Source organism: Etheostoma cragini, chromosome 16 (genome assembly GCF_013103735.1).
Source record: "Etheostoma cragini isolate CJK2018 chromosome 16, CSU_Ecrag_1.0, whole genome shotgun sequence".
Taxonomy (NCBI): Eukaryota; Metazoa; Chordata; class Actinopteri; order Perciformes; family Percidae; genus Etheostoma; species Etheostoma cragini.
Window position 1 is genome coordinate 11,636,481 of NC_048422.1, and position 71,499 is coordinate 11,707,979.

The 71,499-nt window shown below is 39.1% G+C and overlaps 4 protein-coding genes and 1 long non-coding RNA gene across 11 annotated transcripts in view; 4 read left to right on the forward strand and 1 right to left on the reverse strand.

The window, feature by feature from the left end:
- Positions 1–2,637: 2,637 nt before the first annotated feature.
- adora2ab (adenosine A2a receptor b) lies at positions 2,638–7,226 on the forward strand. The gene is made up of 4 exons (XM_034896012.1): positions 2,638–3,173; positions 3,366–3,497; positions 5,328–5,431; positions 5,768–7,226. The coding sequence occupies exons 1-4, from the start codon at positions 2,974–2,976 to the stop codon at positions 6,730–6,732; spliced, it is 1,401 nt and encodes a 466-aa protein (XP_034751903.1). The 5' UTR covers positions 2,638–2,973; the 3' UTR covers positions 6,733–7,226.
- A 1,902-nt stretch (positions 7,227–9,128) lies between these two features.
- Positions 9,129–11,702, forward strand: snrpd3l (small nuclear ribonucleoprotein D3 polypeptide, like). Its single transcript, XM_034896014.1, has 4 exons — positions 9,129–9,288; positions 9,954–10,094; positions 10,987–11,179; positions 11,483–11,702. The coding sequence occupies exons 2-4, from the start codon at positions 9,969–9,971 to the stop codon at positions 11,545–11,547; spliced, it is 384 nt and encodes a 127-aa protein (XP_034751905.1). The 5' UTR covers positions 9,129–9,288; positions 9,954–9,968; the 3' UTR covers positions 11,548–11,702.
- Positions 11,703–12,237: 535 nt separating this feature from the next.
- LOC117959099 (calcium/calmodulin-dependent protein kinase kinase 2) lies at positions 12,238–30,371 on the forward strand. 3 transcript variants are annotated; one of them, XM_034896008.1, is made up of 18 exons: positions 12,238–12,523; positions 16,940–17,237; positions 17,746–18,087; positions 19,418–19,465; positions 20,404–20,457; positions 22,054–22,105; positions 22,282–22,415; positions 23,822–23,858; positions 24,027–24,048; positions 24,158–24,246; positions 25,214–25,413; positions 25,634–25,687; positions 25,817–25,890; positions 26,384–26,471; positions 27,383–27,514; positions 27,946–28,049; positions 28,188–28,241; positions 30,153–30,367. In XM_034896008.1, the coding sequence occupies exons 2-18, from the start codon at positions 17,007–17,009 to the stop codon at positions 30,223–30,225; spliced, it is 1,788 nt and encodes a 595-aa protein (XP_034751899.1). In that variant the 5' UTR covers positions 12,238–12,523; positions 16,940–17,006; the 3' UTR covers positions 30,226–30,367. The 3 variants fall into 3 exon arrangements, with proteins under 3 accessions (XP_034751899.1, XP_034751901.1, XP_034751900.1); XM_034896009.1 differs by lacking the exon at positions 12,238–12,523 and adding an exon at positions 12,559–12,811; XM_034896010.1 differs by lacking the exon at positions 28,188–28,241 and having other exon boundaries at positions 12,239–12,523; positions 30,153–30,371.
- Positions 30,372–30,999: 628 nt separating this feature from the next.
- Positions 31,000–33,341, forward strand: LOC117959104. Its single transcript, XR_004659880.1, has 2 exons — positions 31,000–31,378; positions 31,844–33,341. It is a non-coding gene; the product is annotated as an uncharacterized LOC117959104 (long non-coding RNA).
- Positions 33,342–43,682: 10,341 nt separating this feature from the next.
- The window catches only part of LOC117959098 (NMDA receptor synaptonuclear signaling and neuronal migration factor), a 39,690-nt gene continuing 11,873 nt past the window's right edge, over positions 43,683–71,499 (reverse strand). For 2 of the 5 annotated variants that reach the window (XM_034896002.1, XM_034896005.1), the window contains 13 exons: positions 71,121–71,499; positions 70,327–70,393; positions 69,183–69,188; positions 61,228–61,280; positions 59,371–59,460; positions 55,470–55,600; positions 53,795–53,878; positions 53,190–53,223; positions 52,317–52,387; positions 52,047–52,126; positions 51,174–51,276; positions 45,789–45,864; positions 43,683–44,678 (listed from right to left, as the gene is read on the reverse strand). The exon at positions 71,121–71,499 is cut by the window's right edge and continues 530 nt beyond it. In XM_034896002.1, the coding sequence (XP_034751893.1) occupies positions 44,581–44,678; positions 45,789–45,864; positions 51,174–51,276; positions 52,047–52,126; positions 52,317–52,387; positions 53,190–53,223; positions 53,795–53,878; positions 55,470–55,600; positions 59,371–59,460; positions 61,228–61,280; positions 69,183–69,188; positions 70,327–70,393; positions 71,121–71,499 (1,272 nt within the window). In that variant the 3' untranslated portion in view covers positions 43,683–44,580. The remainder of the gene's footprint in view (positions 44,679–45,788; positions 45,865–51,173; positions 51,277–52,046; positions 52,127–52,316; positions 52,388–53,189; positions 53,224–53,794; positions 53,879–55,469; positions 55,601–59,370; positions 59,461–61,227; positions 61,281–69,182; positions 69,189–70,326; positions 70,394–71,120) is intronic. The other 3 variants (XM_034896003.1, XM_034896004.1, XM_034896006.1) reach the window with 3 other exon arrangements.

Below are 71,499 nucleotides of genomic sequence, written 5' to 3' on the forward strand. Positions count from 1 at the left end.
ACTGTGTATAGGCCTACAGTACAGTACACCCACTACAATACATTAGAATTCACCACTGCTCTTGAGGTCTTAAAAAAACTAAATGACCGGATGCCACATAAACACAGTGGATAAAGCCTGGTTTTTAAATTCCTTTGGTCTGTAAGAAGATTTCAGCAGTGAAACAATAGTGGAAAAGTAGAACATTGGTCCAATGTGGCCTACATGCCAATCAGGATCACTGCTGGTGGAGCTAAAAGGTCAAATGTGGCCAACAGAGGAAGATCAATTAAAGAACAACGTGTGGAATTGAAGAAAATGGTTGTTTTTCTATTCTTTTCTTCTGATTTTCAACACAGGCACTGGAAGTTTCCATTTCCATGTAAAGAATCTAGGCAGTTAGGGAATTTTAACGAGCTTTGTTCCCATACAGTACAAGTGAGGCCAGTTGGATTGAGACCAGCCTAAACCATCACAGACAATTGCGGTCAATTTAATCTTAACAGTTATTTCAATATTAATAATTTGCACCAAAGTTTCCCTTCTACAAAGCTACATCCACTTCAAAGCTGTTTAGAGGTTGAGAATCTGACAGGTTTTAAGATTTGAAAAAAAATTATAATATGACATCCCCCACATAGTTGTTGGGAGAAAGTGAGTGAGCATTGTCATGGGCTCCACGGATAACTCATAGAGTATATGGACACATAAAGACAGAAACTGGCCAATTTACATAATTGGTAAGTGTTTGTTAAGATCACACTCATTAGTGTCACATGAATCTATGGATACACAGTGGGAGAAAACTGGGATGGGAAACTGAATGAATGACTGGATTGGAAATTCCTGTAATCTGAGATATGCTGTCATGGTCCAGGCATCTGAATGTTAATTTTCCCTTTGTTAACACAGAATCATTTTTGTTTGTTACACATTCAATCTTGTTGACTCTTATCTTGTCATATGTTACCCTCTGTATGGACCTAGGCAGCTCATATTTACAAATTGCTCTTTGCACTGTCGTCAATAACTTTCACCTTCAACAAATATCTTCTTTGTGCTCGTCTTTCAAATCAGGGGCGGTAGAAGCAGGAGTTATATGTATGTTTTTGTGTTTCATCCAATCAGATAAACTTGTTTGGCAAAGCCAAGGCAAGAGGCAAATTAATGTCTTTCAAATTCATAGCAGGCTTCCACACAAACTTTCCATAAAACACTACTTCCTTGCTGTAGTTCAAAAATAATGCCATTGATTTCTAACCGAGAAACAAATAGTAATGCATCAATGCAGCCTTGTTATTATTATCTGACATGATCTGCAAACCTGTTTGTCTTCATACTCTCTATCCAAGAAACCTGAATTATTTGCCCTACATTTCATCCACACTTCTTCAGGAGGTTATCTTTAATATCCCCCCTGCTTATAATATAGAGCAGAGATCTTCAACAGGGGGTCCAGGACCCTTAGGGGGTCTTCAGAGTTGCTGCAGGGGGCCCGCCAAATTATTGGTAGATGGTTTAAAATAATAATACAAAAGACTGAAAATATACATTAACATGAATCCAAAATATTATTAGTACTGTAAAGAATCTTTTTTAATGTACACAACACTGATGATAGGCTTACTGTCAGTCATTTTAAGTTAAGTCAGCCATCCACAGTTTAGCTTAAAGCTTTAGTGTGTAACTTTTTGATATTCATAAACGTAGAATGTGAATTGCTGCAAAGCTAACCAAGACTATCAACTCCACACAACTCTCTTTCTCAGTATGGCTAAGTTCAGAAAAGTGTGTCCTCTGGTGATTTTTCCGCCCGGAAACTTGAGTGAAGATAATTACCTTTTCTGAAGAGTCCATAATGTTTTTTAATCTTCCGTGTCCTCCATGGTTACAAGCAACGGTGTGAGCGGGGACGTGGGGGTGGTGCGCAGTCACATAAGACTTGTATCACGTGGACGCGCCAACAGTTTTGTCGTCATTACTTAGAATTCCTCATTGGGCGGCAGAAACTACAAGCTATAGCTTTAAGGATTTACGTAACGTGGCACATTTGAACAAACTTGATGAATAAAGGTATGAATATGGCAGCAAATTTTATTTTAAAAGCTTGGTATTGGATGCACCATAATGAGCTATGTGTAAAGAATTTAGCCCGTCCTACACATTATTGGAGGCCCAGTTTAACATTCAACTCAATTGTATAAAATATGTATGGTAAGGGGTTCCTGCTAAATCTCATTTTATGTTAAAAATCCCTGATATAGAGGAATTTTGCTAAATACCCTGAAAAAACACAGCACAGATAGCTTAACAAAATGTTGGTACAATAGCTTTCAAATTTATGGGTGGTTTAATTTGTAGTTGTCAGTGAATTTGGAGGAAAGCATGTCAGTGACGGGAATGATTAGTGTGTGGAAGGTTTCGGGAAACTTTTCCTGAATTAAAAGGTACATTGTTGGACTGTCTGCTTTGGCCTTGCATGGAAAACAAACTGTACCCCTGTCTTTCAAAGATAGATGACTTTTCTAACGTGTGTGTGTGTGTGTGTGTGTGCGTGCGTGTGTGTGTGTGTGTGTGTGTGTGTGTGCGTTTGTGTGTGTGCGTGTGTGTGTGTGTGGTTATCTGTTTGTGCAGGCTAGACTTAGATTGTGTTCTCTCTTTCTATTCAGACCACCAGGCACATCTCTCAGACCCTCCCTCCTCAAAAATTTTCTGCGGTCTGTGGCAAAGTTTCCTGAGCTGAGCACGAATGTGGCAGAGACGGTTGCAGAGACAAGGAGGAAGACTGACTGGTATATTGTGAGTTACAGTATAAAGTTAAGTCAGTCTTCAGAAGCATTCTGTGGTGGGAACTTCCTGCCTCGGCCGTCCTCCGGTGACACAATCCTTTCTCCCTTAAGTTGTGCCAAGCAGGTATTTTGTTTAAAAACAATTCAAGAAGCTGATTCCGTGGGATGAAAACGCAAAGAAAGCTAAAAAGAGGAAAAAATAACCATGCTGAAGTATGACCAGCTGATCTATATTGGCCTGGAGGTGGTGATCGCTTGCCTGTCTGTGGCTGGGAACGTCCTGGTCTGCTGGGCCGTCCGCCTCAACTCCAACCTGCAGAGCATCACCAACTACTTTGTGGTGTCACTGGCAGTGGCGGATATTGCTGTTGGGCTTTTGGCCATTCCCTTCGCTATCACTATTAGGTATCATTACGCTTTTTAATTTCGTTTAAATATTTGTTAATCATCTTTTTTTATAGGACTTCAATTCAGTATAATCTTTGGACTGGGTCTGATTTTGGATAATAACCTAAGGAACGTGGCTTTATTACATTTGCAAGAATGTAATATTGAGGTTTGTTAAACCTGGGATGTTTTCTCTCAATCCACCATCAGTACCGGCTTCTGTGCCAACTTCCACGGCTGCCTTTTCATCGCTTGCTTCGTCCTCATACTCACTCAGAGCTCCATCTTCAGCCTGCTGGCCATCGCTGTAGACCGCTACATTGCTATCAAGAACCCACTCAGGTGAGAGGAAACAAAAAGGTCACAATGACTCTACTGAAAACTGAAACCTAGAGACAGCTTTCCCATGCTGTCACTTTCACCGAATTCACTTTTCAGACTGTCCAAATCTCTCTGGGACTTGACGATAAAACTGCAATTTGTCTTGTAAATAAGATTTTAGCAAAATTAGTTTTTATTGGATGGTGGTTGTTGACAGTTGCAAAGTTCCCTTTTTACATTACATTTTTCGGAAATAAATGTAATGTAAAATGTAAGGGAACTGTTAGGGTTTGGGGGAATAAACATTTCACAAACAAGTCAAAGTGTGGGTAAACCATTAAACGTGAGAGGCATCCAAAGCAGATGTCGCATAGCAAAACACATTGAATTATAGAGAGATCTCATTCAATTAACTCTAATCTGGCCGGTTGTGAGTAGACACAGCAATATGTCTCCACATGCTTTATCAGTTTACTGTTTGTGTGCAGTTGGAGAGATTAAGGGCTTTGATCATTTCTATCCATGTGAATCAACACCATTCATATGATACTTCTTTTAAATGTCTTGCAGTTTACAGCAAAGGGCGTATTTTGACACACCATTGACTCATATTGTTCATCGGTGTGTAACCAAACCCACAGCTGCATTCTCTACTCCTGCCATGAGAGGATATTTTATTGAGTAAGCCACAGCAGGTGACGCATTTGCATAAGAGGTTGCATAACGGCTTCTTCGCGTGTCTGTGTGTGCTCACGCTGGCGCCACACCCCCTGGCACCAAATACCAGAGAGCTAATAATTCATCGGAGTTATAGGAGGCTTAATATAGCCTACTGACCATCACCCTGGTCATGAAAGATCTTAGCCACATAATGGGACAATGTTACCAAGAATACTGTGGTTATTCATGCCGATTTTCTTTTTTTATTTCTTTTGTGCATTCCTGCATGCATGCCGTCTGCATGAAGCAATCTGCATAATAATGCTGCCAACAACAACAACAAAAATAATAACTCGAGGAGAAAAATTATGAAAAGACTTAATTGACATGTTGAAAGCAGGATTTCTTTTTAAATCAGGTCCAGTAGTATGTATATTAATAGCTCAGATGGCCTGCCACATGTGACTGTGTGCAAGTGGTCATGAATCTGAATTATATATAAAATACTGATGATTTTTGTGTCCTTGTGTCAGTGAAATAGACCAAAGAAAAATTTTTCAACAATATAACCGTATGTGGCTGTGTATTTAAGTTAAAATGATCTTATCAGTGATTTCCTTGTAAAATAAACATCCTCATCATTTTACTCATGTTTGTAAAATGAATCATGTGCTATTAACATTTGTTGTATTGGTATTACACTGCATTATTCAAAAAAAATCTCCATAGCTTTGGGCTAACGTCCCAGCTAAGAAAAGAAAGAAGTGTGCCGGTAAATGACAGCATAGGAAGAAGTTGTCCTTTATTGCAGATGTGTTCACACCCACTAAGCTGTTGGCAGAGTCATGCAACGACACACATCTCACACTGTGTTTACTCCATCTTTTAGCATGGGAGGGGGAAGAACATACAAAAATACTGGCATCTAGGCCTTTGTGCTGCTAACAGACCTTTGCAGAATGAATTCAGATATTTCAAACATTTGATGTGTGGTTTGTCTTTTACTAGCAGGCATAGATACTGGAGTGGTTGTGATGATTTTAAATAATTAACGCATTAAGGTTTAAATGCACAACCATTTTCTCATTAAAATAACCAAATATTGACTTTTCCTCACAGGGAAACTATCACACTGAGATTAGATAAATCAACTAGCTCTAAAGTAGAATTGTGCTTTGTTTAACCTTTCAGGTACCACAGCCTGGTGACAGGGCAGAGGGCTAAGGCCATCATTACATTGTGCTGGATTCTCTCAGTAGGCATCGGCCTGACACCGATGCTCGGCTGGAACAGAGGTGGGAGATTCATTGTGGCAAAAGTAAACCTGATTTACCCAAGCCTGTAGAAAAACATAAAGGTGCCATCTGTAACATTGCCCACAGTTTTTTGAGGAGATTGTTGGGTTTATATTTTTTTTCATTGTCAGTTGTTTAAAGCCAACAAATCTGAATCACAGTAAACCTGATTTAAGCCATCATATGAGTGGGAAAAAAATAAATGAAAAAGATAACTAAGAAAAATGGGGGAATGCATTTTGGACAATATACAATTCTTTCTTCTATGGAAAGAAAAAATATTTGCTTGACATTATTATTAACTGGCAATAAATCATCCTTGACTCTGTTACGCAGGTTGGAATAGCACCGCCGCAATCAACAGCAAAATCTGCCCTGACGGAATGACGGAGTGCCTGTTTGAAGGAGTGGTTACGCTGGACTACATGGTGTATTTCAATTTTTTCGGTTGTGTGCTGGTGCCCCTGCTGATCATGCTGATCATCTATGCCCGCATCTTTATGGCTGCTCGGCGTCAGCTCCGGCTGATGGCGCTCAAAGTTGCGCACACGCCCGCTCCTGGAGAAATAACCTCTTTGCCGATCTCATCTCGTTCAACCCTGCAGAAGGAAGTTCACGCTGCCAAATCGCTGGCTATCATTGTAGGATTATTTGCTCTGTGTTGGCTTCCGCTGCACATCATCAACTGTTTTAACCACCTGTGTCAGGACTGTGGGCGCGCACATATATGGGGGATGAACATTTCCATCATCCTCTCCCATGCTAACTCTGTTGTGAATCCCTTCATCTATGCTTTTCGCATTCGGGAGTTCAGACAGACCTTTTGGAGGATCCTGCATCAGCACATCCTCAGGCAGAGGGATGCCTTTGGGGTCGGGAGTGGTGATGGAAGAAGTGTTGGCCACAGTAGTATCATACAGACTTCCTCCCCTACCAGTAGGGAGGGTTCATCCTGTGGCACAGTGGTGAATAGCTACATCTTAGACCCCAGTGCTGACCGAACTCCACCAAAAGATGCTCATGAAGCCTCTTGTTATTGGACATCTACGTTCGAAGCTGCACCAAGCAGCTGCATACCCAACGGAGACACAATAAAGGGTAGCACCTTTCCAGCAATGCAGCAGCAGCCATGCATCATGGAGGATAGAGTTGAGTCAGTCACACATCTGAGGGGAACAGATGTTTTGGAAGTGAAAGAAAGTAAAAGATGCGTTATTTTTGAGAATGTCCAGGCTCTCTCCCTAAAACCGACTCAGTCTGACCAACAGAGCTTACAGAAGTCTCATAACAAAGATCTTTAAGATATGTTTATACTGCCATAAAACAAAAGAGAACAAACGCGACAATATGTAGAAAAATTAATATGGTCTCAACAAATCAACAGCAACAGCAAATCTGTTTCTGCCAGGGAATGTTTTGGCCTGCTTTGTTACTTTTTCTCATCAACCATCTCTGAGTTTGGTCACATCTCCAAGCAAACAACAGAATTTGTCAAAAGTACGTGGATGTTTATAACGGGCTGATAATAACATTTTCTTGACATGCAGTCCAGTTACAACTATGAGTTCATTTTCGAAGATAAGTCTCTCTGTTTTTAGGTTGTGTGCCTTTTAAACAATGTACACACAAAGACAAAGCAATACAGATAACGTTGCTTTGTCAACTGTACTGTATCTTGCAATGCGTTTTTAACATGATTTAAACTACTTTTTCATAAGGCTGCACCAGGTCACCTTTTGTTATGAACATATGTATTGTTTTTACTCAACAGTGAATTAAAAGTCTTATAAACTTATTAGTTCACTGTTTTTTCATCAGCTGAGTTCACTTTCTGCTACAGAACTACAATGAATCAGCTTTACATACCAAAGACTCCATACTTTCATATATCAAGCACACACAGACTGAAGTGTGTAATTGTGAAGCTGTAATTGATGGTCTGAATGAACCACACAACACAGTTCTAACAGACAGAATAAAAAATGAGGTTGTTTAAACACAGGCATAGGGTGAGCACCATCTCTTACATAAAGATATGTTAAAATGTATTTTCTCTGGATAGCTACAGCCACAGAACATTTGATGATGCTAGTTTCATCAGTGATTTGATTGCTGCCAGGCAACATGTGTCTGCTGCCAGTTCAACAACTACGTGACATGTGTGTCAAAGGCACCCAACGTGCAAGAGTCAGTTACCAAACATCCGAAACAAAGAGCTTGTTTGATCTATTCAAATATCACTCCATATGCCTGTAGTGTGGCTACTTTCAGAATCAGGCTTGCAAAAATAAACAACATTAAAAACACACATGCACATGGACGCACGCATGCGCGCACGCACACACACACTAACGCACACACACACACATGTAAAGTACAAACAGATGACCACAGACTATTCAGCAAGAGGTGTTTACAGACTGGCTGCTGACGCCAGTTAATGAGCCTAATGCGATGGAAATGAAATGCAGATTCATTTGATGATGTCTTTTATTATGCCATTATGGTTTCTCTTTCCTCATTAAAAAGCCCTCACATTGTGGGAAAGGCCTGCATTAAGATACAATTACATGTCTTAAAGCAATCCCAGAGACATGTCTCCAGGAAAAAACACATGCACACGTACCTAGCTTGTGTACTGTGTGCCTATTCAAAAACTTTGCAAATGAGATATACTTTATGGTGATGCCCAGGGTTAATAAAATGAAGAAAGCAATTTCACTTTAATGCTTTGTTTCTTTTGTGCTTTTTTGAAGAGGTTATGAATAATTCAAGTCTGAGTTATTTTAGCACAATAAAAAACATCAACAAATTAGCAAGGGACTGCTAAGGGTACAATCCCTAGCAACCGCCGAATCTGCCTCATGGAGGCCATCATATGTTATATCATATCATATGTCTATACACATACAAGGCAGGGTAGGATGGTGTGACGTCCCAGCATACAATCCAGTGAGCGACTTTATTGAATGCCATAGGCCTGTAGTAATAAATTAATGTTTGGGAAGCATGACATTGGCATGCAAAGTTTTTGCGGACAGGCAAATTACTAGAAAAACTCAGTTGCTTAAAGGCGACAACATTGTTTGTTTAACGATTCTCTTTGTGATCTCTCCTAGGCTAATATGCAGTGGACACATGGACCAACAACATACAGGAAACATCTGGTGTCTCATGTCTAGTGGATTGACCTTGCTATACTGAGAGACCTCGCTGGAGGAAAATAAAAAAGTGAATGCCTATGTAGTTATTTTAAAAAAAATGTTTTAATAAAAGTCTATATGTAGGCTATAGCATCTGTGATGTTAGAGTATTTAGGAGGTTGGTTTGCATGGACATGTATGCATAGACTGCCTAAACTCTTTTAACTATATGGGTAAATCTGTTAAAAATCTTTTTTATAGGAAGATTATAGAAATGACCAAGGGTCAGACAAACAGAGCTTCAGTCCTCCAAAACACCAGGCAGACTTCCAATAAGCACCTAACAAACGTATAATAATCAGAATTAGAATGAAGTTCAATGGCCAAGTCCACACACAGATTAGGAATTTGAATCCTGTTTGTTGTTGCTCTCAATGTACACACACAGACTGTTCCAGCTAAAACAAAGACTGCAAACTGAACAAAGATACACATGTTTCTGTTATTTACGTATAGAATTATAATTGTAAAAATGTATGAATATATATATCCCACAATGCACCGCGGGATGCCACAGGAAGCACTTCATTGACCCACTGTGGCATTGTGGGTAGGCGGAAAAGGCTCCAAAAGATACGTGAAAAGCGACAAACGCACGTTGCGCTCTTGAAGAAGAAACAACAAAGTAATATCAGTTTTCAAGACAAAATCAAGGTAACCGTATTAACAGATTGTGCAAAATAGCATTATCGCTTAGTTTACCCAGCCGGGTTTTTTGTACGTGTTGTATTTAAGAGCTCATTCATTCAGTCGCCTAATATGGTTCCGCCTGTTTGACAAACTCAAAGTGTCTTGGTTAAAAATCAAACGTTAATGTTAGATTAAGTATTTAAATCGCAGAAGGCTTTGGTTTGTAGTAATAACTTCAAAAATAAAGTATACATGGCTTAACTCTTGAAAGGTAGCTAACGTTGGCGTTGAATTCTCGTAATTCATGGAGGACTAACGTTAGCTTAAATAGCTAATTTTGCTAATGGCTAACGTTAAGTGTCTGCTTTTATAAACACATTTGTCATATTTATGAATCACTGCATCTTGCACTAACCCGTGATTAGTACGTAGTTGTTAACTGTAATGTTGTAAGCACTAGCTAAATGTTTCTACGTTGTAGACTGATAAGATATACAGTAACTTTCCAGGGCTAAAGCAGGGTTAAAGATGGCTAATGCAAACAACGGTGACGTATTCGCAAAACAATAATGAAACTAAAGTCATTTTTAAATATCTTGAAGTAGATTGTAGGAAACATGTTGGTATCTGACTTTTTTTTTAACTGCACATGTGTAACAATTCCTACTGTAACGTTGTATGTTTTCCAGGAAGCCAATTGAAAAATGTCCATCGGCGTACCAATCAAAGTTCTGCATGAGGCGGAGGGACACATTGTGACCTGTGAGACCAACACTGGAGAGGTGTACAGGGGCAAGCTGATTGAGGCTGAGGACAACATGAACTGCCAGGTTGGTCCAATAAATGCTGAATAATAATCATAAATGAAGCTCCTCTTTACAGCCTGATTTGCGCATGATGTTATGACCCTTTTCTTTTTACTTGCGTTTTGGGAGCTTAATTGTTCAGTCTTAAAGTGTGTGTGTCTGTGTGTGTGCTCAACAACTTGTACACACATAACTCACTTTTTGTTGGGAGCCCTTGGGTTTTGAATAAAATGAGTACCTAGCTATAGAGAAGGGAAACACTTAATGAGAGTATGATTTAAGGAGATGTCTGATGCGTTAGGGTTTCCTACAAATTCACATTTAATTTTTGGGGTTTATCCTGATATGAACACCTAATGGAGATCCAAATAAACCCTCCCAATATATTGGGTTTAGGTGCATGTATGCTTTTTATACTGACATGATTTAAGGGTTTTTTTATGCCTTAAGTGTTACTTCTTTGTGTTCCTCATCTGCTCATTTCCAACATAACTCACTTTGAAGCTACGAGCTAAATATATAAAGATTTGGGACCATGAATGAATACAGTTTGACTTCTAGTTAATCCAAGGTTGGTATGCTCCCCTATCTGATGACACGTCTCATTTAACACAGTAGTTTTCAAACATCTTCCACAAGTATTAGAGCCATGGCTCTCAATCCTGCTAACTAGTTACTTATATGCTAAGAAATGAGCTGTAGTGTTGAAAGACCAGGATTGGGAACCACTGCTTTTAAAGACCTATAGTAAGTGTAAATATGTATGCTTGCACTACCATATTTAGCCAAGCTATAATATAGAATAAGTTTAGTTTTAATAAATGTTCTAGCCTAGTCCTTTTCCCTTAAAATGATTGTCGTTCATCAGCGTGATTAACTGTTTTCTAGCTAAAACTGCATTTTTCTGTTTCCGCAGATGTCTAATATAACAGTAACTTATCGTGACGGCCGGGTGGCACAGCTGGAGCAAGTCTACATCCGTGGCAGCAAGATCCGCTTCCTGATCTTGCCTGACATGTTAAAGAATGCTCCTATGTTAAAGAGTATGAAAAACAAGAACCAGGGATCCGGCGCAGGAAGGGGCAAGGCAGCTATTCTCAAAGCACAAGGTGAGTGGAAGGTTTTTGGACCAGTATCTCCCGGTTATCTTTGGCTGTTTACAAATCTGTTCCGAGTCAGTGCACTTTAATTGTAGATAGATTTTTTTATATATATAGATGTGCCCAATATTTTGTCCCATGGGTAATACAAGTACAAAATAAGACTTAGCTCAACAAATGATAAACATTCATTTCACAGAGGTAGCTTTTTAACCGGGATATTTTTTGTGCATTGTCAAAATTGGTGAACCAATAGGGATTTCTATATGCTGTAATTTTGGTATAATTTTCCCCCCTCATTTTTGTCTGCAGTGGCTGCAAGGGGTCGAGGCCGTGGTGGAATGGGACGGGGCAACATCTTCCAGAAGAGGCGATAACTGCTCCATCTTTAAGATTGTTGCATTGTATAGTCTTTTGTTTTTTCAGTTTGTCTTCTTTGGATTGGATATTGTTGGTAATTTTTTGCAATCCTGTGCTTTGCAGTTTATTGCTTTTACTTTCATTTTTTATGAAAATAAACCATTCAATTTGATGTGTCCTGTCCCCTGGTTAACTCAACTTATGTATTATTGGTGACCACTTGTTTTTTCTCACTGCATGCCGGATTTTATTGTTTTTTAAATGGCTACTCTTAATTTGATCACCTTTAGTTTTTGGCATTCTACCTGCCACATTTTTTTGTGCATGCATAAACGAATCAAAGTTAAGAAATGAAAATGACTTAACTAGGTTGGTAAAATTCACCAGTTACACCTTGCATGTTGTGAATGCGTTTGAGCAATGTCTGAAAATTACTCTATTGTAATCAGTGCAGGTTGCTAGTGAAAATGTAAACATGCACATTTTTCAGCCGATGTAACACCAAACGTACACTTTTCACCACATGTGAGCCAATGTGCTTCAGTGCAACAAAAATGTCCCATTTTTTGGGATCAATAAATATCTAACTCTCCAATACACCACAGGAGGGAGCCATTTGGCCACAAACTGATAGCAGAAATCCCCAAGAACACAAGTGTTTTGGAAGACGGTCGTGAGTGAACCAAAAAGGAGAACAAAAGGTTGCCCAACCAACTCCGCGGATGAATGCTTTAATGGAATCGTATTGCTGAAACTATTACCACTGAGTTAACCCAGTTGCCAGTTTTGCTCAACACTTCCGCCATGTGAAGCACGGGACTCGTGTAGTCATCTGGATTGGTCCATCGGTCAGTCTGCTACATTCTCTGTTTCTCAAACAGCTAGCTAGCTGTCGTAGTCCAGAGGCTACTTAGCGTTACTGTAACGTTACACCGCGTCTGAAGAAGAAGAAACCTCACCATTCTGACTTGTAGGCCTAAATTACAAGCTAAGGTAATGTTTTAGTTTTTTTTTGCAGATATAATTTGGCTTTTGTTGTCATGTGCAGCGTTGACATCGGGCGTAATGTGGACGTTACTCAGTCGCACTAGCATCCTTGACTCATGCCCAGCAACATCTGTATCTTGACAGTTGAGACAGCTGCTAACGTTAGCTGAGCTGTTTGGCTTTGAAGCTCAGCGCTAAGTTAGCTTGATGGCACCTCAAACGACGGTGACACTCGTTTCTTCTGTGGTTTTGTGACAGCGTCGATGAAAAAGACTGTACAGTCAATTCTCAGTTGTGAGTATAAGATTATCAAGACCATAATTGCACTAGGGAAGCTAACCATTGTTTATATTTGAGTTAACGTAAGAGAACGAGTCTTGGTCTATGGTTTGATTGCGTAAACGTTTAACGCAAGTTAATATAGTCTGTATATGTGGATTGTAATGTAAAAGGTTGCTGTTGTCTTTTTTTAAGAATCCGAAGTTGCATGTCCTTAATGAAAGATAGCATCCTAAATTAATTTAGGACCCTAAATGTTTTTTAGTTTTTTTAATTGTCTCTTTCAGTATTTTAATTAGTATTTTTGAATGTGACCAAATCCGTAAATTCTTTTTGTTTGTTCTTTTAGTTAGAGCTCTAATTAAAAACAAAAAAATCCGTAAATTTAAAACAGGAGTTGCAGAATTGCTGATCAAGATGAATGCCCCATTGTGATATAACGCTAGCTAGAAAATTTACAACACTAGTGGTGTGGTTAAGATGCCAATTTTCAACATTTTCGGACAATTAATAAACAAAAATAATCCTAGCAGCCCTATGTAGGCCAAATCTGTGAGGGATTTAGAGTTGATAATGAGTAAACAATTCTAAAGACTATTTTACAACATTGACTTAATGTGGTGCATACTCAACTTGGAGTTGACTATGTTGACTTTTGGTTGATACATTGATTAGAAATGTCAGTTTCTAAGTACCATTCAGCTGTGATAACACAGCAGTTAAGTTGGTCGAGGACACTCATCCCTCCATTTACAGGAGCTTATCTCTTACAGAGCTCCGCAGATCACTGACAGGGTTGCCCTTGTTGATCTTTTAATGAAGCTGGGGAGCCTCCTCTGCTCCAGAAGGGACTGTGGTGTACTTGTATGTCTATGGGACTGTGTCTGTGTTGTTATTAATGCTGTATGTGGCTTGGACCTCCCGCAAGCTCTGATAATTCCTCTCTTCCCCAGATAGAGAAGGTCACGTCAGTCATGCAACTTTTGTCATGATAAGAGTTGCAGTGCGTCATCTGGAGCAAGGCATCTGTTGGTGTTTGATGAGGCTCAAATCTATCTACTTGTTCTTCGTCTAGCTGGTGTGATCACCAGGGATCAGGGAAGTTTAAGGCTGTAGCTAACAGTTTACTAATCCATTAAAAAGCATCTATGTCTAGGAACTAGACTTTGGGGCTACCCACCAAGGTTCAGCTTTTGTCCAGCCCCCCCCTTCCTCCCTAATTTGTGGGTTAGTTGTGTCAACGTTCTGTCAAAGTAGTTTTCTCAGGTCTAAGGTAAGGGATTCTGATGCTATTAGTGCTTACACTCATAGTAGTTCACAGTTTCAAAAACTCACTTCCAATATAGTGGCTAACTCAGACTGACTCTAAACTCAGCTAGCATTCAGCTGCCTTTTGTTGAATTCTCATTCTACTGCTAATCCTGCCGGTCAGATAATGAATGCAGACATTAAACCACCAAAGACAAAGTGAACTAATGTCTAACTGATATTCAGGGCTAATTTCCAGACCCTGCTGGGCGGAGAATGAGATTTGCAGTGATGTTTTGTGTCATGCTATAAGTGACAGTTTTCCATCACCAATGTAGACACTGCACAGAAACATCTAATTGGAAATGGGCCTAGATGTGAGCCTTACAATTTAACGGATTTTGAAGTAGGTTAAGTTTGGTAAATTGGCTCTCTTTTCAGGATATTAAAAGCCTACTGTAGCTGGTGCATTGCAAGTTTCATCCAGGGTCATGTCTCTATATGTTGTACTCCATTGAGGCCCATTCTACTTATCAGGGCACATTGTGTTGCTTTGGTGGCAGTGATAGTGTGCGTAAACGTACAACTGGATTTTTAAGAGCTTCCTTTTTTTCAGATAAATGAAGGATCATTTCAACTGAACAAAGTGTCTGCTTTTAAGAATAGTCATGAAAATGGCACTACATACTGGGAAAAATATATCATAGACAGACTGAGGAAAATAATATTATTAGGTCTCTCTTCCAAAGATAAGCAACATTCCTAACCCAAAGCCTTTGCATTTGATACTGGGAATTGTAGGAAATTTGGCTGGAAGAAACAAGAAATTGTCAAGTCTTATTTTAGTTGCTTTTTGTTAGTTAACATAAATGTCACTGGTTGTGTTAAACGGACACATGATATTGTCTCATATCGATGACCGGTTCCTGAATTGAATCAAATCCAAAACGTATTGAGGCAGACTTTGCGATATCAACTAATATTGTATAGTTGTCCAAAGAATCAATATAGTATTGCATCAAGATAAAACTTGTGTGTCATACAATTACACCCCTAGAAATGACGATGCCGTGAATGTACAGCTAGAGATCAGGCAGTCAACAAGACCAGGAAGTTAGTCGCTGACCATTAAAACAGTTCTGCTCAGTATGAGTCTCTTTGTAAATGTGTGGTGGTGATTCTTACTTCCTCTTTGGGAGTTTACATCGCTAAATATACGCTGGCTATGGAGGTAGAGAGGCCACCTGGAGTGGGAGTTTCTTCCCACACATAGCTCTCATTCTCAACATGGCGGGAGCTCTCGCTGTCTTTTTTTTCTAATGGCATTCCTTTTGTTTTCCTGTGTCTGTGAGATTTGCTCAGCTCCCACACAGACAGTGCCACAATCCTGTCAAAACCATGACGGAAATCAAGAGATCCTCTCTGTCTCTTTCTCTTTTTGTCCCTCCTTTCCGTCTCTATTCCTTTCGTGGATAAAGTGCAGATAACAAGCTGAGTGGACTTGGAGATATTGGTTAGATGCTGTACATATTGTACATGTTCTATTACTGACATCAAAAGCAGACTGAACTGTTGCTTTAATAGACATGTCACTTTTGTCCAATTTTGAGCTGAAGTTTGTGATACGAGACCCGTTTGCATGCATTCATTAGCACTTAACAGAATGTGTGAAACAAGTCCAGACTCGCGGATGTGGAATATGGAACGAGCTGTATCTACGTATGTTTCACAGGTCATGTTTTTTTTTTTTCTTCACACCTTTTTATTACACCCGCAATTTGGCTCATGCTAGCCTGTCAAACACTGTGCGCCAGTTGTGTGCAGAGGTAATTAAGCATTAGTTGTGCATATACATTTTGTCATACTTTGTCACAGCCCTAAATTAATCTTGGCTAAGGAGATATAATTAGTCTACCCTCAGATTTTGTTTTCATGGACTCCCACTTCACAGTTGCTTTAAGTCCGTTCCTGCATGGCCACACTTGTGAAAAAAGGTTTTACATAATACAAAATTCACTGGGCATTGAGATATTATGAGGAGAATACTTCAGGTAGGCCAGGTTGGTGTCTATCGATATTTGTTCTTCCTACTTGCATGATATATGGTCTTTATAGGGGTATTGATCTTCAGTGGTCTCACAATTTAATTGCATTATCTTGTCAACAATTCAATATCACGATGCACCATCTCCTCAAATTTAATATATATTTTGTAATGGGAAAATTACATTTCAGCTTGATTTCATATATCCTTCTATAATAGGCATGTATTATTATTCATATAATTATTCACAATGCTTTTCAGGTTAGAAACGCTTAGTAAGTATTCAGAGAGAGAGGATCAGAACCACGGAGGACTCTTGACTGATTTCACACCGATCCAACAAAAACTGAGCAATTTTGAACAGTAGGGGTAAACATTTCCTCTCCTGCCGTACAGAAACTTTCACAACAATCCTGCCAAAACGATTCCTCTCTCGCTGTACAGAAACTTCCACAACAATTGTGACACATGTTTTTCATCCTCAAATTTAAGCAGTTAGATATAATGAATAAACAATTGTTTATTGTCTTTCACTGCGTCGATGCAGAATCGTCCACATCCGCATCGCAATGCATCGATGCAATGATTCAATTCGACACCCCTAGGGGAGGTGTTGTTATATTACTGTTATATCACTGTTATTACTAGATTTTCAAAAGAGTAGTACTCTTTTTAGGGTAGCTTTTTAAGGATAAATCAGAAGGTACTCTTTTTGTCCATTGTCATTTTGCTCTGCCCTACTCAGTACTTTGCACCATTAAAGGTTAATGGTTAATAGGGCAGATGTCTGAAAGGCCAGTAATTATTCTCCCCATGTATTTTTTATTCTGTAATTTGCCCTTATGTTTAAGGCACCAATTCCCCCCCGAGTTCCCCATCTGATGGAGCAGTGGTTGTCAGTCTTTGTGAAGAGACACCATGTTTCCCTGTCACGCAACTCCTTGGCCCGCTGCTGAGCCGCCGGCCCCCTGCGATCATGCACCCCCAGCACAGCCCTCACAGTCCCTGCCTGATCTGCTGTGTAGCTGTCCCGCTCCACCTTTGAACACCCACTGTGAGACGCCTTCCCCAGACCCCATGGAGTCGCTCATCGTGGTCACAGAGTACGAACCCAGTAGACCACCTGGAGAGGCTGGGGGGGAGGAGGAGGTAAGATGAAGCTCCTAATCTGGGTTTCAATTGGAGCCTAATTGGACATGTGCTGGATGAAATGATTGCTTGACACATGATGAAACATGGCCATAGTTCTTTTTTCATACCTCCTAGACTAATCAAATCAAGGAGGAAGTTAGTGTTCTCACTTTAAAATTATATCCCATGCATTCGTTTGTGTTTTGTAGATCCATAAATGTATCTAAATTTAGGAAACGTTAGCATTAGTGGAATCGACATTTAATACACCTGTCACAGTCATAACATAAAACTAATACAGTTTAATTCCCTTCCCAAAGGTATTTTTTTATCAATTATATTTGTTTGTGTTATATTATACATGTATTGATGGCATTGTATCTATCAAACGGCTTTGTTTCATATCAAATTAATACAAACAAAATACTACATATTTACCGTCCTATAATGCCTATACTTAGACAACATTACATATGTGACCATGCAGTAAGAAAAATAAATACGATTTAATTGCATGACATCTCAGGTTGAAGAAATGGACAGTTCAAACACGCCCACGTCAGCTTCCTCTGTGGCGGCATCTTTCCGGACTCCTTCCTGCGACCTGCTGTCCCACACAGTCGGCCAGTCGAAGGCTCTGCTACCCGAAAGCCAAGAGCAAAGGGGAAGATTAAACCTGTCAGACCGGAAACTATCTCTGCAAGAACGCTCCCAAACTGCAACGTCACCCTGCAGCTCACCGGGACTCAACGGGCGCTACATTTACCCATCGTTGCCCTACTCTCCCATCACATCACCACACTCCTCTCCACGCTTGCCCCGCCGGCCCACGGTGGAGTCCCACAGTGTTTCCATCACAGACCTCCAGGTATGGTTAAACCTTAAGGCTAGTACCGTTCCAGTGTGTGAAATTTAAGCCCTTCTGGAAAGTTGATTTTGCTGCTTAAAATGTGTCCCCAACAAACAATACGTCTAACACCAAACAACCTTATAAATAACAAATGAATCCCAGGAAGTTAGCTAATATGAGGCTACAGCCAGAGTTATAATTGTGATTATATAATTGATTGACTCCGCACCATCTGACCAGTGTACTCCCTTAAGGGCTGCATTGCATACAGTGTTACACATGAATGAACAGACTAACTAATGTTCACACAGAGCCAGGCTTGTGCTTCTTTCGAACATCTGTTTAGTTATGAAAAATATTCAGCATCATACTTGTCTGAAAGTAAAGCAGAACTACATGTGCATTTGTCTTGAAAGCAGCAACACACTCAGTGAAGACTTTGTGGATGCAAAGGTAAGGTGTTATGGTCTCAGTAGATGTAGATAGCAGCTGTGATCCCTGTTACACATAGATGCAGAAACCTGTAAATATAGGTAGAATCTCTCGTAGGGGCTGCAGAGGTTGTCCTATATTCAGAGCCTTTAGCATGATATACATGTTTACATATTGTAGATGTGGAAAGAAGGTTAATTTCGTGAGCCTTGACGTTACTACAAGTAAAGTCTCATGTAATGCTGGTCATTGTAATTCCTCTTAATTCTATATTCACACATCATCTTACTCTCTTTTTGGCACTCAAATCTTTTAATAATCTAGTTTAAAGACCAAAAATCAATCAGCTGTTAATCAAGAGCTGGTTAGTCAGTGCATGCCTAGGTGTTTGTCTGACTCATTCTCTGTAGGCTGGGTTCATGGTGTTCCCAACACTGCATGTGTTGCTGTCACTCATTGTTTTAAATTCACACTTGCTTTTCACCAGAAAAAGAGTTGACACACCTGTACGAGACTAGTTACTTCTTAAGTTTTCTCTAAAGACTACAAAATACACTGCAAAACTGTGAAAGCTTGGAAAAACATCCTTCCTCTCAAAGAACAAAGCTGTATTTGTAGAGGTTTTACGACGGGGGGGGGGGGGGTTGACATTGAACTGGGACAGTGATTGCAGAGTCATACTGACACCCTTGGGTACACTAAGTGCAAAATACTGCACTCATGATTTTTGGTTGGAAATGTAAAAAACAAATTACCATTGCACTGCATTTTGAGTGCCGTTCTTACAAAATCACAATTTTGTAAGAATGCTCATGATGTATATTCTGTTGCTGCTAAAATAGCTGATGTGATTTATTTTGAAAAGAAACCATTTCTCCTCCTCTCTTTGCTCTTGCCTCTCTTTCCTCTCTTCAAGGACTGTGTTCAACTCAACCAGTACAAGCTGAAAGACGAGATTGGAAAGGTACCATCAGAGATAAACTCACTGATTGCTCCCTTTCACTGACTCTTACATTTTTCTTCTCCCTTCCGCCTACTGCATGTCTGTCAAGTAGCACATATCATCAAGGACATTCAGTAACAGTCTCTGCTGTCCTCTCTCCCGGCTGTCCTCATTTCCCAAACTCTGTGTAAACTACCAGACCATGGGAGAGTTGGAAGATGGGTGAGAGGCTGGTATAAATAGCGCTCTCTAAGGGTTGTGCGAGGCTTGGTAGTGTGTGTGTGTGTGTGTGTACTTTGCATGTGTTAGATTGTGGATTTCATAAGACAGAATGTGCATGACCGCTGTGGATTTCTGCATGAAGGTAGACATGTTAATTTGTTTGTGGTTTTGTGTTCAGCTGAGACAATTAGAGCCTTTCAGGGCTGTTGGAGATGATCCTGTTATCAGTTCATCTCTGGGACTGTAGGACGAGCTGTGTGCTGCCTCTCCAATCTGCTCCCCCAGCAGGAACAGATCCTGCTCTCGCCCGCCCCCCCCTCTCTCTCTCCCTCCCTCCCTCTCTCTCTCTCTCTCCCTTGCTCTCTCTCTCTCTCTCTCTCTGTTTTTGGGCATGAATTTGCGCACACAGGCTACTAATTGGGCCTAGTTTTTATCCTGCATTTCCTGTGTGGGCAGGGGACCTTGATAACATAAACCAGATCCAGTTTCCTTAATTAGCCTGACATCAAAAATGAAAGAGAGAGGGGGAAATAATTTGAATTTCTCTGTTCTCACCTTGAATCTGCTTCTACTCTTTCAGTGTACACTGTCAGCCCACACACTTCCCTTGTGTGTGTGTGTGTGTATTTGTATTTATTTAGATTGCGTTGCACATAGTGTGATTTTCACATTGAAAATGACAGCTGCTCAATCTCACTTTATTGGCTTCTATTCCATTTTACTAATTCCGGGACCAGGGCTCCTATGGTGTTGTCAAGCTGGCTTACAATGAGGATGACAACACTTACTATGTGAGTTCTACATGCACACACAAATACAGATGTGATTTCTTTCTAACTATTAACACAGTCTCTGTTTTTTCTCACAGACCCACACACACAAACCTCATAATAATCAAACCCTCTTCGCAAATTTCTGGTGCGATTTCATTTGAATCTTCCACGTACGGAAATGTCTCTAGTTAACTGTGCCTTGCTGAGTACTGTTATAACATAATTTTCTGTTTGCTGGTCATGATTATTTTTGCAATTCTCATTAAACTGCATGATGTTGACAGGAAATGACATGGGGATTATTTTAATATTCCTCCCAAGTGACAAAGCCCACATGTCGCATTGAGTGATTATATCATTGCCATAATAACTGAAGGAAGTGAGGCTATTAAAAAAAAAAAAGTCTATTTCTCCAGAACAGAGGAAATATCTACCAAACAATGTAGCTGTCACACATTTGGGCTTTTTGTTCAACCCTGCCTTGATGGTTGTCAGCAATGGTAATTGTTCAAGACAGCAGAAAATACAATTCAATATGCAGAAAAAGCTAAACTGATGATGGACCGGTAGACTAAATGCTTAAAGGGATAATTCTAATGTTTTGAAGTGTGGTTGTATGAGGTACTTGTCAGCCTAATACCTAGTAGAGAAGACCCCCCTGTTTGGAGAAGCAGGCGGGAGCTACAGGAGCTAAGCGATGCACTGTTGTGTACGGGGCAACAGCATTGTGTTACTTTGGTGTTTGGATTCACCATAATAACACAAACAAAAACAACGATCGTGTCAGCAGTAGACCAGCATACGTCATTCAACAACACTTCAAATGTTCTCAACTATTGCCTTTAGTTCTATGATCTGGCAGTCCAAAATTAGCTGTTGAATTAGATTTTTAAAATCATCTATTCTTTGTGTCTATCCCCTCCTTTTTAAAAGGTTTTATTTAGCAATTACACTCACTTAAATGACAAATGTCACAGTCCTGTCACAGACTTAGTACTGTGGCAGAAATTTATTTAGCCCTGAAATGTGTTTGCCATGCTTGTGTTGTTTATGTCCTTATGGTTTTTACTGTTAAATATGTTCAATCAGAAAGCGGGGCAAATTTTGACTTGTGTATTTAATTTCAAATTTTAAAATGAAGCCGGTGAAGTTAGCTAACAAGACCCAGAAGTCCATCAGTTTTTATCTATATAGTCCAATATCACAAGTATGCATTGTCACATTTTCTGGAGTATTATTTTAAGACAAGGAGGCATTGTACATTACATGTGTGCTTGCATTTCAGTCATTTTGCACCAGGGTTCTTCTTTTGTAAGTCAAGCTTTTATACGTTTGGAATCCTTTGTGCTGCTGACGCTGGTCACTGTAAGTAGTCACAAAGGATGCTCAGGGTGAGGAGAGTGATGGAATGGTGCTGGGATATTCATTTGTAGGTGTGGGAGTGGGTGCACTGTCACATATTCATCACGTCACTCTGCTGTGTCTTACTCTTCTCTTTTGTCTACCTTTCTGTTTATCTTTCTCTGGATCTCTTGCCTATTGGCTCTCCCGACCCTCTGCCCATCTTCTCTTATCCCCCATCTGTCCAAATCCATCTCCTGTTCTCTCCTGCAGGCGATGAAGGTGTTGTCCAAGAGGAGGCTGATGAGGCAGGCAGGTTTCCCACGTAAGTTTGGAGCTAGGGGCCGATGACTTAAAACAGCAGAGAGCACAGTCTCTTGTAATGCTCCAGTGGGACATGAACGCTGCAAACCAATACTGAAACCTTGTTATTTGTCCCATCTTGTTCTTCTACCATCTGTGACTCATGCCCACCCACACTGTCGCCCTCTCCTCTGTCAGGAAGACCTCCCCCTCGTGGAGCAAAAGCAGTCCCTGAGGGTCCCCCTCAGCTCAAAGGACCCCTGGAGCGGGTCTATCAAGAGATTGCCATCCTGAAAAAGCTCGACCATTCTAATGTGGTGAAACTAGTAGAGGTAGGTACATTTTGACAGTTTACATTTAGTCTGAGATTTTCCTAAAAAATGTTTTAAACTGAATTGTGTGTTGCGGTATCTGCAATTAGGGGTGTACGATTCAGAAAATGTCACGATTCAGTTCCAATTTTTAGGCTCACCATTAAGTTCAATATTGATTTTCAATTAAAAAATTATTCTTAATTAAAAAAACAATTCATAGTATGTAAATGTAGTTACTTTTCCCATGTATGTATGTATGTATGTATATATGTATGTATGTTTGTATGTATGTATGTATGTATGTATGTATGTATGTATGTGCTGTATATTCATATCCATATTAATCATGTGGATTTGTTTGTTAATTTAAATGCTGTTATGATGCTTGTGTGTTATGTCTGTGAGCTCCTGGACCTTGAATTTCCCCGTGGGGATCAATAAAGTGTCTATCTATCTATCTACCTATCATGTGATTGCAGTAGACGTACAATAAAAACATTATTTCTTTCTTTAAAAAAAAATCACGATTCAAATACAAATCGATTTTTTTATATAATCGCGCTCCACTATCTCGAATGTCTTCAAACATTACATTTTCCAATCCATAGTAACTTTCAATTTAGGAAGGAACAAGTGCAGGTATTATATCTGAGCTTGATATCAGGCCTACTCAAGCTAAACCTGTATATAGTAAAACAATCATTCATTATGCCTCTTCTCTCTAAAGAGCAACAAAGGGATGTTGCCAACTCACTAATGGAACAATTTGAACAGAAGCCTCAGCAGAGGGTCACAGAAGGAAGGAAAAATCAGTATCAAGACAACAATCTCCATTATTTCAAATTGCATTTTGCAGAACGGAGTTTGGGAGTAGAAATGACTGAAACTGCCTATTTACCATAATGCCAAAGGGAAATGGTCTGAATGTCCACCAGATCTCCCAGTGCAGAACAGCACTTACTGTATTACTGGATGTAAAATAGTGTGGCAATACTTGAAAACTAAAGGAGATATTTCAGTAAAGGAATGGATGGATGAACTAGCCAAAATGTCCTCCTCTGAAAGATTATGTTTTAAGATTATGGATAGGAAGGATATTTACATTTAAAACAATAGAGGGCCCTTTTGATAGTGTTACCTGATGTGCTGCAAAGCGCTACCTTTTCCAAATAATTAAAAATATAAAATAAAATATGTACTACATGACATGAAAAATGTCATATATATGTATATGAAATATGATTTACTATTTAATACATACATATCAGGTAGAATAAATTCAACACTGTTATACAGCCTTATAAAGAGCCTCAAATACAAGAAAACTGGTTGTGTATTTGTTTTTAATGCATACAAAAGATGATCTTTTGTGTGTGTGTGTGTGTGTTTACACTCATTTACATTTCTCTGTGATTTGGTGCCAGGTTTTGGATGACCCCAGCGAGGACCATCTGTACATGGGTACGTTCCAGACAGACAGTCAGCCCTTAGAACCACACACACACACACAGTCACACAGTCATGAATAAAGTAAGCATACAACAAAGATATTGGAAATCCATCTTAAAAGATCTTGTTTGATTGTGTCTTTGTAACTTATCACTTACCTCATCTTTGTTTCTGTTGCAGTTTTTGAGCTGGTCAAGCAAGGGTAAGCCAAGCCTCTTTCAAGGTCATGATTGTGTCACTGGAATGAGCTCATTGTTTATCATTGCTAATTGTGTGTGTGTGTGTGTGTGATTCTCTGTTTATGTATTTAGGGCTGTGATGGAGGTGCCGACAGATAAACCTTTCAGTGAGGACCAATCACGATTTTATTTCCAAGATCTGCTCCGGGGAATCGAGTATTGTGAGTCTTCTAAACCTTCTTTTCATCTCAGTCTGTGACGGGACGCTAGAGCATGAAGAATGGGTGATTAGGGTTGTGTATCTATCCCTCTTAGAGGATTTTTTATGCATCCTGACACACTTTGATGAACACTGATCCAGTTCTGATCCCAATGCATTTTAATATGGAATCACCATTAACTATAAAGGAATAACAAAAAGGAAACTTTACTTTCTTAATTCCCCGACCTAGATTGAAATAGTTTTTGTTTGGTGCTTAAATATCATCAGACACTGGTTAATACACAATAATATCCCATAATTAGCTGTACTCGCCTGTATTTTCTGATATCTTCCATGCAATAGAGATCAAGGTGTACTATATACAGACTTCTAAATTAGAATAATATAATCCTGCTATCAAGATATAGCTGTTTTGTATCTTGATCCTTCTTTATCCTACAATTCATCCATTCCTTTTACATAAGGCCTTCGTCTGTGCTGTTCTTGACTGTAGCCACCCACAAGGCTCATTTCACATCAGCTCAGTGGCTCTTAATGTATTTCAGCACAGGAGGAGAAGTGTCGTCTAGGAGACTACTAAGAGGGGGAGAGGGAGGGCTCTGCACCAGGGACACTGAAACTGTCAGAACCTTAAATCTTTCTCATTATAAGTAACTGTAACTGAACAAGGCTTCGTAGTTAGGTTAAGAAATATTTTTTGATTGCTGCAATTGCTTAAATGTTTATCCAACTACTTGTCTAAATGCACTGCCAGTGATTCCTCCTCAAGCCATTTTTATGTTATCATCATCACCAAGCCAAAAACCGACGTGTTTACAATTTTAAATTAAAATACTGAGAAGATGAAAAGGTTATCTTAAGACCCCTCTGTACGAGAAGGTTTATCATATCTCGCCATGAACAGAATTCATTAAATGGGATCTTGTTGTTGTAGTCATTTTAAAAAATAAATCATTTATCAACAGTACATTACCAGAGGATCATCCACAGAGATGTCAAGCCGTCTAACCTGTTGGTGGGAGAAGATGGACACATCAAGATAGCAGACTTCGGAGTCAGTAACCAGTTTGAGGGGGCTGATGCCCTCCTGACCAGTACAGTGGGAACCCCTGCTTTCCTTGCCCCTGAAGCGCTCTCTGAGACCAGAAAGAACTTCTCTGGAAAGGTGAAGAAACAGTTGGCTAACTAGTGCCCTCTGGGGGATGATTTACAGAAATGCACATACCTTTGTTTTTTGGTAACTAAATCTTTATGAACACTAGTACTTAGTATTCATATATAATTTACTGTCTGTAAACGGACTGTGGTACAGTGGATTTCAATTATCATACATTGTAGGAACCATTTCTTAACAAAAACTCTTTGTTGTGTTTTTTATCATGTAGGCTTTGGATGTTTGGGCCATGGGAGTAACACTTTACTGCTTCGTCTTTGGAGTTGTGAGTGTATGCTTTGGCAAAAATAAATACAGTGAACATGTGGATTGTTGCTTGTCGTTTTGGAGTTTTTCCCAAATGACAATTTGCTAGTCTTCTATTGAAACCAAGATCTTTTTTTTTCATTCACAGTGTCCATTTATGGACGAGCGCATCGTCAGTCTTCATCAGAAAATCAAGACCCAACCTGTGGAGTTACCTGAGCGGTTAGTTCTGCTTCTCCAATCATCTTCTACTTTGCAAAATGTATTTAAATCGGGGTTATATGTTTTGAAAAACCTGGAAAAGTTGTGGAATTTGAAAAATGCAAATTTCAGGCCTGGAAAGGTTTTGGAAAAAATAAAAAAACCCGGAAAGTTTTGGAAAAGTCATAGAATTATTTAACAAAGCATAATAATATGTGATTAATATAAAAAAATCTTTTAATTAAACATGTTTTTCACGTCTTCTTAATCTTAACGTTCTATTCAGGGCGCAATGTTACAATTCCACTATGAACCACATACATTGTCATTTTTTTTATTGTTAAACCTATGAGGGTAAACATTAACACAGATTTTTATTCTTATTGTAAAATGTCGACTGAGATTTTCAGGAATAAATAGTCTTTGAAATTTGCCAAAAAGTATTGGTTAAAATGTGTAAGAACCCTGTTAATTGTGACTTCATCTGTAGCCGTGATTCTTTTTGTCTCAACAGTGCTGATATCTCAGATGATCTCAAAGATTTGTTGCTAAAAATGCTGGACAAGAATCCAGAGACCAGAATATCAATCCCACAGATTAAGGTAAAGACTCACTTTCAATTAAGATGCTGGTTTCCATTATTTTGCATCAAAGCACATTTGCTATTACATGGAAAGCAGTAAAAACCACGTGACACAGAACTTTATAAGGAAGAGTAATGTCTGTGTAACTGGGTTTCCATGAAGAGTAGTCTATATCCACAACGTTCCACTTTCGGGATTGCTTTGGTGCCACCGGAAGTTCCACCAGAAGCCCTTCTTTTTGGCTAGATGTCCGTTATCTCCCGCTTTCTTTGTGTTGGCGTTGTAAACTCCGACCAATTTCTGAGGATTTAACTGCTCCTCAGATCTCTGCAGGGTAAATCCAGACAGCTAGCTAGATTATCCGTCCAATCTGAGTTTTCTGTTGCACGACTAAAACAACTTTTGAACGTACACAGGTTCCACCAAAACAAGTTCCTTCTCAAGGTTATTTTGCAGCAGCACCGGGTCTCTGTCCGGCGCCTACTGCTGCCCACAACAATTGGTTTAAAGAAATGCCAATAAACTACAGCACATTTTTCTCCCATCCTGGAATGCTGTGTGGACTAGCCAGACCCTCTTCCGCGAGCTGTGGAGGAAGGTCTAACAATGCGAGACTAAATGAAGAGAGACCAGTGCATTTTACAGAAAGTCATCCTGTGAGCTGCACATGAAGCTGTCTTGATAGTGATGCCTCAGTGACAATGTGCCGTGGTGTAATACAAAACCTTTGTGGTTGGAAGAAAAAAAGGGTTTGTCAGCTTCAGATCTTGGGCAACACTACACACAGTACATGACAGTCCAATCTGTTTTGTAGTGTTCATAATTTAAATATGACATTAACGAGAGTCTTTCAGTAATGTGTTTGTCAAAAGATTGTAACCTGTGACCTGCATAGCTTAACTTGATCTACTCCTCATGTTTCCATCCAGGTGCACCCATGGGTGACGAGGCACGGCGCTGAGCCTCTTCCCCCGGAGGACGACAACTGTTGTATGCTGATTGAGGTGACTGAGGAGGAGGTGGAGAATTCTGTTAAACACATCCCCAGCCTGGCTACAGTGGTGAGATTATGAACTTGTTTTTCTCTCATAAAAAAAAAAAAACTTTCATTAATGAACAACACAGTCATGCCCAAGGCTAATTTGTTTTTGCTTCTGGTGTAATTAATATCTCCAATGGGTACAGTTTGTTTTCAATTCAGCTACCCTGAGAGATGCATTACAACTGTCAGATGTCACCTACTGAGACATGACTGAGAATGATTGCTTTTTGCTGGATTAATTGGTTATTCCCTGTACATTTGTCTAGTAAGAACAATAATATATCATTACACAAGTGAGGTTCATAAAATAAAAAGTGTTGATTTTACCATAACCGCACCCTTTTTTTTTTACAACAGGGCACTGTTTAAAATCAAAGTCAAGCTTTTCTTTATCCAATTTCTAAGCATACATTTTGGATTTGTATATTATTGTTCACTCTTCTTTTTTAGATCATGGTGAGAACTATGCTAAGGAAGCGCTCCTTTGGGAACCCCTTTGATTGGGGCCGTAAAGAGGAACGCAGCAGTTTGTGTGCTCCAGGGCAAAAGCTCACGTAAGGATTATTTACAGACACATTCGAGATTCAAAACACGCTGTTGGGTCCTTTTTCCCTTTCGTACAGTATAGCCAGCTAATGTTTGTCAACTAGTTTGTCAAGTATCATTTCTCTTCTCCCTCTCCTGCCCTGCAGGAAAGGCAGAGCAGGCAATGTGAGATACTGCTACATTCATTGTAACCAACGAAGGTAAATAACTTTAGCACAACTCCTGCCTGCTGTAGTACTGTTTAAAGGTCCCATATTATGCTGTTTTCAGTTTTATACTTGTATTTTGGACTATTTTGAGTTTCAACTAGAACATGTTTAAAAAACACATAATTGTTCTTCTACTCTCTGTCTGAATATACCTGTTTTTACCCCCTGTCTGAAACGCTCCGTTTTAGTGCTTGTCTCTTTAAGCCCCCCTCCCGAAAAAGCCCAGTATGCTCTGATTGGTCAGTGTTTCCGGGTCTCGACGGAAGGGCTGGAATGGCACTGTAGCAGAACTGTCTATCTATATATAGAAGGGCTGCACATTATATTATTTTTTATTGTCATCGCAATATCAACAGGCACAATATACACATCGTGAAAGACTGCACATTATATTATAATATAATGTTAAATTTGTTCAACAAAATAATTTTTTTGATGATTTTTAAATTTAACAACACAACTGTACGGAAGTCCTGATGGCTTCTTTAAAGGCACAGTTTCTAAATACGAGCTTTGTGCATTTCTCTGGGGATTGAGCATTTTGATACTTTCTCAGAATATTTATAGCACCTCTTCCTGCTGTATAATTTTAAAAAAAAGTGTCACTTTCTACAATATGGGACCTTTATGTGCTAGATAGTATACTTTGACACCCCTGGCATGATATAAGCAGCTGTATTTCTTAATATTGCTTTAATGATCAAATACACTTGTGCATCGAGTGTGTAAACTAGGCTGTGCTAATATAGTTTTCAAGTCATCTTTGGGAATGTTGTGCTGTGCTCTAGAGCAATGATCTTCACTGTTTATTACTTTTTTGAAAGTTTTCCCCCCCCCCCAAAATTACAATATTCCTGAAAACATGATTCCAACATATTATTAGCAAAGGTAAATCGGTCTATTCCATAAAAACAACAACCTCAACAACAATGATGATACGGTTACTGGCCTGTAAGGTAGCCACTATGGTAGCCATCAGTTAAGCTTATGTGTTGTCAACATTAAAACATGATTTTATATATGAATATGTAAAAAAAATATTTTAGGGCACCATAAAAGTGTATGTTTTTAAGCTTTAGGTCACCCACCACGTTTTTGTAGTTCCTGTTTACTATGCAACTCCATTTACAATTTGTAGTACGGGGTCCTTGATCGTCTCTCTTTCAGGTTTGGGGTCCTTGGCCTAAAAAACATTGAAGACCTCCTACTCTAGAGTCTATAGTACTTGGAAGCTGATTTAATGTATTTTCTTTTTTGTCTAAGGGTGCTTTTGGTGAAGCATGCGCTGTGTAGTGCAGAAAATCCCATTTGATGACGTACTGTATTATAATAATCAAAGTTATTTAAATAGTTAAAGCTAAATTTGATTATTTTGTATCAACAAGGCCATGACAAGTGACCAGAGCTTATCATGTTCTGGTGTTCAAGTGTTAATGTGTTATCAACTACATTTAATAGTGGTACACTTAATAGAAACTTCCAAGAATTGAATCAAGGCCTGTCTGACAGTCAAAACAAAAATAGCATTTTCAAGTCTCATTCACTCATTCATAATGAGCCCAAAGCATCCATTTATGCTTTTTTAAGTTGTTTTTTAATCCTATGCATGAAGGACTTGTAAATATATTTTTTTGTCTCTACTTGACAAAATGATTGACACCTTTAATAAATTGTTTCCCCATTTTTTCCCTTCTCTTTATTTTCTTGAGTTGTCCCTTGTGTATGCTATGTAAACTTGTCCTCCAGCAATTCCTTTGTGCTCGCTGCGTCACATTATGTTACAATTAAGTGGTTGGTTTCAGTTCCTAAACATAGCTTAAGAGTGTTATTCCTTTCTCTGTTTAGGGATACAGGCCCGTAGCAGTGTGTTATCTAAGGCTGTGTCTCTGGTGTGTTACTTAGGAAACAGGAGAGCGGTGATGGCATGAGAAGTATGGACCTGCCCTACGTGGGAGAGGATGAGGCTCTTTCTTGATGCAGAGGGTTCATTATCCACGCTGGTATCTGCCTGCCTGCAACCACACAGCACACACACCCCTTTACGCACCATTTTATACTGGCTGCTGACACCTGTGTACATTCCCCGGGAAGGTGGACAAGTCTGACCGATGCAGAAACAAAGACTAACGATCTAAGAACAACACTTTGAAAGCTTTTATTCCGTTCTCTCCTCTTAAAAGGCTCAGTTTGGGGTTTTGGGACTTGAGACCGCCCCATGGGAACCTTCCATTATAGGATCTTCCTGAACCTGGAACCTGTCTTCAGCTCTTACTGCCCAACCCACTCTCCTCCTCCTACCCTGCATGCATTTATAGCCCTAGCATGCTTTGTCTCAGGCTTCAACTGTACAGTTTTGTGTTTTATTGTAGTCTAGCCACTTGTGTTTCTCCTTGTCTTTACATGACAATTCTTTCAGGTATACGGGGCATGAGAACAGGAGTTGGTGATGGTTTTTGGGGGTTGGGATGGTTTTTAACCATCACCTTCGATATTCTCTTTAGCAGGGCAGGTTTCTTGACCATGATTGTCTGGTTCACTCTGCTTCAGATTAGCAGTGCTCAGTTTTGTAACATATTTTAGAGTGAAGATTCTGTAAAGTTTTCCCAAAATGAAAAAGCAGAGTGAAAAAAAATGTTTACTTCATTGAATGCATGTGTTTACTTTGCTAATATAAACACTCTATAAGCTATTTATGAACATTTGCACGCTCATAGGCGCACTTAACACAATTTTTCTTTAAAGAAAAGCTTTAAAACAGTTTCTACAGTGCTTTGTGAACAATCAAATTCCTCTTAATAGCAGACAAGTTTGCATTGACAAATAATGGATTTTCTTCTCCGCAGCTAGTTCTTCTAGGGAATCTTTGTATGATGTTTAGGTGTATTTTTAAATTCATAGAGGTACAACGAATTAAGTATTGAAGGTACTCATCTACCAAATGCATATAGAAAAGCAGAATGTGTTGGTGTAAAATTATTCTGTCTGAAATGGTTCAAATTGTTGTTTTTATTATTTAAATTGCAAATAAGTTATCTCCAGTTACTTGGACAAACAAGGTTGTGCGTTGAGATGCAGAGCTTCAACTTTCATGTATTTGATTCTCTTCTCAAAGTGGATGCTTGTATGTAGTAGGGGTGTGCAAAAAAAATCAATTCATATACAAATCACAATTCGAGCTCTACTGATTCATAGAATTCCAAAAATCGATTCATATTTTAGATTTTGTTGTTGTATGTCTACTGCAGTCACATGATTGGTAGCTAGATAGATACTTTATTGATCCCCAAGAAGAAATTCAAGTACCATTAGCTTACAGACATCATACACAACATACACAGACATCATAAAAGGGATGTTATAACAAATAACAAACAAATCCACATGAATAACATTGATATGAATACATATATACATACAGAACACACATACATACATACGTACATACATACATACATATATGGGAAAGTTAACTACATTTACATGCTATGAATCGTTTTTGAATCAAAAATAGATCTTAAATCGAATTGTGAGCCTAAAAATCGGAATTGAATCCAATCGTGACACTTTCTGAATTGTACACCCCTAGTATGTAGGCTGAAAACAGAAAATAATGACCTCAAGTTAAAATTGTGAATGTTCTTGTTTTATTTGTTTTTATATTATTAAGAATCACTGGTGTTTTATAAAAGCACACATTTTTAGGACACCAAAAACTTCAACTCTGTCTAACTTTGTAAAGCATAGTGCAGTAACTTAAAAGAAAACAAACCTTTAAACTATTTATTCTTCACTAAGTTGTGAGAACTGGCCGAAGTCAGGTTTGAGATGGAAGCATAGTGCAGCTGCAGACTTATTGTACAAATCTATGCATGACATATCTGTAGAGGTGCCAGTTTTGATCGGAATAGGCTGCTGCAGATATTTCAAATTAACTATAAACTACATTTTTATGTATTCATTTGTTACACTTTACATGATCTTTAAAGAGAAAATTAGCATTTTCCTTCTTTTTTTCCTATTGTTTAACACCATGTTTTTCTATTTGATATTTTGATATATTAGTGTACGGCTTTTAATGCATCTCCAACATAGAATATTGGCACAACAGTAATTATAACATTTAATGCTTCCACATTACATCAGCACTAATGTGTTGAAGGTATAAGAAAGGGACTTTGGATTTCTTTTTACTTACTACTTGCATGGCACTCTAAAATGCCTGTTTTCTAAGACTAGTACTATGCATATGATGTGTTTTTCTCAGTATGGTGCAGTGGTACGCCCTGGCAGATTGTCACGTACAGTGGCTGGATGAGGAGGGCTGTATGCAGTTGACTGATTTTAATTGATTTTTGCTTACCCAACGAGTTTTCCAGAAAGATCTAATTAAATTGTGCTCCTCACTGTGGAGTGCTGCAGATAGATACAGGCACTCTGGCTGTATATTTCCATAAAACTATTGCACTGTATTTCTAAAAGGTAGAAGTCAATGATGATAGCCAATGATCTTTAAAAAACCTACAATTTAGCCAGAGAAGTAATTGCAGAAATGTCTCCAATTTGTGTTATACTGGGAAATGTTACCTCATTAAAACATGCTTTCCACACAGGTATAAGAGGTTTTACGTTCTGACATAGCGGACGTTGCATTTGTTATCCAAGATAAAGTTTTTACCTTAAGAAAAACAAGACCGCAACTTCACTCTTTGGTCTGAATTTCTTTCCACGACCAACAAGAATGCACTGAAGGACAGTTTGGGTCTGACTGACAAGTGCAAACCACAGAAAAGCTGTATGAATATTTTTCACATACGACATTTAAACTTGTAGTTGGTTTGAAAACAGCTGTTGCCCAGTCTTGTCAGAAGGGCCTAACCTTTATTGTTCACACGGTTCGCATTCTGTAAATTTATTTCATCAAGATCTTTGGAGGTTCTTTTCCCCTAAATGCATGCCAACATACTGAACACATACCAATGTATTGTTATAGCATGTAAGGTCTTTGACAACAAAACGGGACCTTTAAATTAATTATTCTATACAAACTGTATCATGTTCATCTTTGAATAAAATAGTATTGCCTTTCTGCAATGTTTTTGGCCTGAATGTTGTCTAGCTTTGTGTTAACAGTTCTAGAAATACACCACTAGTGTGTGCTGTGTACCATAACATTTCAGAAGCTGTCTCTTGGGAGCTCACAGTTTGGTCCTTTTTTGTATATGACGACAGCAGATTTTCTACATTTGCCATGTTCTGCTTTAAATTGAATACATTTATAATGCTTCTACATTGAAACTATACAGATGAATTGGGACAACAAGAATTCCTTGTTAGTTTATGTATGTTTACATTGTGTTTATGACACTATTTAGACATGTGCTCAGTGCATTTTCTGATGCTACTCCTTTTTTTAAATTGTGTTTACATGAAGAAAGCTGCATTTAAATGCAGAAGTTAATACCTTAGTGACTGAAGATCTAGTTCCTCTAATTGCCACTAGATGCTGACATCGAGCAAACTGAAAAAGAGTCCAAACTGTGTGCAAAAGAAAACAAAAACAAAAGTTTGACCTCATTATCCTGAGTTAGACTTTAGCCAAACAGATGGGTTTCTCTCTTTCTTAATGTTCTATTAAAAGAGAAATGCTGTTGAAATGAAGTTCCTCAGAAGTGCTACAGGGGTTTGTGGGTTTGTCAAATGCATTTACATTTCTTTCATAGTAATGGTGCAGCATATTTACATTACATTACATCTCGGTGTTACCAATGTCCATTTAGAAAATAACTAATTGTAGAAAGTACATGATTTTGCGTCCTTTAACGATTCAAATAAGAAGAAAGAGTATGTTAGAAATAAATCCATGATTAAAAGTACCAATAATGAAAATGTTTACTAACTCCCATCTACTAGGCTAGGCGATGCCTTAATCAACCGTAGAATAGTTTTCTTAGTTTAATCATTGTGTTGACTTTGATTTGGCCTTTTGCCACCTGCATTTTATGTTGCACTTGTCAGTTTTTGGTTTGGAAAATATGTCAACATAACAATTTGACCTTCAGTCTCCACACTTCAGAGGGTTTGAACCATCTTGGGACACTGATCTCTTGGGATAATTTCATAGCATTGCTGTTCATCTGTCCAAGTGGAATGACTGATAACTTTTAGGTTCTCATTCATTTCGACAGATGACGTGTTTCTGTTCCTCTTTGGTGCTATTGAAATTCATGCTAATATAAATATTAAATATCAAGTTAATATAAATTATACGCACCAAAAATTAAATGTTATATCGGACAAAAATGGGAATTGGACAAAATTATTTCTGTGCATGGCATCAGTGGGAAACTTTGTTTTTATGATACTAAAATCCAAGTAGAAACCACTGTGTGGGGCGCCCGGATAGCTCAGCTGGTAGAGAAAGTTTACACACGCATGCTCTAGTAGTCAATTAAAAAGAGTAACAAAAACACTTTTGGAAATTGATCTTAATGCTTTAATTTGAAATATTTTAGAAGATCCATCCTTTTAAGGACACAAATTTTCTTTGTGAATGAATAATATCTTGTTAATAAATAAATATTCTTCTGTAAAATACAGGGGGCATACACAGCCCAATGTCAAAACTGGCCTTTAAAATAAAAATCTGCCTGCTTCTATGGGAATTTTACATAGGGGTTTGTAAACTTATGCCCTCTGTATTTTAAGGAAGAACATTTATTTATTTACAATACATCATTGATTCACAAAGAAAAAGTGTGTCCTCACATTTTTAATTAAGGGTTATGATAAATTTCCATAAGAATTTGTTTTTATTCCTCTTTTTAATCAACTTTAGCATGGGTGTGTAAACTTTCTCAAGCCACTGTTAATATAGGTTTGCTCCTCAATGCAGCGGGCCTGGGTTTGACTCCCACCTGTGTACCTTTGCTGCATATCATTCCCCCTTTCTCCCCCTTCTCCCCTTTCTCCCTTTTCATTTATTCACCTGTCCTGTCAATAAAGAACTACAAATGCCCAAAAAATAATCCTCAAAAAAAACCTTGCTGTTTGTTGCACACAGTAAACCAGTGAGTTATAAATCTCATAAATGCGAGGGGCCTAACAACAAAAGTTGAGCATCATCATTACACAAACAGTCATGAACATCAAAACATCAGCAGAATAAATTCCAAAGGGCAGGTTTGAAATTGGTCAAGGCTCCGGGGCTGAAGCCGTCACAAATCAGGCTTCACTGTAGAAAAATTGTTCATCATATAAGACACAATGTAAATGCAGCTTAGATGCCACTTTGGGTCTTGTGGTGTTATGCTCCCAACTGAGGTACATAAGGGAGCTTAAAACCCAACATCAGCATTAAGAAGTGCTGATTGGGACAGAATCTGAGCCTTCAGTCCTCATGCTCAATTAATCGTTTACCTGCTGCAGGCCGCCCAAGGTTACAAAAGAACAAAAATGGCAGTCCAACTATTCAACAAAAGGCTTGCTCAGGGTTCTGTGAAACCACACGCTCAGACCTACTTCTGCAGATGAGATGTTTAAGTTCAGTGGTACCCATTTCTTTCAGTACCCCCACCCCCTTTCCCTGCTTCAGTACTCCGTATCTGTAGTCTGCCTAATTATTGCTGGCTGCTCTCATAACATCATAACATCAAAACTTTGAGCAATTAGAAAAGTATAATAAAGACCAAAACAACCTTTCAATTAGTAACAGAGCAAAACCAAATGAACTTGCTTCCAGGGCTACACTTGGAAAGATTAAAAGACTGTGTGAATTATGCTATAAAAAGCCTTTAAAGTGAGATAAAAACAATTTTGAGCCACTTGACATCAGTCAAGAACGTTAAAGATACAGGAAGTAGCTGCTGAAGAGAAATGAACATGCAGCACCATATCTTAGTCAGACTTTGTACATTTCACATTTGAATAATAAAGTATTTGTGTGATGTAGTATTTCCATAGGAAAGGGAGATTCAGAGATCAACACATTGTTTTTAAGTCTAAAGTCCTTTCTCAGAATAACCAATCATTTTAAAATTCTAATGCAAGTGTTCAAGTTGATACTGGGAGGAAATATAACACTTCTCCAAGAAGGGTAAACAGAAGTGGAAGATTGACTCACAAAGAGCTCAGTTGCAAAATACTCACAATCTCAATATCCTTACTGAACATATTGTTAGCAGATGTGAAATTCTTTATCTGGTTTGCCTAAAGTTGAGCCATTTTTGAAATACTAATCCAGATCTAATCCACTAGAATATGCTAATGTGATACAAAATATTGATTATTGTGAACTAGAATGAGTATAAAAAAACTAAAAAAACAGTGCTTGATATGTGCCCTTTAATTCTGCCCAAATCTCAAATAATCCATGTTTGAGTTGAGACCATGTGGAGTCTTCAACATGGAATACACAGCTGGTAGGCTACATATTAGGGTTGTTGATTTTGGTATTCTAAAAAGATTAATAGTTAAACAAAGCCCACAGGCTTCCAAAGCCAACTTCACTTCACCAGCAATCAGTGGTGCAAATCTTTTAGTATGTTTGTAGTGTGGTATTTCTTTTTAATTTTAGTCAGGGGTGGAATAAGCACCTTAACTCAAGTACAAGTGCAATTTTGAGGTACTTGTACTTTTTTTGTACTTAAGTATATCCGTTCCCTAGTTTCTCAGTTACTTTGCATCTTCAGATTCATATATAGCCTACATAATAAATAAATAAATAAATAAATAAAGATGTAGGCCTAATATTGGGGATTAAGATGAAACTGTATTGATCCATGTGGGGGAAATCAATTTAACCAGCAGATAAATGAACCACACCAACATCAAATGTATACTTTAACGCATAAACATTATAATCCAATGATCAGCATAGGCTATAATATAACGTTACATTATTCTGAAATGTGCCAATCTGCCTAACGAGTAGCCTAAGTTTGCTATTAACTAGTAGATTGTGTTATAATTGACAGTACAGTAAATAAACTGTACCAATACTCCCATTACTGCTGGTAATTCACTCCCACTCCGTCACTGGCTGTAACATATATCAAACGCACCCTTCGTAATTAGGCGGGGTATTTAAACTTCTACTTGTCGGTGCAGCTGTAACGTCATTAACAAGCTAACCTAGCAATAGCCGCAATGTGTTGATTCGCGACGTCTTTGTGGAGGAATACTGTACTCCTCGCTGTTGCTGGCTTGTTGTGGATCAAGTAACGGTAGCTTATCGGCCACTTCAAACCCCGAGGTGAGTTTCCACTCGTGCTGTGGAAGGACAACTCCTGTCAAAGAGATAAGGTTAACTGCTGAACCAAGCTAAGAACGTGATAGTTTTATCTATCTATCTATCTATCTATCTATCTATCTATCTATCTATCTATCTATCTATCTGTCTGTCTGTCTGTCTGTCTGTCTGTCTGTCTGTGTATCTATCTATGTATGTACAGTATGTATGTATGTATGTATCTATGTATCTATGTATCTATGTATGTATGTATCTATGTATGTATGTATCTATCTATGTATCTATCTATGTATGTATCTATCTATCTATCTATCTATCTTTAGTTTTAGTTTTTTCATTTCCAACCTTAAGATTATATCAACGTAGGCCTGTTGATGGGTACCTGTTGCTTATCGCACTACATAGCATTTCACAAGAAGAGATTGTCTGCTGTGATTTTTGTTATCAATTATCTGCTGCTTAGCGGCATATCAGGTGTTTAGTCAATTTAGGCATTTACAGTAGGCTAGTTTAACCCCACTGAGCATGGTTGAGCATGGTGTTCCGTGTGTGTGTGTGTGTGTGTGTGTGTGTGTGTGTGTGTGTGTGTGTGTGTGTGTGTGTGTGGATCTGGTTTTGGGGAGGAAGTCACTCATGTCTCTCTCTCTCATAGACTGTATGTAGTCTTTGGTCTCTTTTCATTTTTCCTCTTCCCACTCGCAGTAACCCCCCACCAGGAGGAGTCTGGTTGCCTGTAGCTGTGTGCTGTTAACACTTTATCTTATTCTGCTTTGTGGAGAGGAGGAGGAACACTGAAGTTTGAATGAGAATAGCACTTTATTAAAGGCATTTTCTTTTTAGTTTTAGACTGCTTATTTAAATGTTTTTGTCTGCATGACTTTGATATAGAGGCACAATGTGATGACTTTCCTTTTTTATTTCCATTGCCATGCTAGTAGCTTTGTTGAGCTGGAAATAGGTGCAGTGGTGTGTTTACTAATCTGATATCATTAAAAAAACTGAGAAAACATTGGAGAACCCATTTGCAATTATATAAGCGCATAATGTAATCTGAAAACTGCTGCTTTGGTTAAAAAAACAATGCAACTTATCTCACCTGGTATTCTGTCTAAAATGGAGTGCAATGGAAATTTCTAAGTGACCCCCAACTTTTGACTGGTAGTGTTAATGCTTATAGGTTAATTATTATGTTCACAGGCTTAGTTTAGCAGGCTAGCATTAACTAATTAGCACTAAACACAAAGACTGATGGGAAAATCATTAGTTTAGTACCGGACAAGTCAAAATATTGATTTGATGAGGACATGAGATGAAAAGTTAAGCGATCACAAAGTGATTAAAATTCATGTTTAGAGGGCCTTGATTGTATGAAACTGCCTCAAAGAAGCCCTTAGTGCCTCAAAGAAGGTATTTTACTTTCAAAACAGTTCTATTTAAATGGGCAGTACTCGACATTCAGAACATTTATATAGCCGCAAACAAATATTTGCTCACTCCCTCTGTGCGTTGTTATTCAAGCTTCTCTGTTCCTTGCTTTAATAGCTACTTCGGCCATGTGTGCACCTTAGTGCATATGAGTGAATTGTGTGTCAGTATTGTGAGGGGTGTTTATTAGGGGCTGTATTTGATGAGTTGGGGAATGCTCTGTGAGAGCCATGGGGAGGCAATCCCAGACACCTTTTTCAGTATTTCGAGTACCATACCTTAAGGATCTGAATACTTTCTCCATCACTGGTTATTGCAGATACAAGGACCAATGGAATGACATAAAAACACACGCCTAGTACCAGATGTGTAAGAGTACCATATTATCCATGTAAAATTAGGCATGGACTCAAGATAACGGCATCTTTGAGTACTCCTACTATAGGAAGCTCACTTCAGTTGACTGTGTATGTTAACATAAAGTTTTACTCTTATCTCTTTACAAACATACATTTTTACTCAACTTTTTCTTCTGTAGTTTCTTCTGTTGTTTGTCGTGTTTGTTTCTGCCACTTACAAGAGAGATGTTAAAGGAAAGTTGTTAAAATTTGGTGTTGCAATAGGGAAAGAAGTGGAATTTAAGTCTTAGACAATTGGGACGTACTTTGTTGACTGGGCCGAATGGACGTTTGCAAACTCTGTTTTGCATACCAAACTCTGTGTTTATTTGAGTGGAGAAAAGAAAAAGGGATGAAGACGTGAGGCAGAGTGCATGGTGATTAGGGATCGAGGCGTTTCTGGGACAGAGAGATAAGATATCAGGCACCTTAAAACTACTTTTGCTTCTGACAGGACTGCTATTATCTGCATTTTCACATACCAAGTTTCTCCTCAGACAAAATCCTTCAAAATACGTGTTATTTCTGTTTACATCTAATTCTGTCTTCCATGTGCTTCCAATTCATTTTTGGCACTGAGGCTGAACTGAGAGTTTTATCCCACACAGATAGAAAACTGTGTGAAAATGTCACTTTATGAGGTTTTTTAACATTATGATGCGTACCCCCAGCCTCCCTATGGTCCCCCAGTGGCTAGAAATGGCGATAGGTGTAAAGGAAACCCTAGGTATCCTGCTCTGCCATTGAGAAAATGAAAGCTCAGAAGGGCCGATCTGGAATCTTGCCCCTTATGAGGTCATAGGGGTCAAGGTTCCCTCCCCTTTCTCTGCTTTGCCCACCCAGAGAATTTGGCCCACCCATGAGAGAGAGAGACATCCCGGCTTTCAAACGAGCAAAGTGGCAGTTGGTCAAGGCTGCACTCCCAGCCTCCACCTTGCCCCCCCCCCCCCGGCTCTAGTGGCTGTAATTCTGCACCAAGGCTCAATTTTGGGAAAGAGACTTCAGATATGGTATTAGGGCATCACTAAGGTCTATATAAAAGCATCCAAAGAGCACCATGTCATGGGACCTTTAATTCAGGGTAGACTGTTTCTCTCCTCTAGGATCGGCATTGGAAACTAGCAATAGCTATAAGTGCTGTGATGCTGTACATTGGAGATTTGGTGCACAAATGTCTTTGTTGTAGCATCTGTCCCTATTCAAATAAACATGAAATGAAAATCTTCATGGTAAACAAGCCTCTTCCATCGACTTTTCTCCATTCTGGTACAGCTTTGCATGAATCAGACTATAGAAAGCCATCTGTTAGAGGTCGGGCTGATAAAACGGTACACTTGCTTTTAAGGTTTCATTTGACCTGTGCACTGACTCCTTGCTGTCCACAGTTCAATTCAAGTTTAAGACTTTACACACAAGTATACCCAGTCAGCTTGTCTTGTACAGCACACTGTATATACACTGAAATACATCTGTATTAACAGCTCCCAGTAATTTCAAATGATGAATTGAATCCATTGTGAAGTTAACATGAACCATATTCATTTTAAACTGGACTAAACAACTTAGAGCAGGGGGTTCTCTATCCAACTTCTCCAATCAAACTGCAGTATCTGTGTCTCCTACACCTTCAAGCTCAAGTCTGTTTTACACACGTTTTCGATAAACAAAAGGTCAGATTTCAAAGACCTTGCTCCTTTTTTATTTGACTTCCCCAGTATGTGAAAGAAATAGAAAAGGCAAATAATATAACACAGACAAGAGAAAGACAAATAGACATGTTTGCATCTTTAATTAGATTTCCAGTGAAATGTTTGATTTATTTATTTTTTGCTGAAGAAGAAAACAAGATAGCTCTCTCAAACTCCTGAGTCAGAATGCTCTCCACATCCCGGTCAGTTTAGCCCGATAGATTCAAACAGAAGATTAATTACTAGTAATGTCTTTATAGACTGGATATTGGATTTTTTTGTGACGTGTTCTATGGCATAAGAAAGACGCTGTTTGAATTGACAGAATCCGTCATATTGCTGCGTTGTTGTTTTTTTAAAAATTAACCGGCGTCCATGTTTCTGATGAGAAAATGATACTCAGGGTGTAAAGTTCCAAAAACAATATTTCATTAAACCCAGCAGCTGTTGAAGGCAGCGTCTTTGAGAATTCGGCAGCTTAATGCTTCTGCTGGAATTAAAATGGCTCAATGATGTGGCAGGTTGTGTAAGTGTTGAATTTTGAATCTGGAGTGAAAGCATGTACTGCATGACTCAGGCTGAGAGAGCACTTGTCTGTGCCAGACAAACTGTAGGCCAGCACTGCAATGTCAGAGAGAGGGCAAAAGCAAATAAAAACCAGAGTTCTGCTAGTAGAGAGATAGAGAGCACACCATTGAGATTGGTTGACTTCAACACACAAGAAGCCTGCACACAATGCTCCAAATATTAACACATCCGCACAAATAACCACAAATTGAAAAGTATGTAACTTACAGTACACAGATGTAGAGTATCTTTGTGTACATGTTATGCTGGGCTGGGACCACTGGCTTCTATTAAATACCTCAAATCTTTTTCCTTTTGCACTCTGTAAACTCTCTGTACGCCAACACTCAATGACCGGCTTTAATATCACAGTAAGCAGTGTTGCTCTGTAGTGGTGGTTTGCTGACATCCGGGGCCGTTGTCATTGAGGGACACTGCTGTGAACGGTTGAGCAGTGAGCCGTGGCGTGACTTCGCAATGTCACCTTGGATTGCTGCCACATTGGTAAAATTTACGGCTCAAATGCGGCAGCTTTTTTTCAATTCAGAAGTCAGACACATGAAAACTGGCATTGCAGCACTCTAGAAGCACAAAAGCTCAATACTCTGGCTGCAGCTTGTTTCGTTGGGTGAGGTATTTCAGCAAATCGTATCTGCCTTCAGCAGAGCCTTTTGCTCAAACATGCCAACCTGAGAAGTCAAATAAACTCATGCTAGAAATTATTTGAAAATGTCTGTGCTTTTGGAGTGTCACAGTCCAAGTTTAAATGTTGGTATGTTGTATATGCCGGAAATAGCCTAGTCTTTATTTCAAAAATGTTTTTGTGAGTTCTAAAAGATTTTCGTGAGTGTCCGACAACCTACTGAATGAACTTGCTCGTGATCTTGGCGACAGCACGTGACAATGAGTCGGGGGCTGGTTGCTGTCATACCTGTAGTGTTTCCACTCTTCTGTCCAAGACACAGAAAGAATGCATGGCGCTATGTTTGTCTTATCTGACACAGTGGCTGTCGGGAAAGACAAAAAAGTCGTGTAGTCTTATCCTGGCATAAACCTTCAATCTTTCAAAGGCCACACTGGCAGTTTGTAAGAAAGGATTTAATAAGCTATACATTTGAAGTCTCAAGGACATCACCAGAGATATTTTGTCATAAGACATCTTTATAAATGGTTGACTGGCTGAGAAGTATTCCTCATGGAGGAGGAGTACACTGACCTCACGCAAAGCCTGTGGCGTCCCCCTTTTACTTTGCCCTGATTTCTTTCTTTGAATTTCCTTTCGTCCCAGCCCGTGTGTGTGTGTTTGTGTGTGTGTGTGTGTGTGTGTGTGTGTGTAGGAGCGAGCACTTGCGCATTGTTTCAGATTGCTGTCCGACAGTAGGCTCAGCTGCTGCTCTCCACATTTGCCCACCCTTAATCTACAGTTTGTGAGACAGCTCAGGTCACTCGAGTGCTGCGACTGACGCTCGGACACAGACGCACACTCGGTGCGTATTTCTGGCCTTTTGACTAGCTGACACCTGGCAGGAGCAGCAGATGGCTGTTAACAGCTTAAACCCCTTGCAGATCTGTTTAATTCAGAAAACTCGGGTCCTCATACTGGATCACAGCCCAGGGAAGTGAGAGCTGGCGGATGCTCGTTTGGTTGCCATTAAGAGAAGCCAAGAGTGTTTAGCAGATAGCGAGAGCAGCTGGCGCTGTTGACAGGGGCCGACTAAGTGGCCTGAACCTTCTGCGAAAGAGCAGAAGGGATCAGGAGGGCAACTCGTATGCTACAGTGGCAGGAGCACTTGGATGGCTGTTACATCCCTCTTGACATCATCAATCATGCTAGACTGTCTTTGTGTGTATGTGACAGAAAGAGAGGAAAATGTGGGCGACTTCTAGCTCACCCAGTAAGGGCGGGCGCCCCATCTAGGCTGAGTCCTTTGCAGCGGCCCGGGTTTGAATCCGACCTGCGGCCCTTTGCTGCGTGTCATCCCACATCTTGGGGGGGGGGGGGGGGGGGGAGGTCAAGGTGATACCACAAACAAACAAGTATTTTTGCTTCAACAAAACAGCAGAAAGAGAAAATACACACAACACATTTGCATGTTTTCTGTTTTTTACATGGAAAACACACGCACTCGCACACAAAATCTGCACTTTCTTTTTCTTCTTTCTTTTCTTTTTTACCAAAACATGATGCTAAATTCCTCAAACAGAAGATACATGTCTAGAGAGATAATACATTCATTCCAAGCAATGGCAATGAAGATTACAATATCTTGATAGAATAGACAAACAGATTAATTACTTCATGGCTAAAACCTGAGTTGTTCCAAAGTATTTCCATATGAAACTGCACAACAAATGCACATCAAAAATAAATGATGCATCATTATTCTCATATAGAGTATTATTTGCATTACTAAAGCTATGCTAATTTTTTAATGTGATATATACACACATTGACATATGGATTATTTATGTATATGTATGTCTCCAGGGGTCTGAGATCATCTGAGAGGTCCAGTTGAAACACAGAACCGGATTATGGCACGATGAGTTTCAGCGATTTTTCTGAAGCGCATCAGCCTGAAAATCCGCCTTTTCAACCAAGATGTGACTAAAATTATATTTGCTTTTTACGCATTTGTATTTTGGATTTTCCTTTTGCTTTCAAACTCAAGAGAAAAAGGGAGTGTGTGACTAAGATGCGGACAGTCCGGTTGTCTCTGCTTTTTCCTCATTTTTTCTTTTATGTGTATTTCTTTGGCCCTTTCTGTTAGTCTTTCATCGTTACACTAATAATGAGGAGGAGCAGAGGCACGGCATAACTTAGTTTGTCTTCAGCGTCCTTGTCCTGCCTCTCATCCTTCTTCCTCCGCTCCCGGTCCGCTCAGAATGAAAGCAGGTATGACTGTTTATATTGAGCCGAGCACTATAGTTGAGCAATGTTCAGTCATCGGACCAGTTTTTTACTGGCTCCTCGTGGCACCGGACCATTTATCCATGTTTCTTCGTCACAAAAACTCCTCATACTCCAAGAGTTTGGAGTGCTGCCGTGTCTTCCAAAGCCGGTAGAGGCGGAAGTCGAAGTACAACTCAATCACTTCTTTGCCTTAATGTGTAAATGAGACAGGAGAAGTTTAAATCACACGTTATGGAAGCAGAATATACCACACGACATAGCTAGATCACAATCTTTTCCTAACCTTAACAAGAGCCGCGAGTGCCTAAACATCCAAACTTCAATCATGCTTTAGGTGCTAGGAGTGGATATTTTATTGCAAGCGTTCAATTCATTGTTTGAAACATTAACATTGTATATTGACATTTTGCAACTTTCCAGATATGTTTAAAAGCATAAAGTGTATAAAAACTATAACTCTGGTGGCATTAAGGTCGCCTCTAAACAAATTGGAAAATTAGTGTTAGATTCAAGGAGACGGGGTTGATTTGTATGGGGCAAAAGTTTAGCGTGGTTTTATATGACAATGAATTCAACACGTTGGGAGTTTTGGTTATACATCTCTTAATTAGTTTGTTATTTTACCACAGTTTGCCTGTGAAAATTGATTTACATTCTGTTTTACTGTTATTGCCTCTGTTATGAGTACATTGTAAATCATCAGGGTCGCAGAGGTTGGGACCTCTAAGGAGCACCAAGAGTTCCGAAAGGGATACTCTGTGGAAAAATGTATGAAAGTAAAGGGTTAATGAAGAGGAAGTCTGGATCTGGGTGTTACAGACAACAATTTCTAGTTGTTCCAGTAACTGAGAGCAGGCTTTTGTAACACTTTTTCTTTTCTTTTTTGAGTAGTACTGTATGTCACTTGGAGCTTGGGAGGAGAGGAGTGCAAAGTAATATGACTACTTTCTCGCTGCTTTCTCCTGTGTGGTGGGAGTTTAAAGTTTATATGACCAGGATCAATTGCATTAAAAAAAATAGCCAGCCAGGGAGGATTCAGAGGCAGGAGAACAAGGGAGTGTACAGTATAAGAACACGATGAATTGGGTACAGCAAGTGATACATTTTTAAAATAGATTATATTTCACTTAAATTAAAATAAGAGAACAGCTGTTTGAGTAAAATCCTCCTACAGGATAATACAAGACATTCAAGTTGGTTCACAAATATTCCCTATACTGCACTGGATTCATCACGTGTATATATGCACGTGTGCGTCCGTGTGATCTGCATGTTCGGGGTGTGTTTGTTCAGACCCACCCTGCGCAGACAGCTCCAGCGGCGACTCAAACTCGACAGAATAAGGCCTCATCAGATTCTTCAATTTCTGGAACAGCTGTTGGCCCGAGATAAGAAAGCAAACACTAATTAGTCCTATTGCACTTGGATACAATTGCAGCAGGGGAGCCTGTATCTTCACACAGACACGCACGCATGCACACACACACACACACACACACACACACACACACACAAACACAAACAAGAAAGCTCATCTTTAACACCACTAAAGTTTCAAGCCAGAGAACATGTTCAAAATGTGCATATTAAATCAGAACAGAAAAGATGCCAACAAGCACACAGTATTTCACAGAAGATATGATTATTTAAGAATTAGTCAGCTATTGAGTAGTCTTGCTCCAGTGTCCAGATTACGGCATAGCATTAGCACTTGCGTACCTCCTTACTGCACCGCAGGGCTACAGAGATACAACAATAAGACCGCAAGACCTGTGGTTGGTCATCTTGGACTGCTGATGTTTTTTCCAAGAAAGTGCGAAAAGGCCCATTATTGATCTATATTTTCAGCAACACACAAGCAGCAAAACCAGTTCCTCTTTTATTACAGTGCATGAATGAACAAACACACACACACACACACACACACACACACACACACACACACACACACACACATACACATACACACATAAACCAAACAAGAACAGCAATGAAGAGAGACAAATAGCAGCTCTTCCTGAGCAGGTAACTTTGCTTGGCTTCATATATCCTCCCTGTTTTTCCATGAAACAGCAGAGCTTGTGGAAGATTTAGAGTCCCTGTCGTATTCCTAGTGGCATTGCCAGACCTATCTCCACAGCACCGTGGAGTAAGGTCTGGCTACACCACAGATACATTCTAGGATAGGATTTTTTTCATTTCTTTAAACCAATCACAATCGTCTTGGGCGGCGCTAAGTCCTACATGCAGCGATGGTGCCTCTGCAAAATAGACTCTGGATGAAACTTGTTTTGGTGGAACCTTTGCACCCCACAAAAGAAATCTTTAGACACAATATTAAACAAAGCTCACACACAATAGTGTTCACACAGTACAGTTATATGATCTATTTCAATTAGCTAGATACATGGTCAGACCTTATTTACCAGTGTATAGCTGTGTTTACTTTGTCCACAGCAATCCCCACCAATCAGTCCCAAACGTCCCAGTTAGATAAATGCCATAAACATATTCTTTGTAAATCTTTATAATCATTCCCTCCATCTGCACCAGATGTGAGGCTTTATCCTGGACTGGAAATGCACTTCCGTTGATCCAGACTATATCCCTAGTGAAGAGTCCCATGTTCAGGAAATTCAAAGAAAGATTAAAATCAAACTGAATTTATCTGGACATTAGAATGATTTGAGATGCTCATGGATAGCTTGCATTTGCAGTCCTGCAAGTTTTTTTCTCATACTACTATATGAAAATTAGCACTGAATGATTAGTTGCTCATAAAATGAATGGATGAAACACACCATGTCATCCATCAACCAAGATTATGAAGTTTCTCAAATGTGAGAATTTGCAGATTTTTCTCAGTATTATTTTAATTTAGATTAACTACTTTTGGTTTTGGACTCTCGGTTGGACAAAACAAGCACTTTGACCTGAAATTATGAATTTATTAATAGTGAGTGTAGTCATAGCGGATGTAGTAATCATTAACAACATCTCTAATTACATGATGACTGTTTAATTAAAGTATAGCAATTTTAGGTTATTCTGCAGTCTCGCTGACGCGGTACCATGCCCATTTAAAACTCAAGCTTACTGATTTCTTGCTCCAATTTAGTCATGAGGGATCTGAATAACCCTTTGTCAGGGAAATAAAAGGCCGAACGCGCTTTTGTTTTTCACTTTATGATGTTAAAATGGAGGTGGTGAAGAAAAAGCAGCTTTCATTCCTTGTGTTTGCAGTCCTTTGAAAAAGCTGAAAGAAGATGGCTGCGTGCCAGCTGTGGATGAGAGAATGGCTGGGGAGAAGCAAGCAGCGTGTTTTGTCTTTAGTGTAGAGAGAGCTGGAGGCAAATGAAAAAAACTCAAATAATGTCTTGCAAGTTGGGTAGTTTGGTTTCTGTCCTGCGTGGCTTCTTTCGAGCTCTCAGTGGCTGTTGTCAATACCAATGCAGATATTGTACTGAGAAAACCGAAACATGCTTGAAAATCTCTGAATGAAAACTGGGTCAGACTGCCTCTCTGACCGGCTGGTCTCCATCCCCAGCCTATTTGTTGTGTTTGCTGAGTGATTTTTATTACTCATGATTTAACCAATGTGTTTTTACCTTTCAAATCGAGTGGCGGTGGTTTAATTTACTCAAGTCAATCAATCCACTCTATCATGGCTGCAGGCATGTCAATATTCAGTTTACGTATACCAGTGCCAGGGCCCTCAGCAGTGGTGGGGGCATGTTGTTTCAGGTACCAATAAGTACCATGAAACCAGGAAGTCCACTTTGAGGGATATCAGGATAAAAGAGTTTGGCCATATTGCCCGGACCTAGACAGGTTTTTTGCAAAGTAATCAGGGTGGCAATCATGTTAACAGTAATGAGCATGCATGACTTGTATGTGTCTATAAGATGTGAAGGCATGCATGGCCTATATTAGACTACCATTACTACTATTGCTATTACACCTATTATACCCTATTTCATTGATACCTCTCTGTAAGGAAGGGAAGGGCGTGGGAGTTGAGGGTAAACAGTCTCTTTGTTAGTACCTTGTTGCACAGAATGACTCTTTGTATTAGTTTCACTTCATGGATGTGGTGTAATATGTATCTGTTATGTTCAAAATCCCACAATTAAATCATACACAAAAATGTAAATAAAATAAAATTGAGGTTCAACTTTTTTGCCCGACGACCTCAAGGTTTTTTGATCTTTTGCATCTTCCGCTTGTTTGTCTGAACACAGCCTTAGTTTTAATTAAGGGAACTCCTATTGCTACATCATACAACATTTTAGACAATAGCCTACTTCTAACATTGTGGCAGCAGTTTGGTGTGGGCCCTTTGCTGTTTCAACATGACTGCATAGGCTTGTTCGAGATAAACTGCGCCTTGCCTGTAATGTGGACGAGAGCAAGCGGCAGCAGCCGGGGGCGGTGACAAAAATCTACTGTCAAGTCAGTCAGTTTAGAGCGATAAACAGCAGCCTTCCGGCTGAACAGGAGGTCACAGAAACACTCACATCCTGTCCGATTCCCATTTCATAAAATGTTATCATACCCACAAATCAGCTTGTATACAGTCTCCAGTTGTTTTTATTATGACAGAGTAGCAGTCAAACCGCTCGACATGTGATCTGTTGCTGATTTTAATTAACAACACTCCGTAGATGATCCATTATCTGAACGGATATAGTCTCTCTGAATTTTAAATGTGACAATCAGCCAAACAACAGCCTTAAAGCCTTATAAATCAGACAAATGGCAGTTCATATTCCTTCAATTCAAAAACAATAAAAAGTTTATATAAAACGTTATCATGTTGAGTTGATTCTGAACCAATCAGCTGTATTGATTAGCTAAGAGGCCAGCGTTTCCCAGCATACCCTGGGTCCGCCTGTGAGATTATTCTTGCCCGTTTGTGCATGACGTCAGAACAAGTCGGGATCAAGTCGGACACAAATCTAACCAGCATGCATCGGGCGGCGATCAAAGTGATCGATTCTGCGCAGACCTGGCTCATCTCTAACGAGCCTAATGCCACCAGGCACAAAGTAAGGTCCATAAAGAAATTATTTTCCCAGTTTGGAGGGGCAGAACTTTTACTGGCCTGCAGAGAGCCCCTTTGGGATGAAATGTAATGGCGACTGCGAGCCAGGCCTTATTTTCTCACATCAATGGCCGACCTCCCCGATGCTCCTGTCGATTAACGTCAGCAAATTCCCCATAACCCAAGACCTCCCAAAAGAGTGGAGGCTGTTATAGCAGCATATAATATACTGTTTAATGTTCAAATGTCCACGTACTTTTGCCCGTGTAGTGTAGTTGCCAATGGAGAATAGTTTTAAAGGAAAGCATTAACAATTAGGTCAAAGCTGGTAAAATTTCTGCATCCTTAAAAGGGTATGTGTGTGTGTGTACATGTTCTTTCAGCAAGGTATAAGCAAAAATTCATTAACTCTATTTTCTGACTGACGTTTTATAAAGACTATAGTAGACAAGCTACCAGTGTGAAAATATCACTTCGGGAAGCCTTGAGAAAAGAAAAGAGAAACGCACCTATTTTGTTGTTTTGGATTCAAGCTCTCCTGAAACAACTGCATGTGTGTGTTTGTCTGTAGGGGTGGAGATATCACTGATTTGCAGTCTGTTCTGCAGACTGCCAGCCTGTCCATCAACCTGGAGAGATCCACTTTATATAACAAAGCATTTTGGCAGACATGACTGGAAAAAACAAACACCGCTGGCTATGGTGTGCGTCTGTGTGTAAATTTGTGAGCGTGTCTGCCAGCTTGTTTGTGTGTGCGTGTGTTGTTGTTGTTGTTGTTTTTTTAATGTGGTTATGTGTCTTATTATGTGGTCATGCCAGGTAGAGAGATGTGCAGCCTTTCTCAGCATGTATGCTCTTCAGCTGTAACCCAGTAACATCATACAGAGTGAGATAATAATCACACATTAAAACAGGAGCGGGAGAAACTGATACAACCAGAATGATATTGTGGGGATCTTCTAAGTTATTACATCAATTTGTGTGACACATTAATCTTAAATGAACAGAGACCTTGTTATGAATGAATTGGGATTCTACTCTTGCGTGACGTTGTGCGATGGTCCCACCAGCGTAGGAACTGATTCATAGTTCTGTATCAGATTTCACCGCTCGCTATCTATTATATATTTTCTGCCTGTATGCTCCACAGTAATCTTGTTGATAAAAAGCGACTAAGGGAGGGCTGGTCTTGTCTTACTGTCATGCATTCGTTAATAGCCGAAGTGACTGTGTTTAAAGTTCATTCATGCACTGTGATAAAAGAGGAACTGGTTTTGCTGCTTTTGTGTTACTGAAAAAGAGAACAGTAATGGGCCTTTTGTCCACTTTTTTGGAAAAAAACACAAGCAGTCCAAGCTAACCAACCACAGGCCGTGCGGTCTCAATGTTGTATCTCTGTAGCCCTGCTGTGTAGTAAGGAGGTACGCAAGTGCTAATGTTACGCTGTAATCTGGACACTGGAGCAAGACTACTCAATGGCTGACTAATTCCTAAATAATCATATCTTCTGTGAAATACTGTGTGCTTGATGACATCTTTTCTGTTCTGATTTAACATGCACATTTTGAGTGTGTGTGTGTGTGTGTGTTTGTGTGTGTGTGTGTGTGTGTGTGTGTGTGTTTGCATTAGTGTCTTTGTACCTTCTCTCCATTGGGGTTGCCCAGGACATAGCATCCCATTATGTGGATGATGTTGGGTTCTGGGTTGATTTTACTCATGAAGCGACTAAGCCTCCTCCAGAACCTGAACAAGGACAAAGGCTACAGTTACACGCCTCAAGAGTTTTTTATTCTAAATTCTAATCAATTATCAATTCATCATTATCAATTATTATAATCAATCATTGACAGTTCTTTAACTTTTAAAAAGATAAGCCCGCGTCAAGCAATTGTCACTCTTTATTGGTCAACTGTTGTTTTAACAGAATATACATATAGAACAGGAAGTGAGACTTTTGTTTCATATATCTGAAAAAAGTTAACATCTACTATTCTACTAAAGATCCATTGGAGGGATGCCTCACTCCAAAAAGTAGTATGTGTGCTCATAAATGACAAACCAATGTTACGAGAGTGTTGAATCTTCACAGTGGAAGATTAAGTCAAGTCTGAGAAATAGTATTTATATTCTGAAAATAGCATAAAGAGCATTTTACATGACATTTATGTCAGAATCTTTAATCCTTTACATGCCCAAAATAAAATGAAGATTTATCTAGGATTGAGCACGTTTCGTTTGGTTGAGATTTTAACAAGAGGATTTTTGATTGAACCCTTCTTCTGATTATCAGTGGAATAAAATGAAAGTACAGCAAAGGTATCTTATTAATAAAATAATTCCCACATATTTCTGTTTTTACAGCAATCTTATGACTCGGTCATGTTTTTCATGTCTTGTAAAGCATCATCACATGTTAATGCTTTATAAAACATAAGAAATGGAAACTATCAAATATGTGCCCATAGGAGGCTCTAGGCTACTATAAACGTGTCATTGACTCAGTGGTAACTTACTGGCTCATGGCCTCTTCCTTTTCCACCTTAGCAAAAGTTGCCACTTTATTTTTCAGTAAATACAGGTGACCAGGGCCTCCCTAAGAAACACACACACATACACACACATAGAGTGATTACATCCCAAAGGAAGGTACTTTACATATCTAACTGGGTACTCAGGGAGTTCCATACATAGTGCATGAGCACATAATCTCATATACCCCAAATAAAACCTAAATTTCGACAGGAAATACAGTATAACACTTATTCTGTCTCCTTGTTCTTTACCTGACAAAAGATGAGCATCCTCCAGAACTTGCTTCCTCTCCTGTAGGCTGTGAGCTTCTTCTCTATTTCCTCTGTGAGAGAGAGAAAAAGGGTTGGATTGATGTTAACGATAGGGACCGAGAACCGAAAGAGAATTAATATGAAAAGAGACAAGTCACAATGTGGTGAAAGAGGGAGAAATGCGAACGGTGAACACAAAGGAAATCTCTGGAGGTGAGTTCAAGTACAGTTGTAATAATAGACAGCAGAGACACTAATGTAAGATGTAGTTTAAATTTAATTCAACAGTGTGTACTTAATGCAGCAGGAAATGTCACTGCAAAATCAAACAGGCCAATGAAAGACAGTAAAATGGGAACCTGAAATCCATACCAATTATTAATTTACGTCCTCTCACTAACTCTGTTTGAGCTATTCAGTGCAGAGTTCATTATTATCTTGGGAAGTTCTAGGGACCATTTACTTTACAGTAAGTGCTTCTGTTGTGAACAAGACAATCATTTTCCTTCTTTAATTTTGGAGCATTTTAACTGGTTCTAATTGAACAGAGTGGTCAAGCGACAGTTCATTCTCCACTCCTCCATTCAAGGAGAGCATAGAAATCTGTATATACATCTGTGACTCTATATTTCAAAGTAATTATGTCTCTTTACTTGTTCAACTTGTTTCTATCTTTATTGGACAGCTTTCATTAGTTGGACACTAGTGCTATGTGTACCTCTTACACCTTCAAATTACCTCATTCAGTTCTTTTGCTTTATCTTCTGTTCTTAAAGTCATCATTATTTTAGAATATTTTTTAAGAGTTTTATTCAATGCACTCATTATACTCATGTATTGGAATTACATTTTCCTATATACTCTATTACTCACCCAAAATATCATCAAACGTTGCATGTTCGTGGTCCTAAGGAAAAAGACATTCACATAAAACTTAATCATTTAAAATTCCAAAATGCTGTAATTCAGATAGCAATGGAAGCGCTTTTTAACCCTTGTATAGTCTTCACTTTCGGGACCCTCTCGTCAAATTGACCCCTGACTTATTTGGGGTTTTAAAAACAATTCTGAAATAAAATATTACTTCATAATCTATTAACAAATATTGTCTTTAGCTAAATTTCAAACAATTGAGATATGCTGATATGCTAGAACAACAATAAAAAAATGAAGTGTGAGTTGTATTTTGTCATAAGGTTATTATTGTTAAAAATCCAATATGTGATCATTCATGTAAATTGAAAAAAACACAAGTGGTCATATCCAGAATAATTTTCTGAATTGAGTCAGGAATACATGTTTATCAGGGAAATAAGGTAAGGCCATTGATTTTCAGGTAGAAAAAATGTACATGTACCATTTTTCTTCTTGTAAAAATTTGTAATGGGTCAATTTGACCCGAATACCATACAAGGGTTAAAGAAACAACTTATATGCCTGGAATGTCCATAATGCACACATGCCGATGTCCGACTCACATAGAGGATGGGGATGATGGAGGGGTCATCCCTGCGGATTATAGTGGGAATGTACTCCGCCTTTGGGACCTTAGAAGAGATCAGCTGAAGGAAAAAGAGAAGCAGAAGAAATGATGGATTTAGTAGGATGCATAGAAAGGAAAGAGTGGAAGATGAAGAAAATGGAGCAAGGTTCGGGGGGAATAGAAGAGTGACAGTAACAGTTGAGTAAAGGGGAAAACTGTCTTCAAGTCTCATGCCGGCAGGGAATGTATAGCTCTACAGCGAGAGGGTTGAGAATACATTAGGTGCATTTAAGCGACTGCACTTGGATAAATTTACCTTCTTGAGATTGAGCTAACTTAGTCTGCCATCAATGTGTAATCCTAAAGTAACCATATCCTGAAATAACCGTTTTTCTTACCTATTTACTATGGATCAGGGACAGACACCAATATTCACAAGTTCAGTTTACTTGTTATCCCGTCTGAGGGACCTTTCTAAAGTTTCCACATCCACATTTACTTTTTATTTTTACTTTTACAAATTAGTTTTTGACACGTAGGTAGGGAGGATTTAACAATAGATGCTAGAGAGTTGCATTGTTGGAAATGTAGGATAGAGGGTTTTTGGGACCTGAGCTTCAACCTGACTCGCCAGATGGTTTGTTACCCAGAACCATCTGAGAATCTATCATTGGAAATATAACTTGGCAGTGGGGTTGCATGATATTGCGATATAAATTACAAATATTGCGATATCGATATTCATTTTGACAATTTTAAACTTATGTAAAATTACAAAAGATATAGGAAAACTCATCAAAATAGATTAAAAACAATAAAAACAAAGGTTTATTTCAACTGATATAGTACATATTGGACTGGTACAACATGAATAAATGAATAAATACCCACCATGTCTACAGAACAGGACATGTTTTGGACAGTATACTATAGTACACACACACACACACATATATATATATATATATATATATATATATATATATTTATATATATATATATATATATTGGGAACAGGACAAAACTTCTAAATCAAACACAACTAAAGGTTTGAAATCAAACACAACTAAGCCACACAGCCATCAGACGGGACGCATTGCTCCACAAAATATTCCATACTTATCGCAAAACGTTTGATATAATATTGCGCAATGTCATATCGCGATAACAGTATTGAGTCGATATATCATGCACCCCTACTTTGCAGGTGTCTATCACGGTCTAGTCTCACATTGCCAGACCCGTCTACACAGTGCTGTGTCAGCGATGGTGCTTGGTCTGGCTGCTCCACACAAACCGTAGGCCTACATTCTGGGATAGGGAAAGAAAACGGTCCCAAAACGTTGGCATGTGCAGGATGGCTCCTGACAATGTACTTTTGCTGTACCAGTCTAATCACAGGCTTACGTTGACCAATCAGATGTCTTCACTTCCAACCGAGCCAGTTGGTAACTCTTGCTGAAGCCATTCAAAAGTGTTTTCAGTCTAAAAAAAACCTTCAGTGCTGTTTTTTTGTATTCATTTAATGAAGAAATACTCCAGTTTTATCATAACTGATGCTATTGCAGCTTCTCTTATTTTTTCTTAATGTTTTTTTCTTACAATGGACTCCCTTGTAAGTCTGGCAATTTAAGCTTAATTTTAAATTGGTGAACAATATGATCTCTTACCATGATTTTGGGAGGTACAAAGTCATCTCCTTCGCAGGCCAGCCTCTCCATCTCTCTCTCCTCCTCCCAGTCTATATTGTCATCGAGGCCTCCTTCATCTAATGTACCGCAGGAGGTCTGCAGGTCTCCACCTAGAAAAGAATATAACACTCCAGTGAGCGAAAATACTTGAGATAATAGGGTGTAGGCAGAAGTGTTGGATGGGAGGCAAGAAAGGTGAGAAAATATGTGAGTGAAGGACGTGTCCAGGAAGTGGAGAGAGCTGGGTGCAGAGGAGAGCAGACATGATGGAGTTGTTAATAATGGTGGGGACATAAGACAGATGGAGCAGGGAAAAGAGACAGCTGACAGAAGGAAAAGAAAGGAGCGACTGATGAGTGAGTGTGGCAGCAGGATTTCTGGCATCAGCTAACAAGGAAAGCTATGAAAACCAAACTGGGGTCAGAGGCTATTTTATGAAGGGAAGGTGTTGGATAGCATAAAATCTCGCTTTTTGACATGTAATCACTATTTGTATTTTATCAGGTTATAAAATGATTCACCAAATATTACTGTGATCACCCAATATACTCAAATATAATCATGTCACACTATCAGAATCATGAAATATCAAATAACTCATTAGAATTAATAATGTGTAATATTAGGAATCTGAAGCTTTGAGAAAGAAGACACTTTTCCACATCTGATTCTGTTATGAAAACTTAATTTAGGCAGAGGCCCTGATTAGCGTCATTTAATTTAACTCTAAGTAGGGCCTCTGTATTACCTTGGACTATGGTAGAAGACAGCTGTTATATTATTTCACACCTCAAGGGATATTTGCTTGTCATGGTAATTATTGATGTTTGACAGTCTGAATCCTCCTTATAGGTCGGTGCTTTAATAGAAACTACTGGCTGATAATTGCTATTCCTATTTGAGTGCTAATACACTGAAATGTACGTGCCATTTCCCAATTCTGTAGTTTACGTCCAATGTCAGCTAAGGTGTTAGTGTCCGAGTTATTGAAACTGTATTTCAATTCTTTGCCTATATTTTTACTATTTCAGACAACAAACCTAAAATAATAATTGGGCAGTATCGTTAGAGGACTCTCAAATATCTATGTTGGCATTAGCCTCCATTATCAGTCAAGATTTTGTCAATAGCTTCTGTAAACCATCTAATAAAGAAAGACTGCAGGTACCTAGGGAGAAATGGCAGTGTGAAAAGAGAGTAAAGAAAGAGAGAGAGAGTATGACAGAGGAGAAAATGACAAGCAAGATTGACGATTAATGTCACCCCTCCAGAGAACAATACCTTTCCATCAGGAAAGAGGAAGAATGAGGCATCAACCACACCATTAGACTGTCATCAACAGTTCATTTATCTTTTATCACACTCTGAAACACAGAAACACTGAAGATGGAGATGGAGAAAAAACATAAATCCACAGAAACTCAGACATCAACATAGACAAACAGCACATGCAAACACTGTGTGTTCAAAAGCCTTTTAAAAAACACTAAGACATACGTTCCTCGCGTTATCATTTGTACCAGCGGACACAATTGGACTGAGACAAACACACTCCGTTTTGGAAGACATACTCACAGAAAGAGAGCATCACAAAGTTGAAGAAAGACCCACGGTCATAGGGAGACAGATGGACAGGGTCAGTGTCAACAGCAGAGACAGTCAGTTTGTATGTGTGGCAGTGTGTGTTATGTGCAAGTGTCTTTGTATATTTTGTGTTAGTTGCTCTTGATCTGCCAAACCGTGGAACGGAGCTGAAAAACCGTGATGACAAAATGTCACCTTACTTCATCAGAGATGTCTTTGTACCGTACAGTATACTGTAGAGCTGGGCAATATATTGATATTATATTGATATCGTGATATGAGACTAGATATGGTCTTAGATTTTGGATATCGTGATATCATAAAATGGCATAAGTGTTGTCTTTTCCTGGTTTTAAAGGCTGCATTACAGTAAAGTGATGTCATTTTCTGAACTTACCAGACAGTTGTAACTATTCTATTATTTGCCTTTATCCACTAAGTCATTATATCCACATTACTGATGATTATTTATCAAAAATATCATTGTGCAAATATTTTGTGAAAGCACCAATAGTCAACACTACAATATCATCGCAATATCGATATCAAGGTACTTGGATAAAAATATTGTGATGTTTGATTTTCTCAATATCGCCCAGCCCTAGTATACTGTCATATCACAAGTCCTATTTGTCTGTTTTTACATACTTGATGATAAGAGGCTTTAACTTTCAAGTAACTAAATCACCACTGAAAACACACAAAATTGTGTGTCATACAAGGCCGCCTTCTGTTGGCTAATTATGAAAAAGGTTAAGAAGTTAAATCAGTGACGTCATCGACATTTCTAAACATTCAATTATTTAGTTAATTGAAACTATGACTTCAAGCTCAATATGTTAAATTCAACTAAAATGGAAGGTGTCTGTGACTATTTCCTTTTCCATGAACAACAGTTCATCCGATCGACTTCACACTTGATGGGTGTTTTGCTGAGAACCCAAGGAAGTGCAGTGTCAAGTGCAAGTTCAGGACATAGTTATCACTAGTGCGTTATGTATACACTCTGTAGTTTTATTGAGAGGAGACCCATATAAACTAATGCACTGCCCAACAGCATGCAGTGTACAGTTGGCTATCCATTGCTCACTACATATAAATATACACATAGCCACATACAAATATAGTCAGTACAAAAAATCTCACTGAAATAAAGAGAGACCAGAGACATTACATTGTGGCAAACTCATTATAAGCATCAGCGATGTAACTTTTGGAATGAACCATTTTGTTCCCAGAAGTAGCCCGGCCTGTGCAACTATGTCATGGCAGCTCCGCACCAAAGGAAGCGCGGTGCTGAGTGTGAAGTTGTTTGGATGAGTAGTTCTCGACAAAGCTGCAAGCAACACTACCGGAAACCATGCAATCGGCTTGTTCTGAACAGACATTGCAGTGTATTCAAATAACAAAAAAAGGCTGAATTTGTGACTAATAACAACAGCCATTGGATAAATGTAGTGGGGAAAAATTGCAATAATTCCTACTGATACATTGTCAATTAAAAGCAGGAAATCTCCCAAACTGAAAATACTTACACTTTTGCAGTTGGCAGTATTTGTCGCCCCCTACATTGTGTACTGTACTTTACATTATTTGTCACTGGTTGACCTTCATTTGAGACTACAGATGATTTGGCCTCATTCCAGCTGGGCTGTAAGTCCCTCGTATATCAAAGTGCTGATCACCGACCTTTTTTTATAGCTGACAAATGCTGCTAAGTAGCTTTCAACTCAGTATGAGCCACCTGTGTACGGAAATTAATTAATGACAAAAGTACTGAGTGAGCACAAAGCACATTTAAGGTGTAATGAATCTGCCAGTCAAAACATGAGGGGACGAGGGTCAGACGTAGCACATTGTTATATAACATGTTCTCACAAATCTTACTGCAGCTGTTTTGGTAGATTACAATAAGACACTTTACATAAAAGGACATATTTATATCCGGCAGTTATTGTAATATTTCACTTAGTTTTTTTTACCTAGACTAAGGAGAATTGGCTGCACTGAAGTAGTCTTACAGCATTTAAAAGGAGAGGCCTGGCAGGTCCAGGTCAATTTTTACTTTTTCTTCTCTCTCTGCGTGTCAGGAATACAAACTGAAAACTTCGCAAGCACAATTTACTTTACACATACATTTACACCATTTGTAAATGTCATTTGGATACTTCAGAGTTAAAGCCTTCCAAAATGTTTTAATTACCATTTTTTTGCACCACTGCAACTGTGAGAAATTGTGTGTCAGAATCTGTGTGTGAGCGTGTAGATGCACATGCGTGAGTCTGTGTTAACTCACTGTCTCTGGGGTCATGAGGAGAGTCAGTCTTGACAGGGGTGGGATCACTCCAGGAACGGCTGAAACTCTTCGATCTACGCTCAGCGAATGCTAGTGCAGGCGGGGAGAGATAGTCACACACACACACACACACACACATACACACTCTAACAAACCTCTACAGAGTGTGTATCCTTTACACACTCGCCACCTAAAGCACATTAGTGAAAAGACAATGCAGCTCACAAATATAAAGTATACAGCACGATGTCATCCCTCCTCTGCACAAACGCACAAACAAATGCCTGCATGTACAAACTGTAAAACAAACATACAGTATGCTACCAATCATAGTTATCTTTAAAATTACAAAGGATCTTATTGCTCATCATCAGTATGAATTTGAAAGGACTGTCCTTGTCTCACAAATTTACCAAGCCTCGATAAAATCAGCTCTGCTTTGAAGAGTAATCACTGTGCTCTTACAATATTTTTAGACTACTTGAAAGAGTTTGACACGGTTAATCAACGGTGTCCCCTCAAGGCTCCAAAAAAATGTTCCCTCTGTTCTTACGCGGTTGATTAATTCCCACAAATGCTTCTTTGCTGACACCAACTTATTCTTTTCAAGTACAAATGTCTTTTCATTGGCCAAAGCATTCATAAGGTCAACTTCTTAATGTTTTTTTTCTTCTTGTGATCAAAAGGAAACATTTTTTCTGGTTTTCTAACAAGGTTTTCATTTAAAAATCCCTTGTAACTATATCAAAACATCACAAATAGTCTGATCTGGACTAGAGTTGATTTTCATGGTCTGAAGCAGATTGATCCAATGGTTTTTTTTTTTTGTTTTTTTTATGGAAATAGCATGTATTTTCTTTGACTTAGTCAACACTGCAGTCTTGGGACCAGATTCTATGACCAAGAGGACAATGTCCGTTCAACCAAAGCCACGCAGTAAAGGAGAAGAAATGGTCTCCAGGAGAAGTAGTTCCTCCTCACAGCAGGGAAAGCCTGAGGTCTGGAACAACTTTGACATTACAGAATCAAAGAGATTTGGGGATTTAGTAAATGTCTACATGTACATCTACACACATCTGCCACGGTCCAGAAACATATTGTTTGCAATATGGTAATACAGCTTTGACATTTGCTACCAGGTTTTGCATAGTCTCTATAACAATTGTTAACTTACCAAGCTACTTGTCACATTAACGCTGCATTTATTGACACAAATACAAATGTAACCAATGATTTTATTTACTGGGTCATAGATTAATAGATAAGCTTTCTTTGTCCTTCACCATTTTCTTTCCATTTAATTTTCAAAGCAAAAAAAGTGGGCAAATTAATAGATTACAGACCGGTTACATAACAAAGTTACAATCACATTGCCTTCGAAGCCACATCTAATCCAGAACTAGAATTTTGTTTTCTGTCAGTGTTTTATAAGTTTGCAGTCAAACAGACATACACCCCTTTATCATTACCAATCATCCAATTTCTTTTATATACAATTTAGTGTTTTTGTCTTCAAACTTTATAACCAATTGAACAACCAGTTGAAGCGATACAACAGGTAAAGACCACCTACAGTCACAAACTCAAACATACACGCATGCACCGACTTATATCGCTGGCTTATCAACACACACCCTGACGAGCATATAATCCTCAAGGTTATTCAATTGACAAAATCCCAGTAAAGCAACAGCGTTTGGTGCCACACACATGCAAAACACACACCAGGAAACCGACAAAAAAACACAGATGATGGTGGGGTGAAAAACATCACAACTTCAATTTGAGCAAACATCACACACACAGACAAACACACACACACACAAACACACAAACACACACATTTCTCTGACTCACTCTGTGCTTTCATCCTCCTGCTGCCCACCATCCGAAGATGCTTCCGGAAGTTCCTGTGGGTAGAGAAATGAAAACAGTGGAGGGATAACGAATGACAGAGGAAGAACCCACATGTAAAGAAAAGAAAGAGGAGAGAAGAAGGGGTGGGTGGAAAATGACAAAGCGAGGGGGGAGACAAATAGGAAAGTTTAGTGTCAAGCTTCTATTTCTACTAAAAGAGTTTAAAAAGAGATAATTATTTATAAATATAAATATTGTCTTGTCAATGTGAGGGGAAAACACTTGACGCAGCTTTGGTGTAATGTGCCACATTGCCAAAGTACCTATTTTCATCCTTTTATAGTGTAGATTTATGAGACACAGGAGAGTTATTCATGTAACAACAGCTACAAGGGAAGCCCTTCTATAGTTTTCTGTAGGTTTTGATGCATCTGCTCTAAACAGAACCACATCAGAAGCAATGATGCATTAAAGAGCGTGATGGTGTGTTTTTCTTTACTTTGTTCCAGACAGATGAAATGTTGTTCTGTTGATCTGTGTTGTGTCTGTGTGTGTTTTAACACGGGTGGAATTTGTCCAAGACGTTCATTCCTGATCAAATGTTTTTTTATATTTGAGTCTAGAACCTGACCAATACTGCTTAACATATTTATAGTATAACATATTTAAGACTGAAAATCAATTAAAATATATCGACCAATATCTTTTTTTAACGTTAAGGAAACTCACTTATACTTAGTATTAAGCGATATGTTGAAATTGATGATGAAATGCTACATGTTGAAGCATGTAAACACAAAGAAAGCAGCCGGAACTGACTGTATCAATGGGTGGGTCCTCAGACTTTGTGCTGACAAACAAGCGCAAGTCTTCACAATGATATTCAACCTTTCACTGGTTCAGTCTGTCATACTTATGTGTTTCAAGAAGTCCACCATCATTCCTGTGCTCACGAAAAAAAGATCAGCCTGCCTGAATGATGGCTGTTCATTGACTACAGTCCAGTGTTTAACAACATAGTTCCCTTCAGGTTCATCACAAAATTCAAGGACCTGGGAATGTGTATCCATGTGAATCCTTGTGAATCCATGTGAATCCTTGTGAATCCATGTGAATCCTTGACAGGCAGAACACAGGTGGTGAGGGGGGGGCGGACACACCTTTTGAGCGTGTACAGCTTCAAGTACCTTGGTGTCAACTTAACAGAGGGTCTGGCCTGGGTGCTGCATAAAGACTCAGTGGTGAGAAATGCGGTGTTTGGTATTTTTTGCCGCCAATGTCTCCTTCCAGACAGCATGGCAATGGTTATGTGGAGGGTTAAGATTAGGGTTAGCTGTCTGGAAGGCGATGTTCAAGACAAATAACACCATTGAGCAAGAAATGCAAGGCAGAAAGTGTTTCACTTCAGGCGCCTGAGGAAATTCAGGGAATCCCCGACAATGCTGAGAAATTTCTACTGAGGAATTTCTACTCCATCACTGAAAACATCCTGATTGGGAACATCACTGCCTGGTACAGAAACGCCACCGAACAGTAACGCAAAGCCTTGCAAAGAGGGGTTAGTTCAGCTGAACATACAATTGGCAGTGCCCTACCCTGCCTAAAGGTTATTTACACCAGGCACCGCGAGAAAAAGGGTAACAGCCTTTGCTCTCTTTTCTGTTCTGTGCTGTCGTCAGGTGTTCCACCAATCTAGCAAAATCCACAAGCCTCTGCTCCATGAAATGAATTTATGGTGAGCCACCACCGTGTGTATCTCTTGCTAGCTTCGAATACCTATGCTTTCCGGGCCAACATTTCACTTTTACATTTACGTTAAATTTCAGATTTTCCTTAGGTTATGTAGTTTTTGAGCACTAACTTTATCCACACGGCGAAGGTCAGACAGAAGAGGTACACTTGTTATATATAGGCTTTGTCATAACCAAATTTTACACTAGTGCTTAGAGACTGATTTACATTCACCTTGCACAACCACACTTCCACTGTAAGTGGAAACAATGCTGCAATAATGCCGGCATTGCTTCAGAGCACAACACGTCATTAAGCCGGTAGATTTTCCTATACACCATGGAATATATCTGTAAATATATCGGCAGGCAGTGTTGGTCATGTTCTATCTGAGTCATGGTTACAAAGATCAAACACAACACATTTAACATCCTTGGTCTTAAAGAACCTGAATGCACAAATCCATGTTTTTCCTCATCCTCATTATTCAAATATAGTTTAGAAAATATACACTGCTGTATCTCATTGAGGCTAATCACAGGCTGTTGATGTTCTATTTTTCTGTCAACATCCTTATTCATCAGAGGAGCCGCAGGTGCAGAACTGTGGCATCAATCTGATAGAGCAACATCATATTTTCAACCCTATATTTTGCCAACAAGGTTGTCATCACACTTGGTCCGTTCCCTCATTCCTGTAAATTCTTCAATTTGCAAGGTTTCAAGGTATTTAATAACAACAAAGCAATAGGGTTTGTATAGTCTTCTTTGTGACTTTATGCCTGATCCTAACATGATGTTCTATGCAAGAAACCCAGATAAACATCCTTTTATCTTTCTGCCTCCCTCCCATGTCGCATCTACACACAGCTTCCCTACATCAAGCTACCAGCCGACACTCATGATTAATGATCCCAGCACGTGGTGTGTGTGTGTGCGAGAGAGAGAAAGAGAGAGAGAGGTAGTGGAGAAGTAGAAAAATAGAAGCAACATAAAAGGAATAGACTTTAAAGGAGTCTTTGGCCTTGGTTTACCTCCATAAAAAGTGTCAGCAAAACAACAGTTAACTTGCAACATCAAACAGTGAATTTCACTGCTGGTTTTATGAGCAACACAAATTAAATCATGCCAAAATATTGTCTTAAAAAGAGCAAATATAAGTTAGTACTAATTACATCCCTGTTACTTACTTTGTACTTCGAGAAAGAGATCTTAAACACACACTAATACACAGTCACCCTGAATGTCCTGTGCTTTAACTTAAGCTGCTCACAATTAACACAGTTAATGAGATTTAGTCAGAAATAGAGGAAATGTGAGATACACCATAGACACCTCCACTCCCAGCTAAAGACAATCTGACAGGTCCACCCTCCTCTCTTCTTCAGTTCTTTGTGTAATGCTCTATAACTCGTTTTCCATCTATTTTGCCATTGATATGTTCCATATTTCTTGCCTCAATTTTCACATTTTACTTATTTTGATTCTCTACTCCTGTCCCATCTACTTATAACTTGTATGGGTAGACTGATGTAATACCATTTGAAATAAGTGAACTTTCCCCTAAATTATTAGTATTTTTTATTTGAACCAGGATGATGATACCCTGCATTATTAAACACATTGTTGTTCTTTAGCTTCCGTACAACTTATTCATCTGTGAACGTGTGAACTAAGTCTTCTATGTTTCTGTGATAATGTATTTTACTATTACTTAATGGTTGCTTGGGGATTTGTCAAAGTATTACAATGAAAATATAGTACATAACATACTAAAAAAAGTATTCCATATGCAGAATGACCCATTTCAGAATATTATGTAATAGGCAAAAGTATTGGATTAGACTCATTGATGCACTACTAAGCATTACTGTCCAGCAGGTAAAGTGGTGTTTTATGCATACTACTACTAACTCATTTACCAATGTGTAGCTTCATCTTTAATACATTTGAATTGCTATTGTTTGTTGAGTGTATCTTGCATTAATCTGCATCTACAAAGTAACTAGTAACTAAAGCTCTCAAATAAATGCAGTAAAGTAAAAAGTACATTATTAGCCTCAGATAAGTACTGGAGTAAAAGTATAAAGTATGGAAATACTCTCATGACTTCCTGACTTCACGTAAACATACACACCGACTTTCTTAAGCCGAGTAACGTGTTATCTGTATGCATTTTTGAGCTATACACGTGTGTCTATGCTGTACACAGCGGGCGTAAATATACACACCACTTGCAGTGTTAGCGTCACTTGCCGTGTTATCGCGAGAAGAAAGCAACAATTGAGTTTAGTGACATGCGTTTTGGGTTTAGGAAAAGAAGAACCGGATGGGTTTAGGAAAAGAAGTACGGGATGGGCTTTAGTAAACAAACCGACAGTTGAGTTTCCAAATTGGACAGAAGAAAACATGACACGTGGGACACGACCCCCAATCTCCTGGGTGAAAGTCCTGTGTTTTATCTACCACCCCAAGCAATCTCCCAACGTGGATTTCCGTCCTTTCATACTACTTGCTACGGCGTAAATTCCCATGCTATCGCGAGGTAATGTACGTCAATGGAGGCCAAACTAAAAAAGCGAGTATGCGTCTTGATAACACGGCAATATTGGCATTCATATTGGAGTGTCATACATACGCCATTTCATGAGATCAGTCTGCAAGTAAAGTAAAAGTATCTGAAAATTGGAGTAAACTAAAGTCAGTCTTCAGAAATTCCTAAGAACCAAATTCCTTGTTTAGAGATGGTAATGAATGAGGAAAAGGAAAGTGAACACTCCACATCAAAGAGTAAGAGTACAGGGTGAAATCTATTTTTCTATATTGAAAGCACTTTGAGATTACTGGGGGTAAATAAGAGCAGTGCTGAAATTGCTGTTTATAACTAGTTAATATTGTCTTCTATGTGGTGATGGGGATGTGGTACTTGACGGAAGCACTGCCTGCAAACTGCTACCGTATGAAAGTAATCATTTCTGCTCTGCTTTGTAGGTTAAGCCATATCTATTCTAATGCAACTGTTTATGCGTCAAAGGTTTTTAACCCACACTGGTGTTTTTATTGCCTACTTAAAGGTTTGCTGTCCGGATTGAAATTAAAATAAAGTTAAAAAAGTAGCTTTCTGCTGTTTTAAAAGTGTTGTTGATAAGAAATAAGATTGAAGAACAAATTGTTCCACCATGTCAGGAATAAAACACACATACTGTATCATCAAGAAATGTCAGGTCTTCCTTTTAACTGGTTTTCCCGTTTGATCTGTTTTCAGAGACCAAATACTCAGCTTAATGAGAATAAAAGACAAGAATGGAAACAAATAAACATGCATTTTAAGATCTGACTGCCTTAGGGTGGACATGGCCATAGTATAATCAAATATAATCTATTTTTCGAGTAATGGTATTTGGTGGATGCAGGACTATTTTTCAAGTGGATTTTAAGGAGGCAAAGTGTTCCTAAAACATTGTTCCGCTATATATTTCCCTCAAGTTCAAGTCACAAATTTGAATGAAATGACACACAACGCTAATGTGACACTGCAGATGGATGACACTGAGATGTCCATGGGATTGAGATATACTGCATGGTGTCACTCCTACCATCTGCCCCTGTGTGACGGAGCATCTGGGCCTGGAAACATGCAGTGAGATTCTGTAACACTTGCGGGAGTTGACTTGCTACTGATGTCATTACTCCTGCAAGTGCTACAGACTCTCACTTTTCCGATGGTTTTAAAATATGCTATGCTATTTTTCTATACAAATTCAACCTGTTTGATAAGGGCAGGACAGAAATAATTATGGAAGAACGCTGCAGTAACATACCGACTTGTATTGTAGGTTTGAATTATGAAGTTCTCTGAATGAATAACTCCAATTTAACATTCTCACAGAATAGGTGTGTGTGTGTGTGTGTGTGTGTGTGTGTGTGTGTGTGTGTGTGTGTGCTACCAATTTAGTTAATCTAGGCGTGGCTGAGTAGAATCCACAATACAAGAATATTTATCTTTTTTTTTTCAAACCACTCATATGTACTCATTTTGATCTTTTCAATTTTGTCTAAAAATGAAAATCTGATTCCCTGTGGGTGGCAGTAAAAATCCAGCCTAGAAATTGGGGCACTGTAGTACGACATCCAATAAGCAGATCCTTTTTAAAGCTGCTGACGTTCTCGGCTTCAAATGCCATGTTGTGACTCTTTGGCTTAGTCAGATTGGACGCAGCTGTAAATAAGCGACAACGGAGCTATAGCCAGAAACAAGTGCAAACAGCACGACAGCAAAGCACTCCCTGGCAGGGGACGCTTCGTACCTCTGGATGACTTCTGCCGAATCCTGCTCCCTCTCTCTCCTTTTTCTCTGCACAAATCTCTGTAAAGTCCTGCCAGAACGTGGCACAGTATTAAAAGGATGAGAGCGCGAGTATGCTGCTGTAGCGAGGGGTAGGACAGTGCAAAGGGGGGCTGACGCCAGGGCCTTTAGCTACAGGCTTTATTTGGCTGTGAAGGGGAGGCTGTTGTAGTTAGTCAGCCGCTAGCTTTGAGTATGAAAACCACAAAGTCAAATCACATTGCTAGCTCAAATCTTGTTTTCTATTCACCCATGCAACACTTACAAGTCTAAATGTGGCATAATACATCTTTCAATAGAGATGAGAGCGGATCTTGTGACCTTATGCATCTTTTCAGTAGTTCCACTTGAGATTTAATTACTTAGTTTGTTTTAGGGGAATTGTATGGTTCTTGATACTTTCCCAGAATTAGTTGTATAACCTCATTTGCAAAGTTGTTGTGGAAGCCTGACATCTATTTAAATCATTGCTAAACTTTTGAAAATGTTCCGGGTAGCAGAATGTGACATCACTTTATGTGTCAAAGTACAAACATGGTGTGAAATGCATCACTGCCAATGTGTGACTATTCAACAAACTTGATTGTTGTTAATCAGACAAGATGTGACCCAACAATCCTGTGAAGCTGATTAACATTTGCCCAGGGACAGAGCTAGAGATGGAGCATCTTCAACCATGCTAAACATAATTGATTGACTCTTGGTAAGTAGTGGAAAGTAGCTTGTAGAATTCCCCAAATAACAATATGTTCTTTTAAAGGTTAAGGCTGTCCGTATAGATATATAGAATATCATCGGCTGTTTCCTTTTTATTATTGTAAAAAGTTAGAATAAACCCTCAACATTTACTTCAAGCTAGCGGCCAGAGGTTAGCTTGGTCAGTATACAAAATACTTGAAAAAATTAAAGAGCCGCTAGGGTTAGTTGGGTTGAGTTAGGTTAGATGTATCTGGAGCAGGGGTTGTGCAGTATGAAATGTCAAAAACTTGGCTTGGTTTAGGCATAATACACCTTGACTGTTATTAATTTTAACATTTATCTGATTGCTTAACCTACTTCTAAGACCACCTATAGACTCCTTTCCTTTTGGCAATTTGCACCCACCAGATTTCCCATTGGGAGGTTTAACGTGACTTAGAGAATAGATAGCTGGACATCTGACTGATAACTGACTTCTTTTCAAACCAGAACTGATTGAAAAGTTTTACCAGAAGGCAATATGTGCAATATGTGTCATGTTAACACTATAAATACTTGTTCTTAACAAATCTCTTCAGAGCCAATTGCCACAGTCAGTTCCAAATATGCGTATAGTCAGCCAGCACACATTTAGTGATAATTGGCGACGTCTGTGGAGCGGGATTAGAGCACTAACATGAAGGCCACAAAAATCTTAAAAGGCCAAACTTTATCTATAGCTGTGTCCTTAATGAAAGCGGGTGTGTGTGTACACCAAACTGAAAGAACTGCTGGCTGGATGGGAGCTGACAGGGTTTAGGACAGCCAAGACACAGACGGACATTTTCCTGACTTGAACTTGGCAGACTTACTCAGCTGCAGTGGATTACACTGGACTTTAGCCCTGCTGTTTCATGAAAATTCTGCAACTCAATTTTCCTCCTCTTGGCTTTTTTCACTTTAATTAAAATACATTATTTGTGCTGACTAGATTTCTACTTGACAGTCCCTAACTGTCAATCAGTTGTTGTTTTTTGCCAGGCCAGAATTACCCAAACAAGCACCTTGGTTCCATCTTGTAAATTTTCAGATGAAACCGAAGAATGAATTGAATGGAAGACATGATCATTAAGAAACAGCAGTTAACAACAAGAGGTAAGTTAGCTAAGAAAAAAATGAAGCCAGCAGGGAAGTATACTCACGATATCCTGTTGTTGGGTATCCCATCATTAATTAGCAAGAAAAGAGGAGAGGGAGAAAAATCAACAGAGTTTAGGCACCAGTGAGCAATGAGTCAAAAAAACAGAGATTGCACTAGAAAAGGCAAAATGAGACAGAGACAAAACGTGTGTCATAATTGACCTACATGACTGAAACATTAACTTAAAGCACCACATAATTCCTACTTTTTTATTTAATGGGCCAAATGAACAACCACTTTTATTGTCTGACTAGCATCTACTACAAGATGAAAGGCGAGAGGGACCAAACAAGTACAAAAGATGCATGTAAAAAAGATTTCTAACAACTTATAGTCAGGGAGAAACAGATTGTTGGAATCTGCTGGAGATTCGTTTTTTTATGTGAAGTGGTTATGGCAGTTAAGATATCTTTTACAGCTGCAGGTGATCTTGGGACAGAATCTCAGCCCGCCATCATACTTACAAAGATGGATGCTCACAAGCACTTTTTATACAGACTAGACACACACACTTGTTCTCACTCACACACTGTGTTTTCTTTAAAACTTTTTTTTTTTAAATACATTATTTAAAAAAAAAATACATTATTTGTGCTGACTAGAAAAAAAGTTTTAAAGTTTCTTTCAAACTTTTTTTAAAGAAACGGAACATTGGTATCATGTGTTTTAGCCTTTGAACTAGAAACTGCAAACGTTACATCCTGTCAATCAAGTATGAATTTGAGCCATGCTGGCAGCATGGCTCATGGCTTCGGTCCATAATAAAATGTCAACTACTTTTGGATGCATACATTCTAATAACTGCTGATCTTGTGACTTTTCATCTAGTGCCACCAACAAGTCAAAATGTTATGCAATACTTCCATACATAACCAAATACTCACAAAATTAACAAAATGGTTTATTACTGTATTTAACAAATGTTAGCATGTGAAAACACTGTACTAAGATTGTGAACATGGTAAACATGCTGGCCACATGTTGGCGTTGGCATTGTGACCATGTTAGCACCACTGTGCTTAAATACCGCCTCACACAGCCATGGCTTCAGACTGACCTTTCATGCATCACTAATGTGACTGTGTGTTTATGTATGTGTGTTTGTTCAAATGCAAGATGTATATGTGCAAAGGTTTGACACTCACGCCTGCATGGTTGTTGTGGCAGTTTGAAAGCTGAACATATTTTCCTTGGGAAACCAGTTAGTGTCATCTGCGATTAGAGACAAAATTTATACAATTTAGGGTTAAGTGAAAAAACTGAAAAACCTATACCATATCAGCAATTGTAATAAATATATATTAGAAATATGGAAACACCAGCGACAGCACCAGCACTTGACAGTCCACCACTCCACAAATGGAGAGAGGGAGACACACAGAAGGAGACAGCAGAGAGAGACGAGGAGACGGAGAGTCATATATACAGACCACCACGTCACATCCAACAACAAACCCTCATCCCCACCAGAGCTGAGACGAAATAGATTTGTACTGTTATACTAACTCACTTTAACGGATTTTCTACTTTAATTCATCCAGACATAGGCCTAAACTCTTCATAGGACTGATTTGTCACGGTAAAATAACTTACAATTAAAAATCGTTGTTAGTTCTTATTAGATGCTTACCAAAGGGTTAATTGTGATTTGTTACTTGTTTTTACTGAAGTAAGATTTAAACCTCCATGAAGCCTAGAATTAATACTTGTAAAAATATATATAAACTGTCACAAACACTAGACGTGTTCATTCCTAATTTTTAACTAAAAAAATGCATCTAGACAAGCTATTGAAATTATTCAAATGCTATTTCATCTCTGGTCCAATGTCAAACCAACCAATCCCATTCACGGGGTCTTCTGAACAAACCCTGCCCCCCTCCAGCCCTTGTTTGGAATTCAGCGCCTCTCCTTTCCTCTGTGTCCTCCGCCCTCTCACCTCTCTCCAGACCAGTCACCCGGTCCACACTCCACATCCTCTCTAGGCGTCGGTGCTGCTTGCCTGCCTCTCGGGACGCGCTCTCTAGGTCCAAGGAGCCTTGGCTCCGCGAGGGGGTGCTGCTGCATGACTCACAGGCCAGCCCGCTGCACTCCGCCTCCCCTTTTCCACCCTCGCCCCAGCCGCGGATGTTGTGGGCACTGACGGAGGTCTGCAGCGGGGGTTGAGACAGGTGATGGTGGCCGTGGTGATGTGATCCATGATGGGAGTGGGATCCAGCGACGGCTAAAGACTGCTGTTGGTTACTACTGCTGCTTCCACTTGCCCCGCTACTTCCTCCACTACTGGAAGGGGCATTGGGGCCCGAGATGCTGTGGTG

What these genes read in the sequence shown, in the direction of transcription:
- LOC117959099 (XM_034896008.1), top strand. Translation starts at nt 17,007, where the DNA reads ATGTTTCCCTGTCACGCAACTCCTTGGCCCGCTGCTGAGCCGCCGGCC. An exon ending in CGAGGACCATCTGTACATGG is followed by an intron (nt 23,859 to 24,026) that starts GTACGTTCCAGA and finishes TTTCTGTTGCAG; the next exon opens with TTTTTGAGCTGGTCAAGCAA. An exon ending in CCTGTGGAGTTACCTGAGCG is followed by an intron (nt 25,891 to 26,383) that starts GTTAGTTCTGCT and finishes TTGTCTCAACAG; the next exon opens with TGCTGATATCTCAGATGATC.
- adora2ab (XM_034896012.1), top strand. Translation starts at nt 2,974, where the DNA reads ATGCTGAAGTATGACCAGCTGATCTATATTGGCCTGGAGGTGGTGATC. An exon ending in CCCTTCGCTATCACTATTAG is followed by an intron (nt 3,174 to 3,365) that starts GTATCATTACGC and finishes ATCCACCATCAG; the next exon opens with TACCGGCTTCTGTGCCAACT. An exon ending in GATGCTCGGCTGGAACAGAG is followed by an intron (nt 5,432 to 5,767) that starts GTGGGAGATTCA and finishes TCTGTTACGCAG; the next exon opens with GTTGGAATAGCACCGCCGCA.
- snrpd3l (XM_034896014.1), top strand. Translation starts at nt 9,969, where the DNA reads ATGTCCATCGGCGTACCAATCAAAGTTCTGCATGAGGCGGAGGGACAC. An exon ending in AGGACAACATGAACTGCCAG is followed by an intron (nt 10,095 to 10,986) that starts GTTGGTCCAATA and finishes CTGTTTCCGCAG; the next exon opens with ATGTCTAATATAACAGTAAC. An exon ending in AGCTATTCTCAAAGCACAAG is followed by an intron (nt 11,180 to 11,482) that starts GTGAGTGGAAGG and finishes TTTTGTCTGCAG; the next exon opens with TGGCTGCAAGGGGTCGAGGC.